General features: G+C 35.4%; 5 protein-coding genes across 5 annotated transcripts; 2 read left to right on the top strand and 3 right to left on the bottom strand.

The window, feature by feature from the left end:
* The first annotated feature begins 12,285 nt into the window (after positions 1 to 12,285).
* On the top strand, positions 12,286 to 14,328 carry LOC130648600 (uncharacterized). The gene has a single exon (XM_057454653.1). It carries the CDS (start codon positions 12,286 to 12,288, stop codon positions 14,326 to 14,328), a length of 2,043 nt encoding a protein of 680 aa, XP_057310636.1.
* On the bottom strand, positions 14,006 to 16,862 carry LOC130648599 (uncharacterized; the record flags this gene model as incomplete). The annotated part of the gene is made up of 1 exon (XM_057454652.1): positions 14,006 to 16,862. A coding segment is annotated over one exon (609 nt), but the record flags the coding sequence as incomplete, so codon positions are not given.
* A 20-nt stretch (positions 16,863 to 16,882) lies between these two features.
* LOC130648598 (uncharacterized) lies at positions 16,883 to 18,226 on the bottom strand. Its single transcript, XM_057454651.1, has one exon. It carries the CDS (start codon positions 18,224 to 18,226, stop codon positions 16,883 to 16,885), a length of 1,344 nt encoding a protein of 447 aa, XP_057310634.1.
* A 31,416-nt stretch (positions 18,227 to 49,642) lies between these two features.
* On the top strand, positions 49,643 to 56,020 carry LOC130649364 (lactoperoxidase-like). The gene is made up of 5 exons (XM_057455627.1): positions 49,643 to 52,324; positions 52,462 to 52,623; positions 52,738 to 52,957; positions 53,349 to 53,569; positions 53,671 to 56,020. The coding sequence occupies exons 1-5, from the start codon at positions 52,243 to 52,245 to the stop codon at positions 54,765 to 54,767; spliced, it is 1,782 nt and encodes a 593-aa protein (XP_057311610.1). The 5' UTR covers positions 49,643 to 52,242; the 3' UTR covers positions 54,768 to 56,020.
* Positions 56,021 to 62,153: 6,133 nt separating this feature from the next.
* LOC130648597 (lactoperoxidase-like) lies at positions 62,154 to 64,655 on the bottom strand. The gene is made up of 5 exons (XM_057454648.1): positions 64,592 to 64,655; positions 64,315 to 64,476; positions 63,981 to 64,200; positions 63,353 to 63,573; positions 62,154 to 63,250 (listed from the first exon to the last, which is right to left on the bottom strand). Exons 1-5 carry the CDS (start codon positions 64,653 to 64,655, stop codon positions 62,154 to 62,156), a joined length of 1,764 nt encoding a protein of 587 aa, XP_057310631.1.
* Between the last annotated feature and the right edge of the window lie 7,434 nt (positions 64,656 to 72,089).

Genomic DNA, 72,089 nt, shown 5'->3' with positions numbered 1-72,089 from the left:
ACTACATTATACAGTGAAGATGAAAGTGTTGTTAACTTGCAACAAGATTTAGCAAATTGGGCAACTAAGTACCAATTAAGCAGAGATTCAATCAATGATCTTCTATCTATTTTAAAAAAAAGTCTGGCTTGAATGTTCCAAAGGACAGTCGCACTTTACTAAAACCACCTTCATCAGTTGAAAACATAATCTGTGACGAAAATATTAGTTACTGTTATCTAGGTATAGCCATATCTCTCGACGAGGCATTCAATCATCTCTTAAAACCCTATACATATTGATTGATTGATTCCGTTATGCAAGTCAACAAACTCCCAGTTTTGGCCTATACTAGGGTCAATAAACAACTCTCACCATGTTTTTCCTATTGCATTATTTTATGGAACTAGTAAGCCCCTTGTCTTTTAATGATTTCCTATCTGATTTTATTACTGAAATTGAAAAGCTGACCGCAGATGGTGTCAATTTCAAAGATGATCATCATGATTTTTCTTTAAAAGCTTTGGTATGTGATGCACCACCAAGGCCTTTTCTAAAATGCACACTTGGGCATACCAAATATTACTCTTGCGAACGATGCTGTATTAAAAGGCAAAAGAAAAGAAAATAGGATAATTTTTGATAAATATGAAAATTACGAAATGAGAACGAAGCAGAATTTTAACCAATTTGATTATAAAGAAAATTATCAAAAGGAAATTCCCCTCCTTGACTTGTATTGTTGAATTTGACTATATTAACGATTTTCCATTGGAATATATGCACCCTCTTTTACTTGGCGTATTGAAGTGAATGTTAACTTTTTTACTAAAGGGTAATACAATATGTCGGTTATCACAAAATCTATCATCTGTTATTTCTCAGAGATTAATCAGTTACCAGGGAAGTGTGACCTCTAATTTTAATCGTCAACTAAGAAAATTGGATGTTCTATGCTACTGGAAAGCGACAGAGTTTAGGTAAATCTTGCTTTATCTTAGACCAGCTGTTTTAAAAGGTATTGTTGATGAGAAAGTTTATGAACATTTGTCTATTTTGTTAAGTGATAATATAAATCGTGAGCTGGTATGTTATGCAAAGGAGTTGTTGTTGTGGTCTGTTCGTAATACTGTTATTGTTTATGGAAATACTTTCACAGTGTATAATGTGCATGGCCTTATCCATTTAGCTGATGATGCTATTAACCATGGTTGTTCTCTTAATGACGGTTTAGCATTTAAGTTTGAAAACAACATGCAAAGTTTAACAAAAATGGTAAGGAACATTAACAACCCCATTGCACAAGTTGTCAAACGACTTTCAGAGAAACGTTCTTCAAGTCTTTCAGCAGAACATTCAAAACTCTTTTAAGAGAATGGGAAAAATACATTCTTTATATCAACAGATGGTAGCTTGTGTGAAATAAAGAAGATCCTTCATGACGAGAAATATGTGACAACGTCAAAACTAGTTTGTCGGAGCCCTTTTATGATAAACCTGTCAATTCGAAAAGATTGGGGATTTATTTTGTGAGAAATAGAAACTGTTAACACAAAAACACAAAGATAATCTGTCACTAAAAGGTTGAAAAAACTATTGATGTTACCATACAAAAATAGACACGTTTTTTTATTTGTTACATAGCATTAAGGGAAATAAGTTCTAAGTTATGCATTGGCTATTTTATGAAAGTGTGTATTTTTCTTTGATCTTTTCTTCATGTGGGAATAATAATTGCCTCACTTTATAATCCCTGTTCCACTTTGTTATAACCTTTACCTCATGTTGTAATAAAAAAGCTCTCGGTTTGTATTACCCAACCTGTATTTTAATTTTTAAATAGAATAATAGATGTTGTTGTTAAAATTATTTTTAGAAAAATGTCGTATTGTTGTGTGGCTTATTTTGAGAATGGAATGAAACAGTTGTCTACCGAATTACCGAATTGGGTAACCTCTGGTACGCTTTACTGGCCACAAAATCCATAAAAAGACCACAGTGGTTCAGAGAAAGAGCACCCCCTCCCCCAACGAAGACTGGCTTCAAATTGACGGCTGTACAATTTTGTACACCATTAATTTAATTGATGCTACCCTTCATTATTGTGACTGATAAATTTAAGTTGTATAAGGTATCTACCATTTACTGTGTTTTTTCAACATCGCATATTTCTTTTCAATGCGCGTATATATCATCATCAAATTCTTTATTAGGTAATTTGTACCACAAAGTATCTCAATTTTTTTAAATTTATTTAAAATTGAACTCTTCTTTCTTTTGCATAATACGTGGTACATGCATTTTTGTTATTTTCAGCTCTTTTTCAATTTTTAACCAGTGGTCACGTGCATTCTTTCATGGTCACTTAAAAAAAGTAACTGTTTTTGAAAAAAATTATTTTCTAGTGACATGTGCAACATATGTCAGGTTTTTAAAGGAAGTCGAAAAAATTGTGCTGCAATTGACAGTCACGGCGATCTTGAGTTGGATCTTCTAAGAATAAATTTTCGGGCTGGTCTGTATTTTTAACCATGCGTCCGTTAAGTAAAACCTAGATTCTGCAAATTTGCGCTGAAAACTTTTTCCATAATAAAAATGGCTACCTCAGAGAACGCACGAGTGTATCCTCATAATTCTTTACTGAAAATGCTGTACGATGATATGTGTAACAACTTGAAAAAAAGTATTACAAGAAAGATGAAAGATGCCAGCACGTTAAAGTCTAAAGTTTCTAACCCACACAACAGAACAGTTCAAATTGGAAATGTACCAAGACTTATTTTTGCCACAAGAGAAAACTGTTCAAGCAACTGCTAAAAGTTCTCCAACATTTTCACTAAGATCCCTAGCAAGATTGGAAAAAATACTTAGTAGTGAATGTCTGATAAAATTTCATCATGGAGGCGACATATCCATTATAACTAGCTGGCTAACTAGTCGATAAGGCCCGTGAAAAAATCCACTTAGGCAAAAGGACAATTGAAAAAATAGGTTGTTTTCGATTTTTTGCTGACGTCAGTTAGTGCAATTACAAAATTTTTTGGCGAAATTTAGTTGATTCGTTGCCTCTACTGTGCAGAGGTTAAAACGCTGACCAAGAAAATGTATACGATCATGTCTTTTTGATAGGCGGTTAATGAGATAGAAGGGTTTTAATATTTTGCTGACGTCAGCAATGGTCAGTCAAACCCCCCAAATTTTTTTTTAGAAATTTGTATACCTGCTGCCTTCATTGTATAGGTCTTGAAACGCTGATCAAGAAAATGTATAGGATCGCGTATTTTTGACAAACGGTTGCAGAGATATTAAGGTTTAAAGGTTTTTCGTGACGTCATCAACCCGTCCATTCCCGAAACGGATTCGGGGACCCATGTTTGGGAAACTTACCCAAATTGGTCCCAGGTGGTCCCTAGTTACCTACGCAGGAGGTGACGTCAGTTATTTACACCCGTTTCTAAGTTATTTAGCCTTAATTTTAAAAGTGCAATGCAATGGCTTCACTAATCTTAATATACTTTCCTTTGACGTCAATATTGCTTCAACGTCAAAGTTTGGTAATTTACAGAACATATTTATAGCCGATGTTTTATAGACTTTATCAAAGAAATTTTATCCACTTTGCAAAAGTCACAGACAGACAGAACTGGCGTATTATTATATAGATCTTGAAGCTACCTTTGGAATTGAATGCAAGAACAGAAGACAGTATATTGCAACCTGGAAGACTTCTTATACCTCTGAAAGAGAATGAAAATTCTACTACAGTGTTTATTCCCTGTGGAGGACCAGATCCAGACACAGATGAAATTCCAAGTTGGTGAAAACTATACGATATTTCTAACATAATAAATGTGAAAGCACATCAACTACAATATAGACAAGCTGATGGCACAATGAGTGCCATCAAAAAACAAGATTATACGATTATAAAAAATAATCAAATCAATGAAGGTGATTACGTTCAAGTTCGTGGACAATATCTAAAAGTGTATGCTGTGGCGACAGATTTTAATTCGGATTTTAGGAATGTTGTTCGATTTACAGAGGATTTAAAATGTAACGTAAACAAGCAAAAGTTTAATATAGCGCGTGCACTAAAAATTTATGGTTTAATAACAGATTTGCGAAACGAATATATTGTACCTGAAAAACTTGTGTCCATTGCATTACAAAAAATTGATGTTGATGATATTGGAACACTGAATATTTCTTTTAGAAACGCTTGCTTTAACACTTTAGGTTTTTTGACACACGATACGGCTGTTCATATTTAAACACTTTGTTAGTATCATGTAAATACTTTATCCATATTCGTACAAAAATTAATCGTATTTTAAACTTCAGTCAAAATGTTTTTTTTCCAATTCTGGAAATTTTTTAAAATATAGTATGGATATGGTATCTATATGATCACCTACTGTTTTCCTTTTCATGTATATAATAAAAAAACATTAAGTTGTGTAAAAACAAAATGACTATATAAATGTCTTAACTAACATCTTAACACTTAGGATTTAAAAATTTATGCCACGAAAAAAAAGGTTGTTCAATCATCAAGTTTTTCATCATCTGATTCGTCAAATTGGATTGATGGATGGCTTGGATGCATAGGACAGCTTTTGTTCTTTTTATTATGTCCAACTATTATGCAATCTGTGAAGGAGAACTGTTTCAACCGCATCATGTACATAACCATAAGAAATCTTGACTTGTTCATATTTGTCTCGCTTATCTCAGAAAATTTGATACGTTTATTGAGATGCTCGCCAGCATTACAACAAAACATTCCATATCCCCATTTGAATAAATCTGCATATAGTATCATTAGGCCTCCAACATGATCTCGTAAATAATGTAGATATGGGAGTCCTTTGATTGCAGTTGTTCCAGCAACGAAAATAAATTTTGTGAAAAAGCGTTCTGCTCTAGCTTCAAATGTTCTTGCTCGTTCAGTATTCGGTGTTGTTGATCTGATGTCCCTAAAAAGTATTTTTAAAAGTATTATGTTTTCTTGTTTGAGATTAATTTTTTAGATTAATTTTTTACGTCCGGCTGCAAAAGTTTTTTCCTCAAAAGTACATTCAAAAATACAACTCACAGTGCTAAGTCTTTCAATACTTTGTACAAATCTAATACTTGTCTTAATTTTAAACAACTTTCGGATTCCCAAACTTCACCAGGTTTAAGGAACTGATAAAGAAATGTGTCAATATTGTCTTCTATTATTTTGCAATCGTTTCCAATCATTTTTAATGTTTCTGAGCTATCATAGGTCTTTTTTTTGCTACGAATTAAGCAATAGCATTTTACAGTATGTACATTATACTATTATTATGTTTATGAAGATTTTTGTACATATATTACACTTTTTTGTATATATTTTAAACTGTTTGTATACATGTTTGATTTACAGAAAATAAAGCATTTTTGTAAGAATATTGCTGACCTCTTGAAGTATTGATCGACTTGATATCCAAGAAAACCACAGCCTATCTTTCGTAGCGCATCTGGAAAATGTAACTCCATGCCTCGTTTAACAACAATGTCATGCATGAATTTATAGAGATATCGGTGATGTGCAAGGATTAAATGAAGGCCACATGTTCAGTGCCACTAGTCGCACTGAACATGAAGACGAGGAAGAGTCCTGTCGTGATGGAAATAACGAGAACTGGAGGATGAAGAAGAACTAGTGGTTCGCAGACCCTTTCCACCACCTGTAGAAACGTAACAAATTATAAATTATATTTCTCAAGCTCCCTTGCTGACCCATTCTGGTTAAAATATTCCTACCTGAGCTCTTCTAAAAAGAAAACATATGACTCCTGTTAATAAGGCAGTCATCACAGAAGATTACCGCTCGATCGTTGCAATGTAACCACCTGTGAACCATTTAGTGAAAGGCTATTGTTGTCTAGTGACCATTATTTAAGTTGCCGCAATGGTTGATAATAGCCCTTAATTGAAACCTTTAACAAAATTTCACTTCTCCATCTACGGTAAAAGGTATGGAAATGGTACCAGGGTAAGCAGTAATACGGGAGACGAATTTTGACACAAGGCCATTGGCACTGGCAAAACGTTTTAGGTGTAAAATGAGATGACAACCACACAACACTACCTCTTTTTCAACTAGAGCAGTTGATGAGCGTTGCAAACATGGCAAAAATAGGCATTAGTCTCTGACAACTCCTCGCTTTCAAAGAAATTATCCAAAGAAGATTATAACGTAGGGTGCAGAGAAAGTTTAATGCATGGTGTTATAACTTCTGAGGAGCTGGTACTATGACATGAATTGCAAGTGGTTGGTGTCCTGATGCCAATACTTAAAAGACTTCCAAGAAATGGAAAGTCTAATGACAGACCAGGTAGGAGATAGTCAAGAACCTCAAGGACGTCGTGCTGAGCAAAGATATTTAACGCACTTCCCTTCGCAGCTGAGATATATTTCACAGCAAGCAGAAAATGGGAGAGATCAACTGGACTTCTAGAAACAGCCAAACTTTAAAGAACACCTACGAATGCTTCGCCTAACTTTGAGGTTGTTTGGCTGACAGAAATGGCTTTTTTAACTTTTGGAAGGTTATAAAAACATTTGCACAACATGTGTTTCCCAAGTTTTTTAGACCGCTATTCCTAACATCAGTGTTAGATGGCAATGCAACCGTTGTTTTAATAGACCTTGTAGCAAGTTTTTCGGGTTTTTTGACATCAAAGAATGTCTCAGGTGCTTCCAAGGGCTGAATATTCTGCAAGATGCTGCTCCTCAACATTCTTCTGCATGGAGCAATGTTTAATTACGGAAAACAAGAGTTAAAGCATTTGTACCATTATTTTCAGAATTATTGAGTAGTGCTCCTAGTCACTTCAATATTCATGTCACTTTCAACGTTAGGTGAAAAAAAGTTTATGGAGAGTATTGAAGAATATGGAGATTTTTTTTGGAAAAAAATAAACTGTGCAGTGAAAGTTGTATTTTCGAGCTTGAATGCTAATGAAGCCTGATACTGGACTTGATACAGGAGGACCAGGTCGGCAAATGATAATGAAATGGCCCCTATGGGATTTCGTTTAGAGACAATTATAGTTTGTGTGTTTGAGTTGTCCCTTGTGGTGCGCTAATGTCATTGTGTGTGTTAGTCGTGCGTATCGTAGCTGTGCAGTAATTGTTATGTTTTTGTGTCACTTTTGTGTATAAAAAGAGTTGTATTTCTGTGTAAAACAGTTGCTTAGCGTTGTGAACAGCGAGAACAGTTTACTACGGATTTTGAGGATTTGTACTTTATTATTGGAAAGAGACTGTTGAATCTTACAAAATTCTGTCTTTTTATGTGAACCGAACAACAACGCACAGTAACATAGTAGTAAACTTGCTGTAGTAGTGGTTCGAGAAAATTTATACGTGGTACAGGACGTGATAAGAAGAATTTACTCTCGACAAAAAGATGATCATCAAAGAAAGCAGAAAGATATTTCGGTGAGCAAATACAACAATTTTCTTTTAGTTTATCCGAAACAGAAGTCAGCGACTAAAACATCCTTCGTTTTTATTTCACGCCTGGTCACCAAACCCCTGACGTCACCTTATCTCCATCATATCCACATTTCGACGTGCTGTAATCTTGGTATTCCCGTCGTCCTGTGCTGTAGTGAGGCAATTTGTTTGTCTCGTGTTCTTCAACCAACGTTCATTTGGTTCTGCTTGGTTCAGGCTGCTTTAGTCTTGGTGACGTTATCTCCGTCATATCCACATTTCGACGTGCTGCAATCTTGGTATTCCCGTCGTCCTGTGCTGTAGTGAGGCAATTTGTCTGTCTCGTGTTCTCCAACCAACGTTTATTTGGTTCTGATTGGTTCAAGCTGCTGTAGTGTTGGTGACGTTATCTCCGTCATATCCACATTTCGACGTCCTGCAATCTTGGTATTCCCGTCGTCCTGTGCTGTAGTGAGGCAATTTGTTTGTCTCGTGTTCTTCAACCAACGTTCATTTGGTTTTGCTTGGTTCAAGCTGCTGTAGTCTTGGTGACGTTATCTCCGTCATATCCACATTTCGACGTGCTGCAATCTTGGTATTCCCGTCGTCCTGTGCTGTTGTGAGGCAATTCTTTGTCTCGTGTTCTCCAACCAACGTTCATTTGGTTCTGCTTGGTTCAAGCTGCTGTAGTCTTGGTGACGTTATTTCCGTCATATCATGTCTTATTCAGATACTCTCCCACTTGCTCGGACCAAGAAAATGACTAGCAAGGGAAAGGAATATATATTTTCCTTGAAGGAATCATTCAAGCGAAAGGTGCTTCTTGAGATTGATCGACTGATTGCAGAAATGGATATTGCCTTATCGGATGAAAATTATGCCTTCATCTTTAACAACGTGGACATCCTTGGCGTAAAACTGTCTGAATTTAAAGCTTACAGCCATGAATGTATGGCATTAGCGAATTCAGAAGAACTGAAGGAAGATTTAAATGCAGAATTGACTAGACTTGAGGATAGGGTTCGACTCTTTCAGCATCATTGTAATGATTGGCTAAAAAGAAATGAATGGGCGTGGAACCAGTATGAAAAATCAAAGCTTCATGCTGACGAAAACACAAATGCTCTGTTGAGAGATGACGCTCTTGGATTCACAACTCCAAATCATCAAAGTTCCCCGTTGTTGATCGGGCAACTACCAGCCTAAAAGCTGATGTTATTATTCACCCGAAGTCAGTTGGAAAGTCGCATAGATCGCACAGATCGCCCTCGACACGTTCGAAAGAGACAAGACCTTCAGGTCGTTCGCAAGTATCTTCCTTGCGTAGTCGTGCTGCGGATCAAAAGGCTGAGTTAGCGCAACTGAAGACAAAGGCGTCATTTTTAGAAGCAAAACTGGAAGCTGAAGCAAGCATGAAAACATTGGAGCTTAAAGAGCAGGTTGCTTTGGCAGAAGCAAAACTCAGCATATATGAAGCCAAGGACGAAGATGAAAAAAGTCATTTCTCAAGACCATTGGACACGGATGATGAACAAATCCGCTCATATGCGAAGTGCCAATCTTGATAAGGGTGAATAATGGTTGTATAGGTGTCATTGGCTCCGGTTACGAAGGCGCTAGAAGTCATCCAAAGTTGGTAAAGAAAATTCCCAAATTTCTTCCTGATGTGCCACAAAACACCGCGCAATCGCAAGTGGTCGATAATTCAGTTGATGTTAACAAAGACTGGAACATTAACAATGAGCAGGAATCTCCAAACCCATTTGGAAATAACACAGAAAGGGTGTTATGCGAATTACTGCTACAGCAAAGTGCACCAGACATCAAAATTGACCCATTTGATGGAAATGTGCTTCATTTCCAATACTTCATGACCACATTTGAAGCAGTTGTTGAGACCAAGATCAAAAGTAATAAAGGTCGATTGACTCGCCTGATCAATTACACAACTGGTGAGCCAAAAGAATTGATCAAAAGCTGTATATATGATACATCAGAACATTGCTACTCAAGAGCAAAGGATCTTCTGAAGAAAACCTACGGTGATCAATTCAGAATTGCAAATGCCTACAGAAAGGAGCTCAGAGAATGGCCCACTCTCCGTGCTGGTGATTCTGAAGCGTTCAGAAAGTTCTATACGTTCCTCATAAAATGCTACTTTGTTATGGAGAGACAAATAAAAAGCGAACTAAACTCTCCAGAAGTCCTCAGACAACTTCAATCAAAGCTCCCACAAGCCTTGCAACAAAGATGGAATCGGACGGTTCTCAACGTCCGTCGGAAAAACCATCACGAAGCGGAGCTGAGGGATTTTGTTGACTTCATGGAGCAGGAGACAACGCTTGAAAATGATCCCCTCTACTCTAGAGAAGCCATCAGTGAATTGAAGAATAGAAAGGATAATGACGTGAAAAACAAGAAAGATCCACCCAAACTTAAAACAAACCTGACGGGCGTTACCAGAGATTGTCTCTACTGTTCGAAAAAATTGGAAGATTGTCGAAAAATAATGAAAATAGACGTAGAGGAAAGAAACAAATTTGTTTGGGAGAAGAAGCTTTGTTTCGCGTGTTTGGAACCAATTACCAGCAATCACCAAGCAAGAAATTGCAAAAACAAATTGTCTTGCAAGACGTGCAAAAAGAGGCACCCAACCATTTTGCATGGTTTCATCCGACCAAAGAGGACCAACAAGAACGACAAGGAAAATAATGATAAAAAGGAAGATGAGGAGCCTGAAATCTCAGATGCATTTGCAAGAACGAAGAAATCTGTTTGTTGCAAGACAGATAACAACGTAGAAATCATCAGCATGTCTGTAGTGCCTGTGGTGTTGTCGCATCCAAAGTCTGATGAGTTAATCACCACCTATGCTATGTTGGATAATTGCAGTCAGGGTACGTTCATAACCGATGAAATCGTTCATCGCTTGAATTTAACCGGTATTTCGTCGACGATCGTCGTGAAGACTTTGTCTAATAACCGGCTTGATGGTAGAGCCCATTACACGAGATTTCAAAGTAACAATACAGAGTTGTTACAGTAGAAGACATCTTCCAATAGATCCCATGGAAATACCTACTCCCGAGAAAGTTGCTGAATGGCCTCATTTGCGACATATAAAGCATTCCTTTCACAAATACGATCCTGGAATACCGATTGGTTTGCTTATTGGAGCCAATTGCCCACAAGCGCTAGAACCGATAAAGGTAATTCCATCCGATGGAAATGGACCATATGGGTTAAAAACAAGGTTGGGATGGAGTCTTGTCGGACCTGTGCTTCGTCGCAAAGGGGAGAAGCAGAAAATTCGATGCAACAGAATTGCTGTGAAAGATTCCTCCACTGACAAAGTTGCTGCACTTCACCTAATTCAACAAGATGAATTACGGGATGTAACAATTGAGGGGATGCTGAAAAGAATGTACGATGCTGATTTTTCAGAAATGAACGCATTCAAGAATATTAAAAGTGATTACGTATCCATTCACGACCAAAAATTTTTATCACTAATGGAAAAGGAAGTAAAATTTGTAAATGGAAAATATCAACTACCGCTGCCTTTAATAAACCAACTTCCATTTCCAAATAATTAATGTCAGGCCTTGGCAAGGCTGAAATGGATCAAGAAGAAGCTTGAAAGTAATTCGATCTTCAAAGAGGATTACCTCACGTTCATGAACAACCTGACGACCCAAGGTTTCGCGGAGATGGTTCCAGAGCAGGAAGTTGAAAGGGAACCTGGTCATGTGTGGTATATTATCCACCATGGAGTTTATCATCCGCGTAAGCCTGTGAAGATCAGAGTAGTATTTGATTGTACTGCTACATACAAAGGCGTCTTCCTGAACGGACGACTCATGCAAGACCCAGATATGACAAATCTGCTAGTTGGAATTCTGTGTAGATTCCGGTTGGAACCAGTAGCGTTTATGGCGGATATCGAGTCCATGTTCTATCAGATTAAGGTGCCGCCGAATCAACGGGATTATTTGCGATACCTTTGGTGGCCTGATGGGGATACCTCTAAAGATTTGGTAGATCATCGCATGACTGTCCATATATTCGGTGGAAATTCCTCCCCAAGTTGTTTCAACTATGCCCTGAAAAGAAGTGGAACAGACAACGAAAGTGAATTTGGTGTGGAGGCTGTGAAAGTTATTATGAAGGATTTTTATGTCGACGATCTTTTGAAATCCGTGAAAAGTATCGAAGAAGCCATCAAAATCATCAAATCAACGATACAAATTTGCAGCAAAGGTGGCTTCCGCCTCACAAAGTTCATATCAAATAGCAGAGAGGTTATCAATTCCATTCCTACTGAAGAACGCGCAAAGAACATAAAGTCCCTGGACTTGAAAAACGAATCGCTGCCGATCGAAAGGGCCCTCGGTGTTCATTGGTCGATAGAGGACGACAAACTAGGTTTTGGCATAACCATGCAAGACAAACCTCTGTCGAAGAGAGGGGTGTTGGCTACCATAAGCTCAATTTATGACCCGCTTGGATTAGCAGCGCCGTTCTTGTTGAAGGGTAGAAAAATTATGCAAAATCTTTGCAAAGAAAAAACATCATGGGACGAAGAGATCTCTGAACCTCTTTGAATCGCTTGGGAAAGATGGCGATTAGATATCGTCCTTCTTGAAAAACTGGAAGTTAACCGATGCGTCAAACCACTTCATTTCAAAGAGATCGAGTCAACGTCCCTCCATCATTTTTCAGACGCATCCAATGAAAGTTACGGAACTGCTACGTATCTTCGCATCAGAGATGTAGAAGGAAACGTCAACTGCTGCTTACTCCTTGGAAAATCGAGAGTAGCTCCAATAAAGATGGTTTCAATACCAAGGTTGGAGTTGACAGCAGCAACTGTGGCCGTAAAGGTCGGAGTAATGTTGAAGCAAGAAATGCCTGTCGTAGACTACGAATGTTATTGGACAGACAGCAACGTAGTACTGGGTTATATTAATAACGAATCAAGACGTTTTCATATTTTTGTGGCAAATAGAATTCAACAAATTCAAGAAAATACTTCGTTGGATCAATGGAATCACGTTCCTTCCCATGAAAACCCAGCCGATGATGCCTCGAGAGGCATAAGTTTGAAACATGTAGAGAAGAGTAGTAGATGGTTCAAGGGACCTCAGTTTCTCTGGGAAGAAAGGGAAGCATGGCCAGCTGCCTACGATCCAGCGAAAAACAGTGTCACTGATGATCCCGAATTTAAACGTAGCGTTTCAGTATTTGTTTCAGCAACTGATTCTGGAATCTTATGTACATTCGAGAGAAGAATTTCCAGGCTACAGAAATGCATACGGGTCATGGCCTTGGTCGGTCGATTTATCGACATTCTGAAGATGAAAATAAAAGCCCCAAGTCATGGTATGACAAGAAGAAGCCAGAAGGCGAGTCCCCCAGTGCTGTGCGTTGAAGATCTTCAACGAGCCGAAAAATGTTTAATAAAATTAGTACAACAACAACACTTTGCCTCTGAAATTAAAGCTCTTGCTTCAAAGGAATGGAGACAAGATCGACGAAACGACAAAATTAAGAAGTCTGCTTTGAAAGAATGCAGCAAATTATACAAATTGAGTCCTTTCATTGACGATGATGGAATTCTCAGAGTTGGTGGAAGATTGTGCAACATGGATGAAGCGTATCAATTCAAATATCCTGCTATTCTTCCCAAAGAAAGTTGGTTTTCCGAACTTGTGCTCCGATGGTGCCACGAAAACACTCACCATTCGGGGAGAGGAATAACATTGCAAGAAATTCGGCAACGTGGATATTGGATCATACACATCAACTCAGCAGTACGACAGTTGATTCATCATTGCGTACGATGTAGAATATTGAGGGGAAGAGCTGGCCAGCAAGTCATGGCTGATTTACTTAAAGATCGAGTAGACGCATGCCCACCTTTCACATACTGCGCAGTGGATCTCTTTGGGCCATTGGTCATAAAACCATATCGAAAGTTTGTAAAAAGATATGGCTGCCTCTTTACCTGTTTGGCGAGCAGAGCCATCCATATTGAAGTTGTCAACACCTTGGAAACTGACTCCTTCATTCTAGCTTTGCGACAGTTTGTTGCTAGAAGAGGAAACATTCGAACGATGAGAAGCGACAACGGCACTAACTTTGTCGGCACCAAGACCGAGTTCATAAAGGCATTAAAACAAATGGACAACGCGAAAGTTAAACAATTCCTTCAAAGTGTTGGTTGTGATTGGATTCTCTGGAAGAGGAATACACCTGCTGCTTCGCACATGGGTGGAGTATGGGAGCGCCAGATTCGATCTGTGCGCGCAATATTAAAAGATCTTTTCAATCATAATGGCTCGCGTTTGAGTGAAGAATCGCTGCACACTATTTTAACAGAAGCAAAAAGTATCGTTAACTCTAGAGCTTTATGCGTCGAAGCAATCAGCGATGCAAACAGTGCAACACCAATTTTACCACCTGCTCTTCTAACGATGAAATCAAAGGTAGTTTTACCGCCTCCTGGTAATTTTGAAGAAGCGTCGTTATATTGCAGGAAACAGTGGAAAAGAGCTCAGTATGTGTTGGATATGTTCTGGAGACGATGGAAATGCGAATATCTGTGTTCACTACAGACACGAACAAAGTGGAATAAAAACGAACGAAATTTTGCTGCCGGTGATATAGTGATGGTGCAAAATGAGGATTGTGAAAGAGGACGGTGGCCACTGGCAAGAGTGGTGGCTGTAAAAACGGGTGCAGATGGAAAGGTTCGGAGTTGTAGCGTGAAGCTTGGTAGCCGTGCTGGTACAATATTGGATCGACCAATCACGAAATTGATACAATTGTTAGAATATCGAATCCCCGACGAGGAGCCACAATTTTCAAGATGAACTTGAGGGGAGCCATATGAAATGGCCCCTATGGGATTTCGTTTAGAGACAATTATAGTTTGTGTGTTTGAGTTGTCCCTTGTGGTGCGCTAATGTCATTGTGTGTGTTAGTCGTGCGTATCGTAGCTGTGCAGTAATTGTTATGTTTTTGTGTCACTTTTGTGTATAAAAAGAGTTGTATTTCTGTGTAAAACAATTGCTTAGCGTTGTGAACAGCGAGAACAGTTTACTACGGATTTTGAGGATTTGTACATTATTATTGGAAAGAAACTGTTGAATCTTACAAAATTCTGTCTTTTTATGTGAACCGAACAACAACGCGCAGTAACAGGTAACCCTTTTCTATGAAAGCTGTGCTGGAAAACTGTTATATGGAAGTGAAAACAAGTATTGTTTCATGCATGATTTACAAAGGTTGAATGAATTTACGACTTTTGGTAAATTTTTTGCCCTCAACTTATAACTCAATTCTAATCTAAAGAATTAACTTTATAACGTACGATGATTTTGAGATAACAAGACAGCAAGCTGTGATGATGGAACTGGTCTAACGACCCTTGAAGTTAAAACTGTAGAGGTTACACCCTCTAAAGTTCAAAACGCAATGCAAGATCTCCCTTTTTGCAAGGATAATCTGTAGATTCAAGGTAATTGAACCAAACAACCCTCTCTACACAATACAATACGTACAACTAACGGTCGGTACACAAAAACTGACAACATGAAAACAGAAGACAGACATAACGACAACAATACAACAAAGAATTTACTATAAAAATAAATAAATAAATATAAAACTATAAATATGAGTAGACAACCACCCGAGCGCCAGGACTTGTGAACCTGGCAGTAGCTTTCCACATGTGTTACGGGATCCCAACACTCAGCCTTACACGGGTAGTTGTCGCTTTGGACCAGCCATTTGCTTCGGACCAGCCGTAAGTCAGGACCAGCCGTAAGTCAGGACCAGCCGTAAGTCAGGACCAGCCTGAAGACAGTGGAGTAATGAACGTTGATGTAAAGTCACGGAAACAAGAAAGATAGAAATGAAAACCCCTTATATAGCTTCTTCGAAACATCAGGTATAGCAGGATCGTTAACCCTGTAGACTAAGTGAGCCAACTTAGCCTCCCTACGGAACTGGGGTTATAACTGGGGTCGTTACACCCAAAGACAAGGCAATTGCCAAGCCCCCTTGCTAAGCTTCTTATAATTGCTTTCTAGGAAAGCGGCGAGTGAGCGAACTCGTGAATAACGGTAAACTGTATGTAAAACACACAGCAGGGGTAATTTCAAACTGCTAGGAAAAAGAGATCCCTCCCCCTTTTGATATAATGTACTTTTGACAAAAAATAACACATACACTGTGGAGTTATCTAGATCAGATGGTTTGACACTAATCACTGCCCTATCATCACATTTTAACCATGTATTAACACCCTGATCTTTTATGAAAGCCCAGTAGTGACCAGCCGCCAGTGTGCCTGAATGATTAACAGTGGCGGTTAATTTATATTGGTTTGTGAATGATATATTCTCCGCAGGATGGGAATAAACTTTTAGGGAGTCGTGACCTTGGGCGAGGCAAGAAACAAATTTATTATTTTTCACAGATCTTCCTTGGATACAGTTAAACCTTTTCAGTTGGATGATCAGTATATCTCCACACTGGTTGAAGACAGTTTCCCGGGTACTGTCTTGAAGGGAAGAGCACTGTGGGCACATCCATCTGTCATTTCCAGACATATATTCTGGTTGCAAAAAAGCTTTAATGGAGCCTGTTATGTTGTTTGAAACAGGGAGTGGCAGAATGGACATACTTTCCTCCCTACTGGAAGACAAGAGGCATGAATTACAAGATATTGTTGTAGTTACTTTGTTGGTAATAATATTGTTAGCGATAACTGATGGCCCTGTCAACTCGTTTAATACATGAGGTAGAATCTCAGGAACATCCGCTGTGTGTTAATATTGAATGGGTTGTTCCTAGCATTGGACATCTTACGTTGTAACGCTTGGAGAAAGGCGGAAGGGTCTACAACTGAGGTGGATTTAGACAACAGAGACATAGTCAGCAAGACGGACTTGGCCAGGGGGGAAACAAAAGAGGACTCCGATGCACTTTGTGACCAAAGTGCAGGAGTTACAGATAATGCTTGCAGGATAGAATTAGCATAGCATGTATTCCCTTTATTAATCAGACCAGCATGAGTTGGTTTTGCTGGAGTGCTGTTGGTAGGCGGTTCTGGGTCCGGGTGTGAGTGACTTTTATCCACAGTTGGCCTTCGTTGTTGATGCTGTTGTTGTTGCTGCGGGCTTGTAACCTTTGGCAATAGAGGGGTAGGCACAGATGTAGAGCCTGGCACAAGATTGCAGCTGCCTTGGTTCAACGTAATTGAGTTCCTGGATAGCCAAATGCAGGATGTTTTTAAACAAATGTCGCCTAATTTCCTGACGGCTGACAGAGAGCAATATCCACGTGCACCCACTTCGATCTCGAACAGATTTACGTGCCATCCATTATGCTCGATGATATTTTATCAAAGGGATGTATTTAGAGCGTTTTGGAGTGCCAGGTTTCCATGTTTTCCTCACAAGGGCATGTAAGTTCAATTAAAATAACACGTTTGCTGTTGTTGGAATACAGGACAAGATCTGGTCTAAGCGATGTTATGGCAATATGACCAGGAAAAATAAGTTCACCATTTAAATCTGAAAGAAATAACCAGTCAGTGGCAAGATGCAAAAGGCCTACCGGTTTTGATTTTTTGCTAGATGAGTGACCACCTGCTTTAACAAATTTTACATTATTTAGGTGCTTTACAGGAGAGGAAATAGATTTGGAAAACGTGGTGATCAACTGTGAAAGTTCGCGCAAGACAGAGTCGTGACGAAACGTAAATCTACCCTGTGTTAAAGCCGTTTTGCAGGCCCCTAAAATGTGAGCTGTAGTGCAGACTTGTTTTCCACACAAGAAACAGAAGGATTCGGTACATATACGCCAATGCCTTAAATTACTCGGAAAAGGAAGAACATCATAGGTGGAGCTTAAACAGAACGACAACAGGTTTGGTGGCATGGCAAGCAAGGACTTCCAGGAGAGGTCGTTCTTAATGTAGTTGTCCCATCTGGTCCAACTTCCTTGTACCTGTAGTTGCAAAGCTCTGCTTATATCCTTTTCACCATCAATTTCTTTTGCAGTCACCGATACTAATTTCCTGAAAGAATGAGACTGTCTAAGAGAAGTTCCCTTAGGCTTAGGACAGAGACCTAAACCTATAATTTCTTTAATCTTTAATTCTGCTTCAGCAATTCTGACTGAATTGGACACGCTCCATCTACCAGCCTTTAATATTGATACAGCTGCCGAAACCAATGGATCTTTAGAATCCCTTAGCAGCAAGTGTCCACTGATCTTAGCGGACTTGAGTATGGAAGTTAGGCTTTTTATCGGTAGAGAGCAAGGTGAGCTGGAATCATAAAGACATAAATTAGTGGTAGAATGGTGAAGATTGAGCCATTTCCTTATAAATACTGACACATTACTGACAAGGGTGCCGACACAAGACATTGAGACTTCGTATATCAGCAGTGGCCACTGAATGCGCGGGATTAATAGATGTTGTAAAATCCACAGCTTCTGAGGGCCTTTATAAAACGACTTGTCAATAATAGAAACCCCTGCAGATAACTTCTCAAGTTCGTCAGTAGCCTTCCTATCGGAGATAGAACCATCCATAATACGGCCTAGAAATCGCACAGGCATGGAATGGATAGAAGGAATGTAGGAAGAGAAGTCTGTGGGGTCAGCAGGCTTTTGGAGAGCAAAAGGAGTTGAATTGAGGGACTTACCTTTTATGATCACGATGCTGCGTGATTTGTTGGCACGAAAATCCATGCCAGCCCGTTTTAGTGCTGCAGCACACCTGGACAAAAGCGTTTGGGTACCAGACACTGATGAAGACATCAGGTTGATATCGTCCATAAAGGCTCTAATTAAGGGGAGTGACACTTTGCTTGATGTGATAAACCTGGGAGCGGAAGCCAGTAATGTATACTCAAGAATAATATTGATGCCTGCAAGAAAAAGGATAATGGATAGTGTACAGCCTGCAAAAACTCCCCGCGAATGTTTATGCCAATTACTTGGTGCAAGGGAAGAGAATGATTTGCTGTAGATGCCAATGTAATAATCTCTAATAAAAGAAATCCACTGTGGAGGAACACCATAGCGCTGGCAAAAAAGATAAGTCAATGAGGAATTCAAGGGTAAGCACTTGCTATATCTAGCCAGATGGTAGCTAGATCCGACTTAGAAGAGCGGGCATCTTTAAGTGCTGACCAAACCATCGACATGTGTTCCCAGCAGCCTGGAACCTTTTCCACACATCCCTTCTGAACAGATGTATTGATAAATTTGTTATTTGTTATCATATGAGTTTCTAAACGCCTTGATACGAGGCTGAAAAGAAGCTTACCTTCGACATTTAGAAGTGCAATTGGTCGAAAGTCTTTTATGTTTGACTCCATAGGAGTTTTGGTTTTTGGAATATAAATTTCACGAGCATTACGCCATTGAACAGGGACGACACAATTTTTTATACAAGATTTAAAAACATTGAACAAGAGGGTATTTATTTTGGGACACTTTTTATAAACTTTATAGGGAATAGCGTTTAAACCAGGAGATGACGCATTCCTTCTGGTTGCTAAAAGCGTTAAAAAGTCTTTGTATTTAAGAGAATGTGAGGGAAAAATTTTCGTTATAGAAGGGGCAGCAGGAAGACCTTCTAGATTACACAAGGGAACGTCATACAATTCATCCTTGACAACCAAAGATTTATAATTGTGTAATGTCTGTTGATCGACACGCAGTGTGGCTGCACACTTAGGATCAAGCAAGGCTTTACCAGCTGCAAACAGGTTTGTCCTGAAAGCAGACTGTGCCTTCTTGAACCTAACCTTCTTCCTTAGACGTCTCTCTGCCCGACGTATTACCTTGATTTTTTCCCTTGTTTCGGCAAGCAGCTGCTGCAGAGCTAACTTTTGAGCAACCTCTACGGCAAATAAAACTTGAGTCACAAGAGAGTTTTTTAAATTTATTAAATTAATAGAGTGTTCTATACTGTCTTGGCTTATTTTTAAAAATGCAGGATCGTCAAACTTTTGAACTTCGGCAGTATATAATGGTACAGGCAGTTGTTCTACGTTGAAACATTGATTTTTTAAACATAACGAACTATGCCACAGTTAACAGTTGACAAGCTTATACTTATTTATGGACCACATTCAGATAAGCAATGTGACTACAATCCTCATTAAAATATCAAGTTAACAACACATTTATCATATTCCATGACATCTTGTCTCAATATGCTTTAAAGAAATCAAATCCCAGTGGGTTGACAACAAAAACGATGACTGTACCAAATTATTTTTGGTAAACCAGCATTGTTTACAGAAAACGAGAACGGAAAAAGAACTCTGTCGTGAATATGACACCTCTAGGGCCGTCTTATATATCGATTAAACAAATCGTGTAGCAAAACTATACTTTATAGGTGACTGCTGTACGGGCTTCTCTTGCGAGCAAATTTGAGGATTTACGAGGGCGAGACTTTTGTGTTATATTTATGACCTACTGGCGTAACCCCCAGATCGTTGAATTCAGTTTTATAAAATTGAACTAATAATTAAAAAAGAATATTTCGCAGGATGCGAGCAATACTGAAATTATTTGTGATTATGTTATCAATTATGGTAGCAGAAGTCAAAGTCACTCTCCTAGGTTTGGTTATTGTTGAAATAAGATTATGTTGAAGGAGCGTATCTACAAAGGTTTTTACTTCATTATTTGATGTATATTCAAGAATGTTTAAATTTAGATCTCCGGCAATGTAAATGTGCTTATTTAAGTGATTAGTTTAGTAAGGTGTGATTTAAAGTGTCGTTTAAATTCTTTGAAGCAGGTTTTCTATACATAACAGTCACAATTATATTTCTAGTGTTTTTGTTTATAAGTTTAACGGTTAATGATTCACAGTCACAGTCTTAATTTATAAGTAATAGAGTTGTGTATAAAGAGACATGTGCCACCACCACTCATATTTCCTGAACGTGGTTGATGTATTGACTTATAACCCGGAATGTTAAAATTTGAATTCGTAACCATGTGTTCCTTTAGCCAGGTTTCTGTTACACAAATGATTTTGAAATTAATTTTTTTTTTTTTTTTTTTTTTTTTTTGACATTTATTTGGGTTCCATTATACAATGGTTCTTATCCCTATAATAACATAATAATAACAACAATAAGAATAAAAAGTTTAGAACAAAAATGATACAAGAAGCATGGAGATCTAGGTTTCAATAAGAGTTGTAGATTTAGGTTTTGTTAAATGGTTGTTGATAGATTAAATAGAGGAAAAGCATAGGCTATAGTTGTATATCGGCGGAAGGTCTCCTTCGACTCTGAAAGACTTCGTATACTATATAAAACCCAAGCATAGGAAGGCTCACTGTGGAGGCTCAGGGATTATCATATGTTTCGATATGTCTAAACGAGATTTGGAAATAAGAAAATCTTGGTAACTTGGTGGAGGTTGAAAAATATGGAAACTCGGACCCGCGCTTGATAGAGTTGGTTTAGCAGAAATTGATAAGGAAATACTTATACAATCGGAGAACCTAGCCTTCCCTTGCTAAGGCAATGGCGATTGATTTATCTAAAAAATATTTTTTCGTTTGACTGTAAAATGTTGAAATTGAATCTAGGTTACGTATATTTTTTGGCAAATCATTAAAAACTTTAGACACTTGGTTGTTGAAAGTGCCATTTTCACCAGGTTCAATCATTATTCCATTATCAATAGATCGGAGATCCTTTTGAACTTGAGCTTTTTCATAGACAAGTAGTCCGGCCACTTTTCATCGTTTAAAGCTTTGAAACCTGCGATCGAGAGGTCCAATTCACAACGTTGCTCAACAAGAAGCCAACCCAAACTTGTCACATCTTTCAGGGTGCAGTAGCGACGGAGAACGTACCCGGCTGCACACGACTGTACACGTTGGATGCGCTTTTTCAAGTATTGCGGAATTTGAGCGTACACGGTATTGCAATAACTCAGTTTGGAGAGGACAAGAGATTCCGCGAGTGTTTTCCGAACTCTATACAGGGTGAATCTCTTAAACCTTTTTATCGTTTGTAAATTTGCGTAAGCTGACTTTGTTGCATAATTCACTTGAGGTAACCAGGAGAGGTTTTCGTCCATTTGGATACAGAGTATCTTGACATACAGTTCTTGTCTTACTGATCGGCCTTCTGAACGTAGGAGGTAGGATCGATCTGATGGCAGTGATCTGGGTTTTCGAATAACCATCATTTGTAATTTGTCGCTGTTGAAAATCAGACCATTATCTCTCGACCAGTTGCATAGTGATGTTAGGTCTAGTTCAATTGCCTTGATGGATTCGAAAAGGTTTTGTTTGGGACATGATTTGCAAAGGGTCGTATCATCGGCATATTGGATGGAGGGTGTTTGGATTTCATTTGGTAGGTCGGTAACGTATATGTTGAATAAAATCGGGCCAAGGATACTTCCTTGCGGCACTCCGAAGAAAATATTTTTGGTTTGGGATTTTCGGTCATCGACCTGTACATATTGTTTTCTGTTCGACAGATAACTGACGATAAGTGAAATAATTGATTGTCCAAATCCTAATCGGCTCAGTTTGCGTACCAATATTGAATGGTCGATGGTATCGAACGCTTTGGAATAATCGATCATTACTGCGATGGTTATGTCATTTTTGTTCATTGCTTTTACAATATCGTCACGCAGTTTCAAGAGAAGAGTGGTGGTGGAATGTCCTTTTCGGAATCCTGATTGTGTCGTGTTGTATACTTTGGATTCGACGAAGGTTAGTATTTGGTTCAAGATTACTCTCTCGAAGATTTTTGATAGGATTGGTAAGATGGAGACTGGACGGAAGTCTTTTGCCACTGTTGGATTCGCAACTTTTGGAATTGGACAGACGCGTGTCAGTTTCCATAGATCAGGGAATGATCTTGTGGTGATGCAACTGTTTATGATGTGAACAAGTGGGGATGTGATGTAGTCATGGACTGGCTTCAGGAATTTGACAGGGATGTTATCATGGCCGCTCGAGCAGTCACTCCGAAGATTTCGAATGATCTTGTTTGCCTCTTCATAGGTTGTTTCGTGCATTTGTAGTAACTGTTCGGTATCAAGTGGTAGTGCAGATATGAGCTGTTTGTGATTCAAGGGAACGTTTTCTTTCTCGCAAAGACGAGATGCGAGTGTGGTATAGTGATCATTCAGTTTATCAGGATCAAACTTTATTCTAGCGGTTGGTGGTTTGAGAATCCTGTGGATAGTTTTCCATACTTCCTTAGGATTACTCGATGATAACGATTTTAGAATGAATTTTGACTTGACTTTTCTGATAATTTTTTTGTGGTTGTTTCGGAGCTTAACGTATTCACTGTTGTCTCTAGATTTGGTTTTTCGTATCTCTTCGAGAGCATTTTTGGAGTTGTTGATTATAGGGTCTTGCATCCAGGGAGCAGGAGGTCTTGTGAATCTGGTACGTTTCAATGGAGCGTGTCGTGATAAACATTCAGTAATCAGATGGTTTAGCATTGATACTTTGTCGTTCGGATCGTCTACTGCGTAAACGATGTTAAACGGTAGTTGCGAAAAGTCAGTAATGTAGTCATTTAGCGAAAAACGTTTTTCATCGCGAATGACTTTGTATCTTGGTTCGAACCGCTGTTTGCGAATGTTTATAATGACGTAACCGAGGTCATGATCACTTATTTCGTCGGTTTTGATGACGTTCTGGTGGATGATTTTCTCAGGTAGGTTCGTCGAGATATGGTCGATTAAGGTCTTATCTTTTCTTGTTGGTTTTGTAACATGCTGCGATAAGTCAAACGTATTCAAAATGTTCATATATGTTTCTTGACTGACCGATTTAGTGAGAAGGTCGATATTAAAGTCACCACAAATGACGATTGGACCGTGCCATTTTGCGTAAACTTGACTCAGGAGATGTTCGAATTTGTCACACCATTCTCTTTTCTCGCCTTCTTTGGAGCTTGGTTGGTATATGCATCCGACGAGATAGTGAGAGTTTTTGTTCTTACCGTTGACTTCAACCCAGAATTGTTCGATGGAAGGATCAATTTTCGGAATATCAGTTCGTTCTTTAAAGGTTATTGATTCTTTTAAGTATATTCCTACACCTCCACCCTTACTTCCTCGATGGTTACCTTTGAATACATAGTCTGGGATTTGAACATATTTTTCTTGAGTTTTGTTCTGGAGCCATGTTTCTGTTACGCAGACGATATCGAAATTGTAGTCTTCAATCATTTGTTTGAATTCGGTGAGAGATGAAAGAAGACTTTGTGTGTTGATGGTCGCTATTGATGTGTGATTTCGATTATCACGAAGAGCTTTGATGTGTTCGCTTGAAACTTTCCAGTCTGCAGTAGGTTCTACTTCAACAGGTGGATTCTGATCAGTGGATATATTTTGGAAGGGTAGTTCTGAATGCGTGCATTTTGAACAGATCCAGGGTGTTTCCTCTCTGGATGGTAGTGGTTTGCAGTTGACTGTTGTACATGAAGCGTGACAGATGTTCATGCAGGAAGTACACCGGAGTCTCTTTTGATTGCAACGAACAGTTTTGAAGCAGTATTGACAGGGTGAAGGACCTGGGTTTGGTTCAATATCGGCAGAGAGGTAGAGGAGTAGATGAAGTAAGTGTTTATTGTTTAACTTTCTCGTTTGCAGTTTCGTACCTTGAGCCCATAATAAAGTTACGGTAAATGTTTCTCGGATGCTCCCGTAAGTGGTTTCGTGAGATTCGATACCATTTGAAGTGATAAACTGACACTTACGGATTAGAAGTTGCGAGAGGAAGATTGTAGAGAGTAGCGTCAATCTCAAGGATGGTCTGTTTTCTGACGTTTTTCTCATTTTTCTCTGGAACCGTTGGACGAATTGATGCCAGAATTTCACAATATATGCACCTCACCTTTGAGCAACTTTTTGAGTACTTTTTGTGTGCAAAGCAGCGATTTATTCAAGTATGTGAAGCGAAAACTAAAAGGTTGCATAACAATGTTTTCAGATTTTCGAAGTTTTTACTTATACTTCTTGTGTTAATGTTAAGCAACGAAAATTTGTTTTTACATTTCGCAAGATGAGTTTTTGCTTCAATCGGAGAAAAGTTAGTAGTTTCAATTTTTAGATTTTTAAAATAATTCAAGTCTGGATCAGTCATGTCGTTCAATGTTAAGTTAGAGTTAAATATGTCGAAAAAAGATGCGTTATTATCCATTTTTATGTTAAGTTGTTATACAATGGCTTGCCACCTCTGTATAATATTTTCTTATTTCCTAAAATAAAAAAATAAAAAAGTGAGGTAGTATCACCTGTATTTTTCTCTTTGAATTCTCTTGTGATCAGTCTATCATAAACAATTCACGAGAATTTTCCGTTTTCCCTGTCTTTTTTCATTTGTACTCTCAATTCCTTTCTTATTTCGTTTGTTGCATCCGAAAAATCCTTATTAATGTTGATGTTCGTGTCCTTTAATCTGTTAGCATTTTTTAATATTCGGAGTTTGTCTTTGTAATTCAGTAATTTAAATATTATTGTCCGTGGTCTGGCGTTATCTTGTGGTATATATGGATTTTTTCAATGCCTATGTCTTTTGTGATGATTAATCGATTTTTAAACAACCTCTGTACCTTGTCTTCGATTTCCTCTGAATTCTCTCCCTCTGTTTCACAAATCCCATCTATACGAGGATTGTTTCGACGATTTCTGTCTTCTAGTGTTCGTATTTTGTGTTTCAGTTCTGTTTGTTTTTCTACGTATATTTTTTCTTTTGTTACTCGTTGCTGTTCGTTCGTTTGTTTAATCTCTTCAATCTTTTCGTTTAATGCTTTATCCATGTTCTTTATTTTGTCATCAATTAACCCTTGCGTAAATTCAAGGCTTGTTTTAAATTCACCAACCGTTGATCATTCCAATTCCTTTTGTTTGTTTTCTATTAGTTCGATTCTTTCATTAAAACTTTTTACTTGCTCTGTCAGTTTTTCAATTTTTTCAGTTACAATTTTTGCGTTGCCTAGTAAGTAAGTAAGTAAAGTAAGTAAACATTTATTTACCTAAGAAATGACAATTTACATTACTAAAAGAATAAATTAGCAATTAGGAAGGAGACTTTCCCGATAGCCAAGGCTAAAAGGAGAAAGCCACCAAGAAAAATGTGAAATATATTCATGTCAGTAAATAATGTAAGTTTACAAAGATTAAAATGAAAAAGCATTATTGATTATAATTAGTATAAATGAAAATTCAGTACCATATAGTCAAATAGAAAAAAGTAATGAGACAAAATAATGAAGAAGAAAGCTAGTTGATGTATTGACTCATGTAGAAACTTGAAGCTAGGGATTTGATTGTGCTTAATTTACAGTTTGTGAGGTTAGTATCAGGATAATTTCTTTGCAGATTGTTCCACTGTAATGTGGAGATTCTAGAGAATGAAAAAGATCCAAACGTCGATGTGTTAACTGTTGGTTCAATAAGCAAACCAATTGTGTTACATCTAGTTTATGAGAGTGTGAGATTCGATCAAATTTGAGTGAGGTAAGTGTGTCAGATGGGAGGTTAGAGTTTAGGAATTTGTGGATAAATTGAATGTTAAGGACTTTAACTTGGTCGAAGAATTTAAGAATTCCAAGTTCTGCAAATATAGGCAAAGATGGGGATCTTGGTTCACTGAAGGTGATCAGCCTAAGGGCAGCCTTTTAGAGGGTAATTATTCTGTGGGCTACTGTGGTGTCTCGAGTGCCCCATACTTGGCAAGCATAGCTTAAGTGAGAACTAAAGATAGCATGGTAAATGTTTAGCAGGGATTTTAGGGGAACATAGTGACGAATTTTAGATAACATCACATTGGCTCTTTGAAGTTTAGTAGCTACAGATGAGACATGATACTTCCAGGAAAGATGTTCATCAACATGAACACCCAGGTATTTCACACTTTTGCTAGGATCCCGCTAGGTAAGCGCTACCGGGTAGAATCAAAAAAGGTAAAAATTCAAGCCTACGAGATTGGGATCTAAATACAAGAAACTCTGTTTTGCTGGAGTTCAGTGATATTTTGTTGGCGTTAAGCCAACACACAAGGCGTTTAAGATCAGCATTCATCCCTCTACAAAGGGATTCTAGTGATTTTGAGAATTTCAGCAGATGAGTGTCGTCAGCAAAATGATAGGTCTCTGACGATTTGATACAATTATGCAGATCATTAATATACAACAAGAACAGCAGCGGACCAAGAACAGAGCCTTGAGGCACACCATGTAGAATGGCTTTAAGTTGAGATTTGAATTCACCGATTGAGACATACTGGAGACGACCAGTTAAATAAGACCTGAACCAATCATTTGCTTTTCCCCGAATACCATAGTGATTTAGCTTGGATAGAAGGATTTTGTGGTCAACAGTATCAAAAGCTTTTTGTAAGTCAACAAACACTCCACAGGCAAGCTCACCTTTGTCAAGGCAATGTCTAATGCGTTCAACTATACTAGAGAAACGCAAATCAGCAGGAGTAGTAAAATCTTATTCCTGCATCTTAAAAGGTTTTTAAAACATGGTGAACATCTGGTAAAAGACAACAGAGTTGTTGAATGTGTTTCTTTACGTGACTCTCTCCTGCAACTACCTCTCGTCAGTGATACGGACACAATGTTTAATCAGAACTACTCATTGTTAGCAACAATTAATCACTCCGGTACATTAACCGCAGGTCATTATTGGGCTTATGTTAAGGATCCTGCCACAAATTCTTGGTACCACTGCAATGATAGAGCGGTTTGCAAATGCTCTCCACCTATTCTCAACAACAATTCATGTTATATTCTTTGTTACGTTCGCTGTTGATCCGCTTTTTCTTTCTTTCTGATACATTTATCATTACGTTTATAAAACCTGTACTTCCAGGGTCATGGGGGAGGAAAATGTAAATCCGAGCGGTTTTATATTACCCCAGCTCGTTCATTCGAACCAGTTTGCCGTCAATACCCAGAGGGTAAAGAGTTCAGCTCACTCTTCTCTGGTAACTTAAAAGAAGCTTAGCAAGGGGGTTTGCTTTCAGCTTGTCTTTGGGTGTAACGACCCCACTTTTTACCCCAGTTCAGTAAGGTGCCCAAGTTTACTAACTTGGTCTTCAGGCTTGACAACCCTGCTGTCCTTAGTCAAAATATGTACAGGCTGGTCCTGTCATGACAACCTCCTGTGTAAGGCTGAGTGTTGGGGCCCTGTAACACATGTGGAAAGCTACAGCCAGAGTCACAAGTTCTGGCGCACAGGAGGGTTTTATATAATTCTTTTTTTATATTATATATTTTTGACATATACATTTTTTCCATTTGTGTTTGTTCTGTAACCAGTCCGTTTATGTTGTTAGATCTGTCTTGTGTCGTATTGTTTGTGATTGAAGGATTGTTTTTTCTCTTTAAGATTTTCTCAGTGAATAGTTATAGGTCCAAGTTGGACAGTACTCATGCTTGTAATAAGCAAGAAAGTGTATTCAGCACCTTCTTCTGGGAGCCTAATCCCAATTTTATTTACATCCACCGTCCCTGTAGACAAGATACTTCAGTGCAGCTTGCTGTATTGTAAACCTTTTTCAAGCACAGCCTGTGATGTTGAATGCTGTTTTCTGAATCCAAACTGTTTGGGATATAGGATATCATGGTTGTTGAGAAAGCCTATGATTCCGTTGTACATAACCTTTTCATAGATTTTCTCAATGTTTGACAATAATGAGATTGGTCTGTAATTTGACACATCTATAGAAGAACCTTTGTTTTTGTAAACAGGCACCACTCTGGATGTTTTTAAAGATCTAGGAAAGATACCAGATTCAAACAAAAGATTGATCAAAATTGATATAGGTTTGGAAATATCATTTTCCAACAATCTTAGAATTTTGATTGGAATACTGTTTGGTCCAGAAGATTTTCCTGGAGAGATGTTGCCAATAATCCTGATGATTTCTTCTTCGGTAACAGGTGATAAGAAAATTGAGTCTGGGCTTGGGTTTTTGAGGTAGTCAGAGTACCTCTTGGATGTAGGTGGAATTTTGTTCCTAATAGAATTTGCTATGGATGTAAAAAAGTCATTAAAACTATTGGCAATCTCAATACGGTTTGTCTCAAGTTTACCGTCAACGTGAATGGAGGTAGGAATATTAGATTTCGACGGTTTCGTAGAAATAATGCTACGAACACCCTCCCAAATTTTGTGCATGTTATTTGAAAAAGGTTGCCTGCAATTATGTTTAACAATTACTGTTCTTGAATCTCAAACTTTTCTTTCATGAGTTCGGTTATCTATTCAATTGATGCCATTATGATTAAAAAATTTAAATTAAATTAAACTAACGATTACAACAAAAATATTTTTTAGTTTTACTAGAAAAATTCTTCAGCTCAAAAAACACGTCTGCTCTCAATCACTGCACCCAATTCAATGCCTCGACTGCCCGCGGAACCGATTGCTGCTATGGATGTAGTTGTTGACTGTTCTTTTTCCAACGTTTTAACAAAAGTTATTGGTTTGGCGGATGGTGTCAATGAATGTGGCTGGTGTCTTGCAGGAGGCAGGGGGTGCTTACTCAAGGGGCCGCACCAGGTCCCAAGCATAAGTGAATCTCACCAATCCTCATGTTTCCACATTCATAGGTGTTTGTTTCATTGCAGTCGAAATCCATTAGCTCTTCGACCATCCCTGTAAAGAGTAGAATACAGAAGTTCTCCAGTTGCTTTTTTTCTTCGGAGAAAAACCTGCTTTTTTCATTAACATCTCTGTCTTAAAAGGCTAGTTAAGTTATATCTGCATTGCGATATAGTTACTCCTATGCTCATGTTACATTCAGAATCTGTGCAAGACATTGCTGACATAGATTCACGGCTTCTTAACCATTGATTCATCCAATCCACCTATATTCTTTTTTAGTGATGATGTTCAAAGGTTAAATATATCATAATACTTCTCTCTTTTTATTCCACGATGTCATAAATAATTTCAATCAGTTGACATGGAAAACCCTCATTTTTCCATTAGTTTATACGAAAAATCAGTTAAACAGAAAGTGGTCAAAGTTTACTTTAGGAAGATAGGGATGTCTAGTTTCTGCTGATGACCGTCCGCGGACCTATTCGAGGTGACCCAGCTAGACATCCAGGGTACTTAGGTTCAGAAATATGGGTCGAAACTTACCTGCCCTTGGTTAAAGTTCTGTTCATCTTTTCAATATGTTGTGTCCTTTTTATTTTTTAATATTTCTTTTTCAAATTAATTCTTTGTAAAAAGGGAGAATTGTGCTTTTAGAGGCATCTTCTCTAAAGGAGTACAACCTCTAACTTATTTACAAAGACCTAACAGGTTGAGTTCATCATTGCGGTGGCTTGCCATCTCTTTGTAAATTATTTTCTCTCTTCAAATGCTCATGGAATCGATTTATACTTAAACGCATTGCAAGTAGTTATGAATGAAAATATTTTATGAAAAAATTCTCTATTAGTATATAATATATGATTAAATATGCCAATCACCCTATGATTTCTTTTTTGGCTGAAACTTTAAACTTTTACTTACGTGAAAAAAAATGCTATAAAGGAAACAAAAGAATGCTCAGAACCGCCTACCAACAGCACTCCAGCCAAATCAACTAATGCTGGCCTGATTGTTAAAGGGAATAAATGCTATGCTAATTCTATCCTGCAAGCATTATCTGTAACTCCTGCACTTTGGTCTTGTTCTCCCCCATGGCCAAGTCCGTCTTGCTGATAATGTCTCTGTTGTCTAAATCCACCACAGTTTTAGACTCTTCCGCCTTTCTCTGATAAATTAACCGGCACTATTTATCATTCAGGCACACTGGCGGCGTGTCACTATTGGCCTTACATAAGAAATCAGGGTGTAGTGATAGGCTAGTGATTAGTGTCCAGCCATCTGATCTAAATAATTCCACAATGTATGTGTTATTTTTTGCCAACATTTAAATAGTGGAGTACATTATACCAAAAGGGGAGGGATCTTTTTTTCCTAGCGGTTTTAAATTACCCCTGCTGTTTGTTTCAGATGCAGTTTACCGTTAATTTATAAGTTGCCTCACTCGCTGCTTATCTAGAACGCAATTATAAGAAGCTTAGCAAGGGGGCTTGGCAATGGCCTTGTCTTTGGGTGTAAAGACCCTTCTTATAAACCCGGTTCTGTAGGGAGGCTAAGGGTTAACGATCTTGCTATACCTGATGTTAGGAAGAAGCTATATAAGGGGTTTTCATTTCTATATTTCTTGTTTCCGTGACTTTACATCCACGAAGATTACTCCACTGTCTTCAGGCCGGTCCAAAGCCACAACTACCCATGTAAGACTGAGTGTTGGGATCGCCTAACACATGTGGAAAGCTACTGCCAGGTTCACAAGTCCTGGCGCTTGGGTGGTTTTCTGCTCATATATATAGTTTTATATTTATCTATAGTAAATTCTGTTCTGTTGTATTGTTGTCATGATATCTGTCTTCTGTTTTGATGTTGTCTGTTTTTGTGTAACGATCGTTAGTTGTACGTATTTTATTGTGTAGAGAGGGTTGTTTGGTTCATTTACCTTGAATCTACAGACTATTCTTGCAAAAAGGGAGATCTTACACTGCGTTTTGATCTTTAGAGGGTGTTACCTCTACAATTTAACTTCAAGGGTCGTTAGACCAGTTCCATCAACACAGCTTGCTGTCTTTTTATCTCATAATCATGACAGGGGAGTCTTTACTTATGCATTTATGGTATTTATGGTACCGGAAGGAAAAGGAAACTGCTATTTGCTAAACATGTAAATATTATATCTAAATCTATCTAAATTTCACGGCAACAATTCCAGGGCAAGAATTGATTACTTTCTAAATATTTCAATATAAGGAATATCAGTTGTATTTTTTTTGTATTTTTTTTTCTTATTTTATTTTTCTTAAAAAAAATTAATGTTAATCTTGGGAACTTTTTTTAACCAGACATGTTGGTTCCAATTTCAGTATGTAACAAGCTATGTCTACTTACTAGATGTATATTAAGGTATCTGTTCCATCCATGTTTGTCTATATTTGCACTTTTTTGTATATTGTCCATTCAGCGCAGCAGCTACGCACATGATTATCTAAAAGAGGGATTGCGTAAAGTATCAAAGCATTGCAAACATATATTTTGCAGAAAAAGATTAACTAAAAATAAAAAATTTTCTGTATCAAAACTAAAGTTATATCTTAATTAGGAATTAACTACATGCCAAGAAAAAATAAGCAATTTTTCACACTTTCAGCACAGTTTTTTAACAAAAGTTGGTCAACACAGTAATTTTTCAGAAGCACTGATACAAACTTAATTTTTTAATAACCGGTTAGATGGTTCTTTCAGCTTTCTAAAAAGGTATGCCACACTAGCTATATAACTTCGCACTGCACACAAATTCAAATTAATTTAGTGTAACCTTCATTGTCCTAATTTTAATTAAAAAAGTATGGCTAAATTGGACCAAATTTTTCTTTCAGCTTGTTTATGTGGTGATGCACATAATTGCCCGCCATCGATTCTAAGATTTGGAAAAACTAAAGTAAATCCGCTGAAATTGATTTAAAAGAGAACTAACAATGTAATATAAAAACATTCTTATATATCACAAAAACAACATGGCATAATTTTTTTTAAATTTTCGCATTTTATTTTGTTCAAAATTTCGTCCCCCAAAATCGATAATAGGGAGTTCCGAAGTTCCAACGGCGACGGCAACGTAGTAGTAGCGGTCTTCGTCCCCGTTCCTGTTGGCTGAATAGGGAGTTTCCGAAGTTCCAACGGCGCTCATTTAGTGGCGGTAAAAACAAAAGTGGAAGATGCCTTGTTTTCGAGAAAATAGATTTGCTATTTTCGAGGCTTATAGTTCTAACCTACTAAGCGATGAAGATTTTTTACTTCTTTATGATTTAAACAGATCAAAAAACTTAGATTTGCCTTACTGGGATTTTCCAAGTTTTGACCTTGACTTACTTTCAGACGACGAATGCGAAGCTGAATTTCGATTTCTGAGAAATGATATTTACAAACTGAGCGAAAAACTATTGTTTCCAGATGAAATTACATGTAAGAATGGTTTCAGACTTTTTTGAATTACGGCATTGTGTATCTTATTAAAAATATTTTCTCATCCTTGCCGATATTTGGACATGATCCATCAGTTTGCATTATCTATACCTCAAATGTGTATGATATTCAAGAATTCAATGAACTTCGTGTATAATCGTTGGGGTCACTTATTGTCAACATTCAATCAAGATTGGCTTTCTCCACAGAATTTAGAGAAATTTGCCCAGGTTATTCATGCTAGAGGCGCCCTATTACAAAATTGTTGGGGATTTATAGAATGGAACTGTCAGAAGAGTTTGCAGACCTAACAGGAATCAGCGAATTTTATACAATGGACACAAAAAGGTGCGTGCAATAAAGTTCCAATCAGTACTTGCACCGAATGGACTCATAGCTAATCTATATGGGCCAGTGGAAGGCAGACGACATGATGCCACCATGCTAGCAAGATCTGGTCTATTACAATTGCTTCAACAACGTTCCAGAACTCTAAATGGGGCATTGCTGTGTATTTACGGTGATCCTGCTTATCCTCTTAGACAGCAACTACAAGCACCTTTTAGAGGAGCTCGCGTAACCCCCGTCCGGACTGCAGTAGAATGGGTCTTTGGAGACATCATAAATTATTTCAAATTTCTTGACTTCTATAAAAACTTGAAAAAAACATAGTGCAGTTGGAAAAATGTACATTGTGTGTGCTTTACTACAAAATGCACGGTCATGCTTTTATGGATCAACAACATCAGAATTCTTTGACTGTCCCCCACCAATAATTGACGAGTATTTTCAGTAAAAATGGATTGCGGAAAAGTGTAAAAATATCCAAACAAAATATAAATTTATACAGTATATATATATAGATATAGATAAATTCCTCTTTGTTTTTTTTCTCAAGTAGTTTAAAGTTTCAGGCTCTGATCTTCTTCTTTTCCGTGGTACTTCTTCATCTGTGTTGGCTCGTTTCTTTGTTTCACCGAGCGTCTGAAGGGATTGAAGTCGAAACTCTTCAGCTTGATTCATCTCCAACTCTTCAGTCTCCTTTTGTTTTTATTTTTGTTTTTCGTGAAGCTCATCATTGTCTTTAAATTGACATATGATGTCTGCTATTCCTTTCTCCCATTCTGTTTCTTCTTCTGGCGCTATACCAGATGCTTTGTTTTCGTCTGCTTTTTTTTTCAAGTATTTTTTTCCAACAATTTAAAATGTTCTCTTACTGATCGATAGTCTACTATCAGCTATTTGATTTAAACTCTCTGCAATTCGTTTCCATACCACGAGACCACGCTCTGGTGACCCTCTTTTTTGTTGCCATGGTTGGAAAAGAAGCATTTCTCGAATGAGAAGAACATCATGTCCTGGGGTCCAGCACATTGGCTTCCTATAATGATAAAAAAAATTTATTCAATTTGATTCCCAACTGATCAGCCAAAAAAATTATGCTTAAACAATAAAAAGTTAACTTTGAAAAACACATCAAGCTCTCTTATACCTGACTTATTCCCCCAGTGAAATAAGAAAAGAGACTCTTTCAGAGCATAAAAAGTCTCATGGCTATGTATGTTATGATTATAAACTTACGCTTTGGCAGCCATTTTCTTTGACGTTTTCACCACAACTTCAAATTCATAGAAATGAAGTCGGTTTTTGCGGAACAGAACGCCAAATTGGGGATTCCTTTGCTATGCACATGCGTACATCACGAAAAACATTGTTCTGCCGTTGCCGTTGCGGTCTTGTTTTCGGAAACTCGCTACTTACAATAACGGCCAGCGCTATTATCGGACAAAAGCTAACTTGGTTCGTACATATTTTGTTGATTTTTGACGTCAGACGGCGTATCTTATATATTAATTCCCTTGCGTGAGTAAAACTGTGAGTCCACGACACGGAAATCACGGGTCACTTTTTTATGACGTGGCTGTACGCTAAAATTTAACTAAAAAGATTAGGGATGTACTTCATAGAAATCGCACATAAGGTGTAAATATATAACCCGCTGCTAATAACGATATAAATATATATACCCTTATGCCAAAAAACTCTATGTTAGCATATATATATAGGTATCGCTACATATGAAACGGTATTAGATATTCACAAAGCATACGGACTGTTAAATGAAGTTCCTAGCATAAAACGGAAATTGTGTTTACGAAAAAGATGGCTGTTCTTTTTGAGTATTCTCTACTCTTTCATTCAAAATAAATCTTTAAAAAAACATTTGAAGAAGAGCATGGTTTTATAAACTAATCATAGCAAGGTTCTGTAAGGTTTTTTCATGTTTTATTTTCAGTTTTGATTATATTATTGTTGCCAGACATGTTTTATAGCTAGCATCATAAAAGCCAACCACCACCAACAACTAGCTAGCTAGCTAGGAATATATATATATGTAGCCATGTTCTTTATACCTAGCTAAGTCTCCAGTTTATATTTAAGTGACTAGCTATTAGCTGCTGTAGCTAGCTAATGCTAGCTTTAAACTAAAGATTCCCAGTATATATATTCCCACAAAACCCATCAAACGTTATTAACCCTGAAGATTTTAAACATTTTCCTGGTTTTTTTGGTTTGCGAAGTTCTTTTCCTCCAAATATTCTGAAAATAAAGTTCAGAAATTACTTATTTTTAAAATGTAAATTTAATTTCTTTCAAATTGTGGTTTTGACATTTTCATGTAAGAATTTGTGGGCAAACCCCTTAATCAGCATGCTAAAAGAACTGACTTTTCTTAATTTAGAATTACTAAACACAACCATTTTCTTACATTTAGTGTAAACTTTTGTGCGTATGGCTTATATTTAATACACCAAAAGAGCTACTTTGTTGATTTCAATTTTATACTCTTTGTAAGCTATTTTTTTCTTCTTTTTGACATTTTGAATTAACTTATTGTTGTAGAAGGCATATAATATACATGCATATAAAAAAATAGAATTTTGCAAATTTCTGTTTTACCACTCAATTTTTACATTTTATAAGTTATTTGGAACAGAATGGTATGAAATAGACCAAAATACCTGATCTTAGTTGTTTTTAATTTACAGGCTGTGTCTGTGAAACTTTAAGGGGAACATTTGGTTGAAGACAATGGCATGACATATACTGATAGAACTGATTTTTGTTGTGTTAGATGTTATATCTGAACCTTTTTGACATTTTATGTTAATTTTGCGAGGAAGGACCATATATATATACACAGAAGAAGAATTCAATTTTACACCTTGCAAGCTTTGTTTTTCTATATTTCGTATAAATTCTTACTGGGGAGGACTCCGTGCAATATATCGAAATGACTGATCCTTCTCGATTTAAATTTGATGTGTTCTAAATCGTATATAGTTTTGGAAATTTTGTGTAAGATTTAATGGGTAAGGGCTAGATGCAATGTGTCAAAAAAACTTTTTTTGTTGAATCAGAAGCACTCCCTACAACCATTCTTTTTTTTTACAGTTTGTGAAGCTTTTGTGAGGAAAGAGTGTATGCAATATTATCGAAATAACTGATTTTTGTTGCAAACTGTTTTTCTTTGGCATTTTGGATTAAAATATTGTTTTAGAGGGCATATGCAGTAGATATATGTACTGAAATAGTGAAATTTTGCAAACTTTGATTTTGTCGTTACCTCTCATTTTTTACATTTTGATTAAACTTTTGTGGGAGACCGTCGGTATGCGAAGGACCAAAATAAGAGATTTTAGTATTATTTAGAATTTGTATTTTGTGTTGCAAAATTGGTGCAAAAATTGACATAAAATGAACTTATATACAGATTGATTGCTGTTGTTTAACATGACTCATTATGACTTATATATATATTTTATGAAAATTTGTGACAGAATACTATGTGAGATTTGAAATTTTGTTTACTTTATTGATGGTAAAACAGCATGCAAATTGCTAAAAGGACTTTATTAATTTTAGGTTTAAACACCGTTATTTTGTTGGCATTTTGTCTAAAGTTTGGTGAGGAGGGACTGTATGCAATATATCAAATAATGTTTTATTGCATTATAATTTGTCCTTGCAAATCCCTTTTTTTACAACTTAGATAAAAAATTCTGTCAGAGGCACAATTTATTGTTTATTTTTCACATTGTGTGTCAACCTTTGGCAGGGTTTGCAATAAACTAACTGATTTTAACATATACAATGAGAGATTTGTGTTTGACATTGATCAGCTTTTTTGTATATATGTGGCGTTTTAAGTGATTTAAATTTTATGGGTGAGATGTATGTTGAAATGCTTTTGGAAACTTCTTTCCGAATAATTTTCGCATTTGTCAGATGGTCAGAGCAAGTAATTTTAGTAGATTTAGATTTTAAATGTCACATAAATACTGCAGTTGTTGAAAACCTTTAATTTTTTTGGTCATTTATATAATAATGCAGATGTAAGATGTGCACTGCTGTATTGTTTGTTTTTTGATGGACATATATCTGCTACATAAATTAAATGGAATACAGTGGATTCTTCCACGGGAAACAGCTAGTTATTATTATTATTATTAACAATTTCTTTTACATTGACGTGTAAAAAAAATAAAAAAAATTCTAGCTTCTCGGGCTTCGGGGAAAAAAAAACACAACAAAAACAAATCGCAAAATGCTATAAATACTAAATAAAAGTCTGCCTGTCAAATAAAACCTAATCCATTAATATACAGTTTGCACAACCTACAAGGGCAACTTTCTGGATTCCATTTCTTAATTTTTGACTTAAACTCTTGTAACGTTTCAGATGTTTTTATATTTGATGGTATCATCTGCCACAATTTTGGCGCAAAATTTGAGATAGTTTCAGTGCCATAAGTAGACGTTTTTGCTGTGCGATAGCAAAGTTCTCTTTCATTTCTCAAATTATAAGTGCTACTACGGAACAGAAAATTATCACTTATTATATCAGGTGAGAGTTTGTTTTTAGCTTTATATATTTCTATAGCTAGTGTTTCAAGATTTTTTTCGTGTATCGTTTTTGATTTATCTCTATGTAACAGTTCCTTAAATGTTGATGTATGGTCACAATAGATTATTCGAAGTGCTCTTACATGCAGATTATTAATTCTGTTATTCAATGTTCTATTGTGGAACATCCATATCAAAGGACAGTAACTGAATTGAGAGGTAACAAAAGCCTTCATAATAACTCTTCTTTTTTGAGTATCCATGTAAGGTGGTGGTGTACATAGTTTAGCCAGGACTTGTGAGGATGCATTCACTTCTTCGTCTTTTAAGAGAGATTATGATTTATCGCGGAGTTTAAGCGATGTAGAAGACAAGTTAAATTCCAGTGGAACAACATCATCGCAGAAAAAATATTTTGCGACAATTTAACAACATGCGAATGTAGGTTAACAAAGAAAAACTTTGCTATTTTTGGTTCATTTTGCTATAACAAAATCACTTCCAGGTACACTTTATTGTGTACTGGAATCATAATCACTTGAAGTTTTTCTAGCAAATTAAATGAAGCACCTGTTGTCTTTCAAGATTTTTTGTACAAAAATAACATAAGAAAGATTTCATAATAAAGTTAAATACGCGTTATATTTATTTTTTCTAAGGATGAAAACCATATTTATAACGGTGAAACATTATTTTTCTTGGAAGTCTTTTTAGTAGTGGCATCAAGATATCCACAACTTGCAATTCATGTCATATTACCAGCTCCTCAGAAGTTATAGCACCATGCATCCAACTTTTTCTGCACCCTACGTTACCATCTTCCTTAGATAATTTCTTTAAAAGCGAGGAGTTGTCAGACACTTATGCCTACTTTTGCCTTGCTTGCAACGCTCGTCAAACTGCTCTAGTTGAAAAAAAGGTAGTGTCGTGCGGTTCCCATCTCATTTTACAGCTAAAACGTTTTGCCAGTGCCAACGGCCTTCTGTCAAAAATTGCCTCTCGTATTACTGCTTACCCTGGTACCATTACCTTTTACCGTAGATGGAGAAGTGAAATTTCATAAAAAGCTTCAATTAAGAGCTATTATCAACCATTGCGGCAACTTTAATAATAGTCACTACACAACCATAGCCTTCGACCAAAAGGTTCACAGGTGGATACATTGCAACGATAGAGCAGTAATTTTCTGTGATGACCGCCTTATTAACAGTCTCGAGTCATATTTTTTCTTTTTAGAAGAGCTGAGGTAAGAACATTTTAACCAGAATGAGTCAGCAAGGGGGCTTGACTACACTCAGTCTTGTCTTTGGAGAATGACAACTCCACTTATTACCCCAGTCAAAAAAATATTAGCAGGGGGTTTAGATCACACATGATCTTGTCTTTGGAAAGTAACGGCTCCACTTATTACCTGAGGTACAAAAACAAAAAATAGCACAGTTTAACAGAAAGATGTTAAAGTTTACTTTAGAAAGATGGGATGGCTGGTTTCTGCTGATGACCGTCCGCCGACATCGTCGAGGTGACCCAGCTAGACATCCAGGGTACTAAGGTTCAGAAATATGGGTCGAAACCTATCTGCCCTTAGTTAAAGTTCTGTTCATCTTTTCAAATGTGTTGTGTCCTTTTTATTTTTTTATTTTTCATTTTTTTAAATTAACTCCTTGAAAAAAGGGAAAATTGTGGTTTTGAGGCATTTTCTCTAGAGGAGTACAACCTCTAGCTTATTTCCAAAGACCTAGCAGGTTGAGTTCATCATTGGGGTGGCTAGCCACCTCTTAAATTATTTTATTTTCTTATTTCAAAATATGATAAATAAAATTGCTCTCATACAATCACAGGAGGCACAGTGCAGCATTTCCTCGCTTTGTTCATTCACGTTTGTTTTACATCCCCGCGGAACTACGTCAAACAAGTTAGTATTTTACCGAGTTAGTATTTTACCGAACAGAAATTGATAATCGAGACTGTCATGGCGGCGACCGTAAGACTACTTTGACCTTAAATATCTTGGGAACTAAAGCTCACAAATATAAAAAAACACGTTTTATATTAACATTATTGTGGACATTTTAAGCACAACTTGTTATCAATCAAGTTCTCCTTTAATGTGCGCAAAAACGATATGCAAATTATCTCTACTTATTTATCTGAATTGTTTTTATTCTCGGCCGCCATTTTGCGCCTCCAACAAGCTAACCAGCGCTTCAGCAGTCGTGTTTGCCGCGATTAAACAGCCGTGGTTAAAAAGCATAAACAATACTTGTAAATTCACATTTTACTGAACTCATATAGTCAGGAAAAGATAATATTAAGAAATAACAAATAGCTGGCTCTGTCGCACCTGATTAGAGGCAGCTACCATAGGGTTAAGCCATAGCAAAAATATACAGTGAAATGCATAATTATTAACAAACATCATGACATCGATCTGACAATGAGAACTTTGAAATAGACTTGAAAAAAATTGTCTCACTGGTATATTAAATGTCAGTGACAACGAGTTAAGAGGTTTCAACAGAATTAGAAACATTTGCGTGTTCTTACGGATACCGTCAACTGACGATGCACCTTGGCATAAAATTTGAAATTAATATTTCAAAGGGAGCTGTTCGAAGAGTGCTTAAATCATTCGACCGGAATGGTGTTTTAGAAAGACGCAGACACGTAATCAGACGTCAAGTATATGATACTGATGGTCGCGGCAACATTTACCACATCGACGGCAATGAAAGATAAACACTTTAGATTTTCTATTCATGGGTTTGTTGACGGTTTCAGCAGGCGAATTTTGTGGCTTCACATAAGTACAAGCAACAATGATTGCTATTTTTGTTGTTGTTGTTGTTGTGGCTACTTATCATTTATGCCCAAAAATATTGAGAGTTGATACAGAAACAGAGAAAATCTACTGTGAAGACTTCCAAACAATTTTTCTGGTCGAGATAACAGCTTCATTTACGCCGCTTCTACACGTAATCAGCGCCGTAAAAAGGTTTCTCTGGCGAGCTTAAATAGGTATAATCTATGTTAGTGGATTTCTTTTTTCAACTATGGTTAGGGATAATTCGCCTGCATAATAAGGTACATCAGGAAGTTTTAGATTTTTACTTTATGCCCGTGTTACAGGTCGAGTTGAACATGTTTACAAAAGCCTTGAACTCTAGATATGTTAGGCAGTCATCAGTTGCACCAGACCAGACATGTTATTTCACGTGTCTTCAGTTGTAGGATCCACTAAACAAGGAATCAAAGTTGACACTAAAGACATCGATGTTGCTCGAGATGTAGTAGGGGTAGACACGCACCCAGTATACAAAGATCAAAATGTTCATTGGTTGTTATTGCGCAATTCATAATCGCAAAATACCAAGCGACTATTATAATGCATTAGACCTATATTTATATACAATATCTTAAACATGGCAGTATACTCGAAGAATAAAATGCAGATATCCCTATATTACATACGTTAAAAAAGTAGACTATACGTTAAAAAAGTAGACTTCTCAACGACTCAAATGTTTCGTGGGCAGTCAACTATACTTCAGCTTCTTAAGTAGGAATGGCCACCTTGACCACTTTATTTCAAGATTATATATAATCTTCCCTACGTCAAGGTAATTAATTTTTGCAGGGATGAAGTTTTAAAAACATTCGGACAAAAACTAAAAATTTCTAATGGACCAAGGTTATTGCCATCGATAAAATTTTAAAATAATATACCAAATAAAACAAACCAAATGTTTAAAAAATGCCTTTTACTTTATATGATATCTATGTCCCAATCTGTCTCTGTGCCACAACTGACTCAGGTTTTGTGAACGTTGCATCTATATTATCTACAACCATGTTATCTGACCAAGTTAAATACTTCATCAATCGCTTTAACAAATCTTTTTCCAAACTGTAAATGTATCTTTTCAAATAACTAAAAGATTCACGTTATCAGTTGTATTGGCGTCTTTAAAAATTAAACAACTTTTTTGTGCTTGATTCCATGTTCCTATAAAAGAAAGTTCTTGTTTGTACATTTGAAAGTTTATTTTTTTTAAGTCCTCGAAAACCTTCTGCAACGGCCTCTGCACATCTCAGTAACAATAGATTCGACACTAGTAGCATGACACCTGCATTTGAATTGCACCAAAAAATCAACGAATTCTCTTACATTATGTCCTTTGAATATCAATGAAATAATTTTACTTTTGATTTGATTAAAATCGCAAAAATAATAAATTTAAGTCTTTATTTGAAACTTCACCAAACACACAATACCGTAAGAAAGCTATACACAACAAAGTTGGAAAGTATCCTGTATCTATATATGCTTTTATAGTAAATTTAACCATTGCTCTCTGTTCACGTTTGTAAAAATCGCGTTTAAATACGGAACATGTTCCTTCCTCGCCCACAAAGTAAGCATCGAATGCTTCTTTCAAAAATGAAGATGGAATATCACGTGCTGCACCAGAATCTGCCCCGTTCTCGCTGTTTCCTCTGGCATCAGTCCATGTATAACTGAGAATATCACCTGGACGAATCTATAAATAAAATAAACAAAATTTTAAATTTAAACTGAAGTACTGTATTAGATACTATACAATGAATAATAGAGGGTATAAAGTATTCCTCACATTAGATAAAAAACATGTCTAATGAATCTGGCTTCACTCCCATTCGATGAACCACAAATTTCTGAAGCTTCGCACCAAAAGGAAATTGTTCCTTAAAACAATATGCTAAGATTATTAAAATTTATTAGACCCCTATAAATCAGTAAATGTCTAAAATTATAATTCTGCTAAATTTTAACTGGCAAATTGGACAATCACTAACATACCAACTGTATTTATACGCACTTTTGTGAATAAACATCAGGATAAAGAAAGGTTATTCTATATCACATAAAGTACGAAAATCATACCATGTTTTTCTGACTATATAAATTGCTCTCTACGCAATTGCTCAACAGTGTATCTTGAGTTTCACAAACATCGTCTGAATATGTCAAACTTGGACAACCAATCGAATGTCTGCACCTCACAGTAGGAATTTTCACTCTCTCAAAATGTTCAATTCCTGCTAAGCAAAGACCTGCTGTAGATGGTAATGACTATTCACATTGATATGCAGTATTTTCATGATCAGCAGAAGATATCCTGCGTTCAATTGATCCTCTTCAAGAGAATCATTTAAAGCTCTGTTTTGCACACATCTCAGGCATTCATTCGTATAAAAAGAGCAGCAAATTTCACAGATTTTTCTTTCTGAAACACCATCACTTGGCACAAAACTGGAAAATACTTTTAAATTATTAATTTCGAAAGGTGTGGCGATAGAACAAACTAGAAGGGTGACTGAAATTAAAACCACTTTCATCAAATGGTATCAGGAAGTTATTCAGTGGTGGTAGTGGATCTTTATTCTGATTATCTTCCTCACTTAGTAGCATTCCCTCTTATTGAAGCTTTAAAGATAATTTAAGGAAACAGGTAGATTTGTAAAGTTTTCCTTCATTCTCCGTGTTCCATTATCATTAGGGAGTTTTACCAAGGCGACGCGCTTTCTTGATTCCTCAAAATCCATACCCATGTAAATTTACAGACATGGTCCCATTATTTGGTCGAAATCCTACAGAACTGTGTAATTTTCAACACCTTACTAGATTACAATCACTATACCCACAACCATTTATTGCAATCTCGTAATTTTAACTTTCTACGGCCTGCGAACTTGTTTATGCAGATGCTGTTTTTAGAACGGAGTACCGCTAGAAAATTGCTTCGTGTTTATAGCTGGTACAGTGCTCTCAATTTGACCTATTTCTGATCAAAGAATTGTTTGTAATGGCCACACACGATTGCATGGCATCAAATTTCCAAGTTTAAATGAAGGAAGACGACATGATAGTACTATGCTTCATGAGTCTGGACTTTATTCATTCAAACTTGGAAATTTGATACCATGCAATCGTGCAAAGGGATCATCTACAAATTCTGCGCCAATTCGGCTCGTCAAAGATCGTCTCCTGTAGTTGAATAACATTCGTCTGTTTGATTTCATACGAGACGACATAGAAAAAATCGGCTGAAATCGAATTTAATTCGTCGCTAATTCGTCTAATTTTTTTTGATCTAAAAATTTCAATTCGTTTAACAATCTTCTCAATTGGAACGTTATAAATCGGCTAAATTCGGCTCAATTCGTCTTAATTTTGTGTATTCTTTTCTGTTCCAAAAAAATGACGTGAATCGTACGCCGGCGTAAAATTTTATTTGCTGAAGTGCACTTCCCTTCGTCCCTTATGATACTTCTGACGCGTTCTAGGCGAAGTGAAAGTTCACGCCAGCGTAAAAATAGCAACAAATTACGTGTAAACACAACTTTTTTTTCTTCCCAAATGTATAATGGGAAAAATAGGCTTTCTGCATAGGTGAGGTAAAATTCACTTCGGTTAATAATTTACTTCAGCATATGCTTGATACGTGTAACCTTTCTCTTCGGCTAAAGATTGCTGGCGGGAGTCAGACATCTTCAGTTCTCTTTTTTAAATATTCAAAAAAATTGATACACTGTTTGCACTGCTCGTTTTATTCATTCAAACTATCTGCAACATTTTATTCTTACACTATGCGATTTCCTTTTTCGCATTCGAAAGTTTTCTCCAGAGACAATGAACCACAACTAAAACGGAAATAGACGCAATCTTTTTTTAAAACGTGGTTGGGATGGGCACAAGAGCAGAGGTATTTCTTATTTTTCTGCGACATTTCTCTTTACGATTAAATAGATGCTATTTTTATGTTTTTCTTTAATATATATTTCTAAAATTGTAAATATTATTCGATTTTTATATCAAAAACTATGGCTGTAGCCTAGAAAATTTTGAGACTGAAACATTAAATGTGAGTAAACTTATGCTGTTTTTAAATAGATCGTGGGTAAAAAATTTACGAATTATTATTGATTTTCAGCGATATTCTTCGAGGATATATCAAGGGTTCTGTTCTTAAGCTGGATTAACATGGTCGACAAAAGTGTTTTAAGGACTTAGTACTGAAAAGTTTAACTAAAAACAGTTTTACTTTTATGCAAACCAAAATTTTAAGGACATCTTGTGTTTCGTCCATTGTAAATATAGCTTTATAAGAAGCAATGTTCCTACAAAGAACTGCGTGTATTTTTTGTCCAATAAGTTATAGTGCTAAAGAATTGTAAAATTGTGGAACGCTATAATAGAAAAGATAACTCGCGTTTCGTACGAATTTAATTTGGCGATGGGAATGTTCTTTTGAAAAAGTAGCAACATATATGACCAGAGTTACAAATGATAAGGAAAATTTTTAGGTTTGGGAAAAAAAGTTAAAGTTTTCTTTTTGTAAAAAACAGACACGTATATACTGGCAAAGAATAATAAAACTATTCGGAAATAATTGTTTCTTTGTAATGTAAGACTACCAAAATCTCAGCCTCAGCGTTCTTATAAACTAGGTTCTCATAAAAAAAATTATACCTACGAACTCATAATAGGGCAAACTTTAAAACAAAAGGAACTGTGTGCATATAATTTTTTTTCGATTAAATTGGGGATGAAAGAAAAACTAAATTTGATGCCTATTAATTTCGCGCCAAAATTTATACGAATATAGATAATCAAACGATCCTAATCATAAACATTAGCCAAGTCTCTATTCTTCACTTTTTGACATACTTTTCTACACTTCGAATTTATAACCTCGCCGATATCTTTTATGTCATCAAAATCCTCCCTCAAATTTCTTCGCCTTCGTAAGAATGGCATTCAGCTTGCCAGGGGATAGTGCATTTTTGTGCCGAATTTCGTTTTTGAACTTGCCAGGTCCGGCATAAAGACACCCATTCGCAAGTTATTCCTCACTAAACCTTTTAGGCAATTCCTCTTTAATAAATTTGGAACATCTGTTCACTTTTCTTTTCTTTTTTTGAAACTTGTTGAGGTATTGGCGTAACAGTTGGAAGAAAAGCACTACTGTCGTCTGACATGTCAAACGACAGTGGCACATTCTACGATTGAAAAACTCCTTGCAGGTTAAATTTTTCGCTTTCAAGAAGCTCCATGTAGCCTCCTGAGGGCATTAGTTGAACATGTGGCGTGATAGACATGTTGTATTTTTTCTTTCTTCAAAATTCTATTCTCTACTTTGACCACCCTTCATTTCCTGACCATTTATGGTATTGAGGCTTTCTCTTTCTTGATTCTGGGGAAGCAACGTGATCTTTTATGACCTGCACATCTAACGTGCCAATTTCCGAAGTTGTAGGCTCTTGCGATGTCTCTATAATAATGAAAAGAACTTCATCAATAAAGGTTTTAAAAAATGTTTTAAGTAGAAAGTTTCTTGCTTTTGTCGTACACAAGAATTTTTGAATACTGTAAACTCGAAAATCACATATATACTCACCATTTTCTTCTGTTCTCTGACTTTGCAAGCTTTGTTGAGAAATTTGATATTCTTGATTGTTTGCTTCTTTTTGCCTCTTAGCTTCAATCTGCATCTTTCTTAAAAACGACATGATGATGAATATTGACAGAGCTCTCTATCAAACACCCTGTAAGTTTGTTTACATAATCCCAGAGCTTGTTTTTTGAAAGCTCTCTACTCATATCTCCTCCATCGCAGCATCGCAGATTAAAATCATTACATTCCCGTCTGATGCAATCAAAAATATTTATTTGTACAATGGAGTGTGTTTTTTTTTTTTTTTAAATCAAACTTAGATACAAAAACAACAGTTTTTTATTGTTTTGAAAAAAACATCTTTTATTACTGTTGCTACAAATCTTCTTCATAAATATGGAAAAACATACATTTACTGCCGCTAAGAGGATATCATTACTATCGAAGATTTTGGCAACCAAAAGAGAACGAAAAACTTATTTGTCTTCACGTGCCTGAAAACTCCTTTGATAGATTTGATATAAAGACAGTGAGCAAAAATTGAGAAACTGTTGGACACTTGCCAAAAGAGATTTCAAGAATAACAAAGTATTTCTTAGATCGACGTGCGTCTATGTATTGCACGCTTTCTTCAGAACATTATCGCCGTTCTCCCTTAGTACAAAAACACGACCTACCATTCTTCAAGCGAAATTAACATCACGTTATTTAGATCTAGTTAAAGATCTATACACGGAACCAACAGAAAATATAGCGGTTGGAAATCTGTTCAATTTCGCCATGACGTTGCCGCCTACAGTCGTTACACCGCAAGTCCCCGGCAAAAGGAAGAAAAAGTCTGCATCCACAAGCACTGTTTCAAATAATCGGGACATCCGAGAAATGCTCGCAGCTCCAAAGAAGAAAAAAACACCAAGTGTTATTGTAGTTGACGACGATTAAAGTAGAAATAAATCATGACTTTTGAAAACTGCCCCGTCTTTATGATTTTTTTATGGTGAAAAAACTTTCGCGTTTTGAAAAATATCCATGATTTCGCGTGAAAAAACTTTCGCGTTTTGATGATTTAGAATTTCAAAAGGCATAAACTTTCGCGAAAATGACCAAAAAACGCGAAAGTTAATGTCCGCGAAAGTTAATGTCCCTAAAGTAACAAAACTAAAAAATTGTTTTCTTCTGAAAGGGGGTTATAACTTTTCGTCGGTTAAAAGTGACGAAATTTTAGAAAAATTTCGTAACATTGGACCGGCGAAATTTTGACCAATAATGTATTATGGTAAGAAAAAATTGAGGATGTTGCTTAAAATATTAATAGCTAATCGTGAAACTTTTTATTTATTTTTTACATTTCCTCAGCTTTAGAAAGCAATCCATCGTTTTCAAATCTGCACTTAGCTGTAATTTTTGACGCGGTTAATATAAGCTGTGACCTCCTTTAAGGATAACAGGAAGTGTATATTGTTTAAATTATTAAAATCATTTTTTCTTCCCTAAACATTCAGCGAAAAGAGAAAAGAAATGATGAATGGGAAAAATGTCTATAAATAAGAAACCGAGGAGTATTTTTATTCTTAAATTAAATCATCACAGATTGCTCTAACAAACCCTCTACATTGTAACGATGGACACAATAATGGATACGTCATATAAATCACTAAATATTACCATCCACACATCTTTCCTTTGTTTTTACCTAAATTAAATTCTCTAAAGTGGCTTAGATAGGAAAATCATTAAATTGCTCTGCGTTTGTTTTGTACTTTTTTGATGCTTCGTCTTTTTTATGTTGGTTTAAAGAATGAATAATGTGTATTAAATATTACATTTATCTGTCAGAACTATTGTAGCCACTGTGACAGACAGTATAAATCTTACTATGCAAGTTTTATCATTTCTTGAACATGATAGTTTAGTAGGCGACATTTCAGGATATCCTTTTCCCATCATCGGGATGGGAGGGGTGATGGAAGAAAGATCTCCTGAAACGTCGCCTACTAAACTATCACGTTCAAGAAATGATAAAATTAATAGTAGTATGAATAATAAACAGACAAACCGAAAAAATGCTGTAAATGTTCTTGCATATTTTACAAGATATAAAATAACTGCGACTGCATACGAAATAATGAAATTTAAAAATGCAACCAATAGATTGCACTATTGTGGTTAAAAAACCGACCCTCTTTATTGAATAATGTGCGCAATGCAACTTTGTTATTGTGTAGATACCATTACTTGGTTGACTAATATAAACATGGGTATATCTTTTGAGAAAGTAAAGAATTCTTTCCAGTTTCAAAGACAGCTATTGATTTAATTTCAATAAATGTCTCGGTTTTGTCAAAGATAAAGTGAGGCACTTAAGTTTGACGATTTGTTGGATAGTTAAGACTTAAAATGGCGAAAAAATTGATTGCTTATGAGTAGCTTCTTAAAGGATAACTATTATCTGTAATTACACTATCAAAAAATGACGGGGTGATTTAAAAATAGTAAAACTAGCATTATAATATAAGATGCTTGGACCAAGGGTAGGCAGTTCTGATTGAAACTATGTTTTGTACCAATGCGTTATACTTGAAAGAGTGTGTAAGTATATAATTTGTTTGAAAAACAACAATAATTCTTCTGACTCTTAAAGACCTGGAAATATGCAAAAGCATGTCAGATATCAATTCATTTATCTTTGGCACAAATAAAAGGGATAATCAAATACAGGACACGATTTTAATGGAGATCCGACGACACAATAATTAACTTACAACAACTAACTAACACAAGGAAAGTGATGTGCATCTTAATTACTTGCAAGTTGCCGTGATTTTCTTTTAATACAAATCTGTTATTCCTAACCGGAAAACAACAGTTGTTACGAGGAACTAACAGGCACTATGTTACAAAAACTACAAGAATAAATTTTTAGACTGCTGTCACATGAAGAGTCACTTCCTAGTCGACGAATTTGTCTGCACAACAGGATTCATAAAGATAGTAATAGATACAACTTCGCAATCCACGCAACATGGCTTCGTTTCGCACGATTTGTTCTTTTTTATTTGAACTAAAATTTCTAAACTGCCTTGTTCCAGAACTCTCCATATAACATTCTTAATATGACATTTACTAATAACTGACAAAAATAGGTAGCTATGCGTATAAATCAAACAATATGTACGTTAAGCCGAAATGTTTTAAGTAAATTCGATCGCGTGTCTTTTCTTGCCTTTCGTTTAAAGTTTTTAAGTTGTTATCACACGTGCAAATAATTTCAATGCACATTTAACAAAAAAGTCATTAAGCTGTAGTTTTATATATTTTCGGATTTCCTAGACCCTGCACATAATTTGGCTTAATGATGAGTTAATAGTTGCTTGCCTGCAAGCCATAGATATCTCTCTAATATTTTAAATTAATGCAGTTAGTTCTGTCTCATCGTACTTGTTTACTATGTGGCGTCCTTTTTTAAACTACTAACGCTTTTTCATTAAAAATGCATTTTCTTTCGTATCGCCTTTTCACTTTAATGCCTTGTTATTTTACCTAAAATATCTTGAGAAAAGGAAACGATAATTATGCAAAATTACTTACGTAGTTATCGCTTGTCTAAAAACCTTCCTTCTGTGTGTCCTTTCATTCGGATTGATGTAAATTTGGCACAATGTAACAACACTACACTGGGCAATTAGGTACAATAGGTTTATCAAAATGTTAATTAACAAGGCCTGTTTGTTATTATGTGCCGTAATAAATCATTATGTTGTATGAGACAACTTGTTTTTAAACCTTGAAGTCCGGTAATTCACAAAGGTTTATAACAACTTGTTACATCTAAAATTTTAGCTGTTAAAACTCAATCCTTATTTTTATTATTATTTTGTTAGGGGTAGAGAATGTTATATTTTTAATAACTTTCGCCTATAGGCTGGGATTTTTATTTGTTTTGCTGTTAAGGTTTTCTTATAAGCATTACACTTTTAGGCTCGGAGGAGAATTTTTTAAGCATATCTTAAGCATATTGCCCAGCCTTGGTGACTCCTTTTGATGTGTTTTTTTCGTTTTATGGGTATTTTAAGCAGATTCTTTTTTTTTTATACCTACCAAGATTAATTAAGACCACTATACTGTCTACACTTGCCTCGTGTTTCTATACCTTTATTTTATTGCTGTTCTTTTAAGGGTAAATTTTGAGCCATTTCATCTTTAAATGAAAAAAAATTTGCGTAAAGTATCAAGACTTTAAAGTAACCTTCAATTAAAGCTAGCCACTTGTAAGACCCAATTGGAAATATAAACTCGCTGCTACTTTTTCTGGAATTGACACAATTTCTTACCTTAATTCTGTTAAGTTATCCTTCATTTAATGTACAGGAAATAAATTAGAAAAATGAGAGTTTGACTGATATATAAAACCAAAGAAAGAAAAGGTCATTGTTAAACTTTAGTTAAAGCATTCTTTCTTGTGTTACTTATGTTATGTCGAATTTTGTGTTAGTTTCAAACATTTGAGTAGGAAACATTCGAAATCTCTTTTTTTTAACGAGATAACGGGTGCGTATAATATTAAAATGTTTCGAAGTTTAGAGCATTTTTAATTTACCAACTACACGAGTTACATATTGACTTAATAGTGTGAGCCCGGTAAGTTTAAGCTTAAGCCATTGATGTGAACCATGCGAGAAACCTTTCTATTAAAGTCATAGTTATGATTTGAGAAAATTGTTTAACCGTTTGCAATGGTTGAGCACATGAAAATAATACAACAGGCGTGTAAATGATACAACATATCGACAACAAACAACGTATTTCACCTTTGCAGAATTTATCTTTTATAACCATAATCTGAAAAGTCTTAAAAACGCTTGTTATATGTTAATGCTTGCAAATTTTAACGTCATGCTACCAATATAGAATTGCTTGCATGTTTCTTTACTGATATTGCACCTTCTACAATCGTTCACAAAAAACTTACATAACTAATTGTGTCTTCAAAATAGGAATACATTAAAATAGCTAGTTATTAAACAAAAAAGGAAAGTTTGAAGAGTCTAAAACATCCTTCCTAAAGTCTTTTTCCCTTTTCCCCTTTATATTATTCTTAACGAACCGAAATTAAGTAAATGAAATAACTATTAAGTGTTTGAATAATTTTATTTTTATCGAAAAGTATCAATATTATTTACGTGACACTTTGCTTTTCCTTTAAGGAGTAAATGAATTTTCCCAGCCTAATACAATAATCATGCTTTCATTCCTTCAAATACGTGGAAGGATCTACAGGACTACGTATAATTACTTTAGGAAGGACTCCAATTAAAACGTGGTGATTAACATTGGTATGAACAATTTCGACACCGTCGTCGTTATAATAATAGCCTTTGTATTTAAAATGGTGGCCACAGGGTGCACAAAATAACAGCCCCGGAATGTAAAAGACAGCTACGTCTATCATATGCAAGCTAACAATCAGTATTCAATAATTCTTATTGGAAACAAATTTGTTAGATTGCACTCTATGTTGTTATAACATGAAAAATACAACAACTTCAGATAATGGGAAAATATGTCAGAGCTATAAATAATTTTGCCTATTTCAATTACGGGGCTAATTATTAATTCAGTGTATTTAAACTTTAATTAATTGTAATGGCAAGAAAGATTTTCTTATTTTTCAGTTGTGATGCTTTGCAAATCTAAAATATAAATAAAAATAAAAATGAATAATATTTTTTGTGTTATTTGAATCTTGTTTTGTCTTTTTTGCAAGTGAACCTGTTTCACGAAAGAAAATTTTAATAATCAAGAACTATCTGGCCTAACGAAACCGACGAACTTATTTTGCCGCTAAATAATATTAGTTTCTTTTGGGTCTAGAAAATATCTATAACTGCAATCCTAGAATTCCATAAATTTGCTACTGATAAATGTCCATTGAAGCATTGTGCATGAATAATCCTTATAAGTTATCAATTGTCATTTTTTGTGCCTTACGTGGCTTCCATAAAACTCGAAAAGCAAGTTAATAATTATATAAGCATTGATTCCGCATTTCTTGATCTATTCCTGTTATATTTGTCATATTTTATATAAGTAACATTTCTACACAAATTTTATAGACAACTAATTGACATCCAAGCATAAAACTTTTCCTTCCTTATGATAATGATTGGAGGTAAAAATCAGTAAACATCCTAATGGAAATGACTGGACGAAAATACAATTGGGTACGAAACAATTGAAATCGTATAAATAAGGCTGAATTCCACGTTTTACTTCACATTACTTTTTGCTTACATCTGGAGAAATATACACAGCATTATAAAACACATGATTTGTCAAGTAACAATGGAAACATGTGCACTATTAAAGGGATTGTTAATATCCTTGCTCCTTATAACTACAACGACAGGTAAGTTTTGAAATCTTGTATAACAATAACTTTTCATAATCTATTTAATAAACCAACTTTAAAACATATTTTTGCTTTCTTTCATAGTTAATGTCCCGTTATTTTATATTTTGTATTTTTACTACTTTACATTATAGGTCAAGTGTTTAATCCTGGAGATACCTTTGCGAATTGTATTAACCCAAACCCTACTGCTTTTTGCAAATCAACGTTGCCATTTCGGTCAGTTGATGGAAGCTGTAACAATCTTGCCAGGCCAACAGAGGGAGCAAGAAACACAGCATTGGCTCGACTTCTACGTAAGTATATGTTAAAACATCCTTTTGCCTCACTACGAACGTGCAAAACGTTACTTATATCTATATACTGCCCATCGCTTGAGATTTAAGGCTGTTAAATTTCTAAAATTTTAGCTGCTGATTACGTGGATGCAGACAATCTTGATACACCTCGTGGATTTCCTGGAACATTACCACGTGTTCCTACAGCGCACGAAGTCTCGCGAGCAGTGTTTAGCGTTCAAACCGAAAACACACAAAGATCATCGTTGTCAACAATGTTTATGGCATTTGGACAATTTCTCGATCATGATTTTGGATACACAAGTCACCCCTCTTGCGATGTATCTGCAGGGTAAAATTAAATTATGGCTTTTTATTTTACTTTTTCGAAAGAAATCAAACATTTACATCATTTTTAATTTTCTTAAATAGAATCCTAGCTATGTCACGTTTTTACTCTGACTTATTTAGAACAAAGCAAATCTGAGTTGGTTTTTCGTGTTTATTCGAAATGATGGCTTAACTATAGGACATAACTTTAAAGCTGTTGTTAAGTTTTATATTTATTTGTTATCGAGTAAATAATGTGTGCATTCAATATGGCAAATTGCCAATTCTTTGAAACTTCTTGCAGATTGAACTTGTCAATTATTTTTTAAAGAATAAAATGGTATGCACCACACAGAAAATCGTGCATATTAGAACAAAACACTAACGAAATTATTATTTGTTTTTGTTTATAGATGCGGGTCCATAAAATCCTTTACTTACCCATGTTTTCCACTCCTAATCCGATCGAATAGAGACAACTGTACATCCCTAGCAAGATCAGTTCCTGTATGCCAACCTACATCTCAACCACGAACCGCGAGAGAACAACTAAACATCATCTCTTCTTATGTCGACTTGTCCCAGGTGTACAGCAACGATATAATTGTTCACAAACAATTGAGAGCATTGGATGGTAAGTTACTTGCAATGCATTAGTGGGCAAAGCAGATATATTTTCAGAGTTCAAAGTACTCTGGCATGTTAATGGTGGCGAAATTGTTTTTCTTTGTCTAGGTACTGGGTTGTTGAGAGTCACTTCATCAAATTTGCTGCCGATAAGGCTCTTGTCATCGGATCCACAATGTGGAAACCCGGGCGGATGTTCATTGGTTGGTGATGACAGAGGAGACGAGAACATTGTGTTAAACACCTTGCATACCATATTTGTCCGATATCACAACCACATAGCCAAACAATTAAAAACATTGACTGGATCTACGAGTGAAACTTTCCTTTTCGAGACAGCCAGAAAGATAAATATTGCCATTTATCAACGTATTGTTTACAACGAGTTTCTTCCCCCTCTTGTTGATTTAGATTCATACAAAGGTTACAAATCATCAGTGGATGCTAGCATAACTAACGTATTTGCAACAGCGGCCTTTAGATTTGGTCACAGTTTAGTTCCAAACTCCTGGGCACAACTCGACAAAAACTTTAATCGGGCTTTCAACGATATTTCTCTCAGAGCGTCCTTTCAAAACACTCGTTCAATTCGCCGTCGAGGCATTGAGCCAACCGCATTTGGTTTATTGGCAAATCGATCACAAGGAGTTGATACAAGTTTTGCTTTTGGAATAGCCCGCAGGTTGCTTGTACCCCTTGGTGAAAGAAGACTTGAAGATTTGACAGCTTTAAACATCCAGCGAGGACGAGATCATGGTTTAGGGACTTACGGAGCTTGGAGACGAAGATGTGAATTGCCGGCTATAAACACCTTCCAAGATCTGGTGGGAATAATGTCTAATTCAACAATTAGGAATTTCGAGACAGTGTACAACAATCCGAATGACATTGACATATTTGCAGCTGGTATTGCAGAAAGACGCACCAACGGAAAAATGCTTGGACCAACCTTCCAATGTATCCAAAAAATCCAATTTGAGCGGTTTAGAGATGGTGATCGATTTTGGTATGAAAATCCTGGCGTTTTCACTCCAGATCAGCTGATTGAAATAAATAAAATGACATTGTCAAAGGTATTATGCAACACGTTAAATGGTATTGTTTCAATCCAAACAAGAGCATTAAGAGCTTTTACTTCCAATACGAATCGAAGAGAATGTGGTGGTATTGCGGATATTGATTTTAAGAAATGGCTCAGCAACTAATTAGCTCATAAACATCCACAAACATCTACTTTGAAAGCCGGTGCAATATGTTATTAAAACTTTAATAATAGGAATCATTTCTAACTTATTTTGTGAATTCTATGTTGAAGTACAAAGCGGATTCTTTTCTATAGTCTTTAAATACAGTGATCATTTTATTTTATTGCACGCAACTTTACATGTTTGTTCTTCTTTTATAAGGTTTCGTGATTATTGTGTTTTACAAAATTTTAGATCAGATTTAATTACTAAAGTTACTTCAAAATTATAAACCTTTCTAATTAACTTTTTTTCTTTTTTAGCGAAGCTATACTTTATTTATAATAAACTTATTGTTGGATATGATGTGTTTTTTAAATAACATGTTTCAATGCACTGAATACTTTGCTAATTTCCATGGTCTTGCTAGGTCAACCTCTTAAGTAAACAAACTGACGAATTTTTTCCCCTCAACCGCGCGAATGTTAGCACGCGTTAATTTCACATGCGGGTAAATTAAGTGATACATTAGTTTTGTGACTGTCTCAATCTTCAAAGGTTGATTTTGTAAGAAACCGCAAAATTATTCAACAGTTTTGTTCACCCATTTTGCATTACTCTTACACCTCATCTTTGCTGGTACGATCTTTTCCCAAAATGTTCTTCAAAATTTTTATAAGTCGTCCGCAGGAATGAAGTGGTGTCGTTATATAATTCAACCCTTTTCCTTGAGAAGAAAAAAAAGCAACCTTAAAAGGAATAATAGTTTTTTACTCAACCTTTTCTAAATCGCCTAGACCTTTCTAAAATTTCCTAAATTTCCCTAAATCATTTTATTATTTTAATATCTCATTTACTCACGAACAATTATCCAAGATGAGAAATTCAGTCATTATATACAATATTAAAATATACACATTGTTGCTAGCTGTTAATGTTAATATTCGTCGTGTTCAAATAAACTTTTAATATTTTCCAAATATTATAATTTTTATCATTTAATATGATTTTAAATTTCGAAGCGTGTATGAAAATGTTGAGGGGTCTACACAAGTCATTATAAAACAATAAAGAGTAATGGAGCATGTGCCACACCTCTTTAGTTTTTGATTTTTGACGCCTTGAGTTTCTACTCTTTGTATTCTATTTAATATATAGTCCGAGAAATACATAAATTTTTGTTCTTGTATACCATAAAGAGGTAGCTTGTTTAGCAAAACGTTATGACTGATTGTATTTAGTCCTTTTGTTAAATCAAAAAAAGCTAATTCAAAAACTACTTCTTCCTTGATCATTAAAGCGGCGTCATTTGTCACGCAGTAATGTTGCAGCCTCTTTTTGTGGATCCCTTGTTGCGGAAACCATATTGTCTATATACTAACGTGTATATTCAAGAAAACAAAAAGACTTTTAGGTTTCATATTTAAAAATATATTTCTATCGACTAGTTTCGACAATCATTTTGTCATACTTATGACACAGTAAATGTTTTGGTTACATGTTGTGCGTTTTGTAGAAATATGCAATTCCGTTGTGAAAACTCGCTAAACAAATTGCAGAAAAGTTTCTTAAAAATGAGAAAAGTGGTATATATTCAAATAAATTAGCAAAATAAAACGATAAATTGTTTGATAAAAGTACAAAGTGCAAAAAATTGATGTAAACTACACACGATAAAATAAATATATGATATTATAAAAAGTCGGCGGACAAGACCAGCTGAAGAGAGGACACACTATACAGAAATACTTAAGAAAACCTGTTTTACCTGATTGTTCAGAGATGGATTGCGCTATCAAATGTGCAATGCCTCTTTGATCTTAAGTCTAAATGCAGAATCTATTATTATAAAGCAAAAAGAATCGCAACTGTCTCCACTGTTTTGATTCTCACTTAGAAGTTTAAAGATGTGAGACTGCTTATCCGTTTACATCCGTTCGTTCAGAGATTCTAGTCAACGAGTTTCACCTACATAACTGGCGTTGCAGTCAGCACAAACAAAGGATCTAAATAGTTTATCTTTCGTTAAAAACATGGATGAAATTTTACAAGATGAAAATGTAAGATTAATTAAGGTATCTTTGCAATACTCACCGAATAGATTATCGAGTTTAGCCGTATTATGTTTAGGATAATTACGGTAATATGCGGCCATTTGAATTTGTTACTTTTCTAATCTGCTTTAGGAGTGTCGGTATCAACTTTATTTCTATTTTAGACGTGATGGGAGTTTTCCTTGTCAACAATGTGTAGTTGATAGGAGTTTCTGCCTAACAGCTTTTTAAAATTAAGAACTTTAGCTTTAAATGTCCAGAAATTCCTACTGATTTCAAACATTCTTGAGATCAAAGTTTTGACTAACAAGAGCTTGTACTTAATTGGTGTGGAGTCTCTTTGCTGTATAGAGATGTCCTAAACTTACCAGTAATAGATTATGTTATCAGAACGTTTAAGTAGGATAATTATGAAAAAAAGTGGATAAACAAATCCGGATATTATTTATATGTAACAGAAGATATGTTGTTTACATTTTTGCCTTTTGAAAAATGAAACTGAAGCTTTGAGTATTCTCTCTATTATTAATGCAAAACATCCTTATATAAAAGTCACCATTGTTTCTCGTGTTGCAAATGGTAAAAGTTCTTTCAGTTCTTTCTTAGAAATCTTGATAAAAAGGTCAGATTGAAAGAATAATTGTTTTATATTTTAGAAACTTTTCTGTAATTCGATTATTAAGTTTTTACATAGGAATGGTATATTTTCTTTTTCAATTTTGAAGATACTGTATCATAATTATGACGATATGATTGTTGAAACTAGTTAATGGAAATATACTTTTAAATATAAAACTTAGCAGTATTTTTGTTTCATTGAAGATAATTACTTATTACTTTTACGGAGAACTTTTGGTCATATAAACTGTTCCTTAACTAGAAATTTGATACGAGCTTCGCCGAGTTGCTTTACTCAACGGCAGAGAAACGGGAAACACAAATATCGGACGACAGTTTCCAGGATCCAGTCGACTTTCACTAATTCGAACCTCAGCAATTAAATACTGTCTCTAATTCGATCAAATTCACCGTCAAATTTCCTAAGGAAACTGTCATAAAAGAACCTCCATAATTCAATACTCTCTAATTCGATAAACTGTCTAATTCGATCTAGATTTTAAGTCCATAAGGGGAAATTCTTTCTTCCTAACCGTATTTCGTTATTACCACATTTCGAATTTAAGAGATATCAATAGGGCTGTTGGCTTACATAATATGCTAAACAAAAAACATTCAAATATTGATGACTATTCCTAGAGATCTTAAAAGAACCTTGGATAAGTTCTTTAATATTCCTACTGTACTGTTTATATTAAAAATGTATGTCTTATTCATTTTGGCGAGTTTTCAAAGATCTCACTCTGCAATTTGACTTTTTCTACTTTGCCGGCTTAAAATTTAAATTAGAGAGACACTACATCCCCCTGCCAAATCGAATTGAGAGAGCCGACTGTAGTTTTTTTCTACCATTTTTTCATATTGTCAGCACAACCGTTGTTATAATGTTTTGTTATAAATTTATTACATTCTTTTAAAAGTACTGGCAAAGATTTGCTTAATTCTGTGGCTTTGTTTTTACTTAGAGACCGCAGTTGTGTCTGTACAAAAAATCTTGACACAAATTCATGTGAAATTTTTAGTGGTAAGATGCGTATTTTGGTTTAGCCATGTAAAGTCGATAAAAGGAAAGACTAAGTGCTGGATGGTGTTAACAGATCCAAGTGGGGAATCAACGTTAAAATAACGTTGATAAAACTTTAATATAGTTTTTTTTTCGACGATGACATGTCAACGTTGAATCAACGTTAATGTAAAGTTCATTTATCGTGCAAACAAGTAGTGAACAAGAGCATTTTCACTTCCGTGATTGCAGGTAATAAAATACACATGTACTGGGTGAAGTAAATATTAGTTTTAAAAAAGGTTTTGCGCGGTTAAGGATACTGTAATGGTATAACTATAATTTTTTATTTACAAACAAAATTTTTAAAAAAACATGTAGAGTTTGATGTTCTCGACCATAATATAAATATTTGATGAGTTGTTGGTAGTTCGCCTAACACCTCCACATCTTTAAATAGGCTATTGTTGAAAGGTCATGTTGCGAAGAACTCTTTCACGAGGAATTTTAGATGTTAGTATTTCACGATGTATACATGACTTAAAATGAAACTCCCCTCCACGATGGAGAAACTCAACAAAACTTTGCATACGTGCTCATCGAAACCTGCTGCAAATGCGATTTAGATACAAACTTAATGCCAAAATTAATTCAGTTTTAAATTAAATTTTATCTTTATAATTTATCTCGTTTGAAACAAAATTATACGCAAAAAAGAACCACTCGCTGCTACCTTGTCAGGGGCGGATCCAGACTTTTTTTAGACTTAGTCAAAATATTGCTGCTGCGCAGCAATATTTGGACAAAGTCTTTAATTTAGCAGCTGGGGGTCCTGGGGGCGCTGTAAGCCCCCCCTCCCAGGTGGGGTCAGAATCTTTTACTAATTTAAGCTTTGCGGGTACAAAAATCGCCGAAAATTGTCTACCGATTTATCTAGTTATTAATAAAATTGAGGAAAAGAAACGGTAAGCTATAAGAAAATCTCCTAAGAACATTTTTTATAAGAATCAACTCTCCGTCCTACACGTCTTATTTAAGATAGATAAAGGCACTAAAATTATCAGGGATTAACTACAATAAAGTGAGACAATTGTGAATATATTTCAATATTTATAAACTCTTGCTGTTTCTGCCAATATCAGGCTTCATCAGCATGACTAGGTGATCACACCAGCCATGGACAGCAAAATAAAACACAATCATAACAAAAACAATAAGAATATGGAAAGATCAGGATAATGAAGATGATATGATACATACACCTCAACCCATGTATTTATTCAGATATATTTGTTTATTCATAGGGCTAAACTCAAGTTTCGTTTGAACTTTAAGAAGAATTAAGAAGGGCAATTTTCTGCTTTTTTGCATGCTGAAATAGGAAAATGCGACTTTCGCTTAAGAAGGTTGCAACCTGGAACAAGGCTTGAAGTCTACACCAATACCTTCATAACAAAATAAAATTTTTAACTGATCTCCATCAGGTAAAATAGATGGGCGTGGCAATATACACTGTGTAAAGAGAGTTCGAAACCGTAACAAGCCGAACTGTGGGTAAAACGTATTAATTTTTCTCTTTATTACTGTTGACAAGGCAAGTATTGATAGAAAAGGAGACCATGTCTGGGGGTACAGATGTTGATTGCTTCTGCTTTAACTGCCTCCTCAGAAGAAAGAGTCATATCACAAACAATATGGGAAAGGGAAAATCTGAATAAACTTTTTTCAGATATAAAAATATTTGCCTTTTGGTTTTTAAAAGCAATTGAAAACAAGGATGCTTGGAATGAAAAGAAGGATGCAAGAAAAGTTCTATGGATGTCAAGGTTCTCAAAATATCAACAAGAGAATTATCACCTACCAATACCAACGATGCTGAGCTGTATAATACATTTTACCATGACCTTTCACTCAACAAACTTTGTTTCCTAATAGCCATTCGAAGAGTTGTTTATTTTCTTCACCAACCTTACTTATCCAGATGTAAAGTTCTTCCTTCTAATACCAACACAAATATTAATTGAGAAAGAACTCCTCCGGAATGCTGAAATTCTTTTCAAAGCTCATATTACAAAAACAATCAGCCGGCTGGCTAGCTATAGCAAATTAGCTAAATCTTTTTGTATTTGTTCTTGATAGTCTGTTGTAAAAAGCTCTCCCTCAACTAGCTTTTCGTAGCGAATATACTGAAAACCCTTAAATACATGCAAGGTGTGTTGGAGAGTAAAAAACATACTTCTCACCTTAAAGCAATAATTCCTTTATCTTCACACCTCGCCTCAGATGGAATGTATATATACCTGAATTCCGATGAAGACTTTTACCAACCAAGGGATAAATAACACCAGACAACAAAAATGTCCGAGATTAAACACTTTCTAAAAGTTCTTTTTAGATTTTACGAAGAGATTCAACATTATCACACTTTAAATCAGTAAGCACCCGCGCCAACATGTCCGCAGTAGCTATGATATACGCCAAAAGGCGTGAGTCTTTGACTAATCCTGACGGATGGGAGACTAACTGAGTGACTGATTAGTCAAAATGAATCAGTCAAAATCTGTAAGTTATAATTTGCAACCCTCTCAGTCGATATGGTATCGGCGTCACAACTTTGACGTCAACATCGCCATAGGCGAAATGGAGAGGGCTGTGAACCATGGCTTTTCGCCGTAAATAAATTACAATGTGATTTTTTAACGCGCTCCGTCTGCAACACCTGGATTGTCGACATTACTTGCTTGGCTAACCTTTTTCGTCAAATTTACACTTAGTCACGCGACTTATCTGACAAACCCTACATCCGCGCCTGCTTGTTATGAGGAAGATCAATAGTCTGTTACTTTGCTTTACTTTGTGTTTCTTTAAATATTCTTGACAAACACCTAGCTTGCACTTCACTTGCATATTTAATTCTGGAGTTTATATGTTTAACGGTAAGTATAGATGTAAAGTGTGAATGAGAAAATCTTCAATAACCACGTTTATTGAAATAAATAAAGAAGAAGAACCAGTCCTTTTAATTTATCAAATAATTGCCATAAAATCCTATTTACTGTTTCGTAAAAGTAGCGCCATTTTTATAAGAAAGAAATATATATAAAATCATTTCGGTTTAACACTGACACATAGACTAGTGAACATTAATGACGTTTTGGGTTGCATTATAATATTTTTCAGGAACAGAAAATATTTAATGAAGCCTGACCTATATTTTCTATTTCATATTGTCAGTTTAAATTCTTTTTGTTGGGAATGAGCAAACGATTTCTGGACATTAAAACACATACAACATTTTTTTTTTTTTTGGGGGGGGGGGGCATATGCAGGAATTTTTTCGCAATAAAAAAACAAAATATCCAACAGTAAGCTTCTTTTTCCACAACAAATGAGTTTTCTAACATGTTTAATAAATATTATAAATAAAGTACAGAACAGTAATAAATTTTGAACAAATCTAAGTGTTGTAATCTAATCTTCTAAGATTTTGTAAGAAACAATTATTTCAAAACCTGTGACACCACGGAGAGGCAAAAAGTTGCATGTCACCCAGTTAGAAACGAAATAAAATGATCGCAGTATTCAAAGACTTGCCGAAAGAAGAATATCAGTTCTGCACTTACAAACAGAATTAACAAAATACGTTACAAAGCTTAGACAAATCAACCATCTTTAAAGTTTAAACCATGCACCGGTTTTCAAAGTAAGTGATTGTGGATATTCATGAGCTAATTAGTTGCTGAGCCACTTCTTTAAATCAATGTCCGCAATACCACCACATTCTCTTCGTATCGTGGTAGAAGTAACAGCAAGTAAAGATTTTTCTTGGATTGAAACAATACCTTTCAACGTGTTGCATAATACCTTTGACAATGTCATTTTATTTACTTCAATCACCTGATCTGGAGTAAAAACATCAGGATTTTCATACCAAAATCGATCACCATCTCGAAACCGCTCAAATTGGATTTTCAGGATACATTGGAAGGTTGGGCCAAGCATTTTCTTGTTGGTGCCTCTTTCTGCAATACCCGCCGCGAATATGTCAATGTCATTCGGATTGCTGTACACTGTCTCGAAGTTCTTAATTGTTAAATCAGACATTATTCCGACCAGATCTTTGAAGGTACTGATAGCCGGCAATCTACATCTTCGTCTCCAAGCTCCGTATGTCCCTAAACCATGATCTCGTCCTCGCTGGATGTTTAAAGCTGTCAAATCTTCAAGTCTTCTTTCACCAGGGGGGACAAGCAGCCTGCGGGCTATCCCGAAAGCAAAGCTTGTATCAACTCCTTGTGATCGATTCGCCAATAAACCAAATGCAGTTGGCTCAATGCCTCGGCGGCGAATTGAACGAGTGTTTTGGAAGGACGCTCTGAGAGAGATATCGTTGAAAGCCTGATTAAAGTTTTTGTCGAGTTGTGCCCAGGAGTTTGGAACTAAACTGTGACCAAATCTAAAGGCCGCTGTTGCAAATACGTTAGTTATACTAGCATCGACTAACGAATTGTAACCTTTGTATAAATCTAAATCAACAAGAGGGGGAAGAAACTCGTTGTAAACAATACGTTGATAAATGGCAATATTTATTTTTCTGGCTGTTTCGAAAAGGAAGGTTTCACTCGTAGATCCAGTCAATGTTCTTAATTGTTTGGCTATGTGGTTGTGATATCGAACAAATATGGTATGCAAGGTGTTTAACACAATGTTCTCATCTCCTCTGTCATCACCAACCAATGAACATCCGCCTGGATTTCCACATTGCGGATCTGTTGCCAAGAGCCTTATCGGTAGCAAATTTGATGAAGTGACTCTTAACAACCCAGTACCTAGACAAAGTAGAGGCAATTTAACCACCATTAACATGGAAGAGTACTTTAAATACTGAAGTTATATCTGCTTTGTCCACTAACACATTGCGAAATACTTACCATCCAATGCTCTCAATTGTTTGTGAACAATTACATCGTTGCTGTACACCTGGGACAAGTCGACATAAGAAGATATGATGTTTAGTTGTTCTCTCGCGGTTCGTCGTTGAGTTGTGGGTTGACACACAGGAACTGATCTTGCTAGGGATGTACAGTTGTCTCTATTCGATCGGATTAGGAGTGGAAAACATGGGTAAGTAAAGGATTTTATAGACCCGCATCTATAAACAAAAAAAATAATAATTTCGTTAGTGTTTTGTTCCAAAATGCACGATTTTCTGTGTGGTGCATACCATTATACTTGTTTGAAAAATAATTGACCAAGTTCAATCTGCAAGAAGTTTCAAAGGATTGAGTATTCGCCGTATTAAACGCGCATTAACTCGGTAACAAGTAAATGTCAAACTTTGTTTGCACACCTGCGGTAAAATATGTCTAATAGTTAAGTCATATTTTCGAAACACTGTATTTTTTCTCTTCCATTTATACAATAATAAATCCGAAAAAACAATAAAACTCAAGTGTATTTCGTTCGAAATATGGCAGAGTAAAAACATGAAATAAGTAACATTCTGTTTTAGGCAAACACATTGACTTTAAGGTAAAAAAAGGCATAATTTAGATTTACCCTGCAGATACATCGCAAGGAGGATGACTTGTGTATCCAAAATCATGATCGAGAAATTGTCCAAATGCCATAAACATTGTTGACAACGTTGATCTTTGTGTGTTTTCGGTTTGAACGCTAAACACTGCTCGCGAAACTTCATGCGCTGTAGGAACACGTGGTAATGTTCCAGGAAATCCACGAGGTGTGTCAAGATTGTCTGCATCCACGTAATCAGCAGCTAAAATTTTAGAAGTTTAACAGCCTTAAATCTCAAGCGATGGGCAGTATATACATATAAGTTACGTTTTGCACGTTCGTAGTGAGGCAAAAAGATGTTTTAACATATACTTACGTAGAAGTCGAGCCAATGCTGTGTTTCTTGCTCCCTCTGTTGGCCTGGCAAGATTGTTACAGCTTCCATCAACTGACCGAAATGGCAACGTTGATTTGCAAATAGCAGTAGGATTTGGTTTGATACAATTTGCAAAGGTATCGCCGGGATTGAATACTTGAGCTGAAATGTAGAAGAAGTACATACAAATACAAAAATATAAGATAATGGAATATTAAATTATTTTAATATATAAATTATGCAGAGTTTTAGTTTCTTTACAGTATAAAAAACTTACCTCCCGTTGTAGTTATAAAGAGGAAGGACATTAACAATCCCTCTAATAATGTACACGTTTCCATTGTTATTGGACAACTCGTGTGCTTTCTAAAGCCTTGTGTGTTTCTTCAGATGTAAGCAAAAAGTAATGTGAAGTAAAATGTGAGGTTCAGCCTTATTTATACGATTTTAAATGTTTCGTACCCAATTGGTCTTTGTGTCTTGTCATTTCCATTAGGATGTTTACTAATTTTTTACCTCCCATCATTATCATAAGGAAGGAAAAGTTTTATGTTTGGATGTCAATTAGTCATCTAGTAATTTGTGTAGAAATGTTACTTATATTAAACTATGACAAATATAACAAGAATATTACTAAATATAATTTAGGAGCTATGCGGAATTGTGGCTTATGTAATAATTGGCTTGCTTTCCAGCGTTGGGAGAAGCCACGCATTACATAACACAATTAAAAGGCAAAATTGAAGAAATTAAAGTATAGTTATTTGCAGAAACAAATTAGGGAATTCGCGTTAATCGTGATAATTTAAGGGGAAAATATAAAATGTGACCATCCATATCAAAAGTTGTGAAATATGTATGCTGCAGTTTTTTAAGAAAAGGCCTTGTTTGATCCATTATTAATTGTCCATTAACAATTGTCGTAATGAAATGTAAGAATAGTCACAGAAGAAGAGTCACATTTTTCTGAACTATTTTTTTTTCTTTGATTAACATTCTTACATGAGATTTTTTCTAGAAAAGAAGAGAAGAAGAGAGTTTGAAATAACTCATAAATGCTGAACTAAAATTTAGCCCACTTATTTTGTCTTCAGGTCTTTTACATGCAACACACAATCTGTCATTATCTAAAACATTTGTTCAGGGATAATATAGAACACAATTAAACAAACCCGCTTTCCAAAAGGAATCGTTTAACTAATTAAACAAATCCGGTCTCCAAAAGGAATCGTTTGAGATGATGGTGTCGAAGTCGCTTATATCCATACTAATCATCACATTTTAATTAGGGACACTTCCTTAATTAATTATGTAAATTCCTAAAGCATGTAGTTGCTATCGAGCCTTTTACGTGCTTATCTAAGCAATAGAAAACATAATTACATCAACTGTACGATTTATTAGCGTTCTACAGCCTTGGAGGAAGAAATACAACTGAAAGTAAAAATGAGCCTTGTTATTATGAGAATTGCTTTGACACTTTGTTACGCAAATAATTTTTTTTTACTAACAATTTCTTTCTGTGACAGACATTTACAATTACATTAATACTTATTTCATAAATATTGATCGATTCGTCAGTAAATATTATGTCTGGGAAAAAGGAACATATATTTAGGAAGGATGTGTTAGAGTGGTCCAACATTCTTTCTCATTTAATAACTATTTTTTTTCACAGTTTTCCTATTTTTAAGACAAAATTAGATACAACTGTTCGTTATAAATAATTGTGGGTGATAAAAGATTTCTGGGACAAAAGCAACTAAGCAAACAATGAAATATAATGTTATATTTCCTGCAGCGTCATCATATATGGGATGTCACACAAACAGTTTAATAGCCATGGTCCGTAGGGTTTTATGAATGGCCAAAATAAAAACTTCATGTCGGAGGAAAATAAAGTAGACAAGTGTAATTCAATCAGTTACGGGTTTTTAAAAATAGCATTATCTACTTATACGGTCATATTTCAACTCTTCCCCCTGCAAGCATGTCGACGAATGGGGAAATACTCACATGTGCAGTTGAGAAACAACTTTGCTTGCTAGGGTTGGGGAGATGAGATGTTAAGCGTAGAAAAGCAAATATGCAAAGAAATTAAAAAAAAAAAAAACGAGTAACGTTTTTCTCAACAAACCGTAAAACAAAAAATATGATCTTTGATTAAATTCGTTGCAAAAGGTGGGTTGCAAAAGGTTAATTTTTTGCAAAGAGTTTGTCTAATGCTTGTAAACGTCCAGACATCATACCTTTCAAAAACCTTATAAGTATAGTTGAATTTAAAGTGTGTAAATGGAACAAATTTTGGGGTTGTTGATACTAAATGAAAGGTGAGGAAATGTGGGTTAAAAGCCGGTAAGAGCAAATCATAAAATTGTAATTTTAAATAACAGAAATTACAGTCCTCTTTATTCCGTTTCGGAAAAAATAAAATAAAAACAGTAGACATTTATGATTATAAAGATAGTACGTTGAGACAGTGGTATTTTAAAGGCGTACAAGAAATTTAGGGGCGTTAAACAGTTGCTACTTTAGGTTTTCTGAATTGTTTTAAGATACTTAGGCCTGTGCCGTGCTAAAAAGCACTCATAGAACGGCTCGGGTCGGCTCTTCTCAGCTCGATACTGTTTTATAGAGTCGAGCTGAGTCCAAATAAACCCTATTAAAATTTTTAAGATGGTAGCTATATTTAAGAGCATTCTTTTGCAAAATCAGCAGTTTTACAATGCTATGCATATGCTTCAACACGGCACGGCATTTGGTTTTATACAGTCGAGCCAAGGCGTGCGCACGGTCCCGTTCAGTTCGTCTTATATTGTTTTTAAAAGCTGTACTGAGTCAAACTCAATACAAACTTCTGTGAGTACGGCTTGGTACGGCACAGCTTATACAATAGCATGCCTATTTGAAAACACTTTTATGTTAGCAATAATTATGGAGAAACAGTTATAATAAAGGGTTAACCTATAATATTTTTAACTTCAGAATTAGCACGTAGAAATTAGCGCGGGTGTGAAGTTTGAACATAACTCGTCGCAGCGTTCTCAATCTGCTTGTTTTAATCACTCAGTTGATAGCGTAGAAATTTCACGAAATTGTGACAGTGATTTTATATTTTTAATATTCTCAGTAGAGTCTTCAAACACAGTTGATCAGGTTCGTCGCAAAAACAGATAAATTGCGCATTATAAATTCGGGGTGGGCGAATTGTCTTTCCAAATTTTACCATTTACCGCGTATAAAAAATGCGGAAAAGTTGCTGACATTTTATATCCATCAAGTATAATGTTTGAATCACTATTTTTAGGCATTTTGTTATTTTGTTAACATATATTCTACTGCACACGTGTCTGTTGCTTATCGTTCTTTCGATGTTTTTTTATTCCTTTTTTCTACTGCACATGTTAGTATAAAATGTCAATTTATATTCCTTGTCACAAGCAAGATTTAGTATCAAAGTAGCATCTTTAGAGAATTAAATCTCTGCATAGCCAAAACCACTTCTCCTGAGGCAAGTCTTATTATTACAGCTTCTTGTTTCGTCACCTCATCATCATTCTCAAATTCTAAAATGATTTCCTGAAAAGTACTTTATAATTACGCACCCGTTGCATCTCTTTTATTTCCGGATCATTGAAAATATTCATTAAAAAGAGATCTTTAAAAACTATTTTAAACCATTATTTTAAAGATGCGAGACAAATGGGAAGTTAGTGACGGATTCTACATTATTGTCTTAGTTATTCGAACAATTTAACAAAATAAAACGGAAAACTAAATGCCGTGATGAGAGTGGGCAATTTGTTGATACATGTAAAGCTAAAACAAAATTCAAAGTATACAAGGAGTTGTTTGAGGTTTAACACGACAATAAATACTTTTTGTTTGATCTGATTTAAAATTAGGAGAGAAACATTCGTAATTTATCGATACGATCCGCGAAATATTGTTAGTCATTTGTGAAAGTAAATTCCCGCCAAAAGACCTCTAGTAAATATTTAAAATTGCTGATATGATAATTTTACATAGAATAACTGCATGGATTTACTAAAAGTAGTCTCCTTTATCATTCTCATCAATTACAATAATAAGATAAATGTCTACACATTTGACTTTTTCATTCCATCGCTTTCTACCAGTATTTCCATCGTTATTAATTTTTTGTCCCCTTTTTTTGCGTAAAAATAGATTATCGCAGAAATATTTGTAAACGCTTAGCTCACGTAAACTTGTTCTCTCGAAATGAAGAAATATTATGTGCAACATTACTTGTTTTGGCGCTCCAAAACCTATCAAAACGATGTCACGTGCGTTTTGATAAGTTATGGAGCGCCAACATAATCTTAAATCGACTCAACTCCTCAACAATACTTGTCTTACTTAAGTATACATTAGCAGTCACTTAAAGCGACAAGATCAATTTAAGAAAATAAGTTTTTGGCAAAAGAGTTTTATAATCCTGTCTTTCTCTTTTTAAAGCCAACCAAATTCCAACGCCAGCCTTAAAAATCTTATCAATGTTACCACCAACCAAATTCCGACACCAGCGTGTAAACCACCTCAGAGAAAGTAGAAAATAGTGTGCTTCAATGTAGGTGCTATGGAGAACATCATACCAGACCAATAAACTACCAATTAACAACAACAAAATATTTGTAAAAGTTGTTCCGTCTTTGCTTTTTTTAGACGGGCCTAATAAATTATCAAAATTTTCCGGCAATTATTTATAAGGCGGCCCAAAGAGATATCTAAAATATAGTTTTTACGTCATAATTAATTATTTCTTTAACGACATAATCAAAACGTGACGACTTCTAATAGACGGTTTACGCAACTTCCACATTCATTTTTAAAGGGAGATTATTAGTCTTTTCTTTTCCTGTTTACTTCCTCTTTGCAGGATTTTTTAAAACGTGGAAGGCACGAAATTAAACACGAGAATTTCAACGTTAATACTTAATTCTTGCAATGTCTTTTACTACAAAAAAGCACAATTTGATTGATTTGTAATTAGCTAAACACCCATATTTCAAACTAAACATGTTCGTTGTCATGCATTAATGCCTTGAATAATATAATTTTTCCAAAACTTCGTAGCAACACAAGATTGCAAAGTATTTTCATAAAAATTACGACACGTTTTATTTTTGACATGTTTCGACTTTACCAAAGTCATCTTCAGAATATTATACAAAAGTTGATACATACACTCTTTATACAAAAATTTTTTCGAAAGTTATTTAAATATTTCCCAAAAGTACAATTTATATGAATTATACACAAGCTAATACATGTTGACAAAATAATATTAGATAAACTAACAAAAGTTAGTTAAATAAAATTTATATACACAATATGTTTAAGACAATTAAATATTTCCCAAAAGTACAATTTTTTAATTTATTAAATGAATTTAAAATGCTAAATCAATATCTGAGTAACAGAAACGATGTTGAACAAGCGGCTAATACAAAACATAAAATTAAACGGATAAATTGATGATGCAATGCTTGACTTGTTTATTGAGGTCTGGTTTCAACCAAGAAATATGCATACCCTCTTTGAGTTTCCTCTGCCAATCAGTGCCCGCTTGATCCAAAATAGAAAAACAATTTTCGTTACATAGTAATTTGCAGTTAAGATTTGACTGCATATGGAAAACAGATGTGTTTGTTTCGTTTGAAATGATTTATCGATTTATGTCCTCAAATTTGAAAGATAAAAATGATGATAATCTTTTAAAGTCCAGCCTATCACATATTGCGAACAGTTATTACCACGATTACCGACCCAGTCGCGAAGTTATCAAAAAACATGGTATCCTGAAAAAGTTGAAGAAAAACAATATTGTTATTTTTAAGCCGGACAAGGGAAATGGGGTAGTAATCTTAGACAGAAAGGATTATGAAAAAGGCATCTTGGATATCATTTTAGATACTACTAAATTTAAGAAACTCGACGAAGATCCAACATTGAAGAGAGAAGGACAGTTACAACGTTTTCTTAGGAATTTAAAGAAAAAAGTTTTTTTTAGTGACAAAGTGTACAACGATATATATCCCAGTGGTTCTCAACCGGCCAGAATATACGGCCTTCCTAAAATGCATAAATCTTTTGAAAATTTACCTAAATTTAGGCCTATTATATCTTCTATAGGCACATGCAACTATCAACTTGCCAAGTTTTTAGGTGGTTTATTATCTGATGTAATTCCCAAGGATTACTGTACTGCAGATACTTTCACTTTCGTTGAGGAATTAAAAAAGGTGAGTAAATCCGACAAGTTTATGGTTTCTTTTGATGTTTGTAGTCTTTTCACGAACATACCATTGAATGAAACATTAGATCTTGCAGTTCAACTTGTAATTGCCGGAAATCGTAAACTCAAAATCACAAAATCTGAACTAAAACAATTATTCGTTTTTGCAACGTCATCCTCGAATTTTTTGTTCAATAATGAAATGTATGAACAGGTCGATGGTGTTGCCATGGGCTCGCCGCTGGCACATATTTTAGCGAATCTTTTCATGGGCGTTAAAGAAAAGGAATGGATAAAAAATTACTCGGGTTGTGGCCCAACATACTACCGTAGATATGTGGATGACATCTTTGCTTTATTTAACGATGAAAGTGAAGCGTTGGCCTTTTTTGAATACTTGAATCAGAGACACCCTAATATAAAATTTACCTTAGAAAAACAAGTTGATGGTAAACTTCCTTTTCTTGACATTTTAATTGAGAACACCAGTGACAAATTTTATACTTCTGTGTTCCATAAGTCAACCTATACTGGCCTTTTAACTAATTATTTTAGTTTCACTCCCAAAATATATAAAATAGGTCTCATTAAAACACTAATTGACAGGACTTTCAAAATTAACAACAGTTGGAAACACTTTGACATTAATATTAAGGCTCTGACTGAAATTTTGAGAAAAAACTTTTTTCCTACAAAACTGGTAAACCGCCATATTTCAAATTACCTTGATAAGAATTTTTCTACAGCTGTCACTACAGAGACAACTAATGTATTAGAAAAGAGGTATTTTATATTGCCTTTTATTGGCAAGTACTCTATTACTGCCAAAGAAAAAGTCAATCAACTTGTCAATAAGATGTGTAAAGAAATCAATGTGTGCCTCGTTTTTAAGTCGTGTAAAATTAAAGATTATTTTTCTTGCAAGGACCGAGTTCCTGAATCTTATAAATCTGGACTTGTGTATAAATTTGTTTGTGCTAGTTGTAATGCTAGCTATGTGGGTGAAACCACCAGGCACATTTCTAGTAGAGTTAAAGAACATTTGAAAACTGATAAAAACTCACAAATATTTAAGCATATGCAGTCAAATCTTAACTGCAAATTACTATGTAACGAAAATTGTTTTTCTATTTTGGATCATGCAGACACTGATTGGCAGAGGAAACTCAAAGAGGGTATGCATATTTCTTGGTTGAAACCAGACCTCAATAAACAAGTTAAGCATTGCATCATCAATTTATCCGTTTAATTTTATGTTTTGTATTAGCCGCTTGTTCAACATCGTTTCTGTTACTCAGATATTGATTTAGCATTTTAAATTCATTTAATAAATTAAAAAATTGTACTTTTGGGAAATATTTAATTGTCTTAAACATATTGTGTATATAAATTTTATTTAACTAACTTTTGTTAGTTTATCTAATATTATTTTGTCAACATGTATTAGCTTGTGTATAATTCATATAAATTGTACTTTTGGGAAATATTTAAATAACTTTCGAAAAAATTTTTGTAT

The sequence above is a fragment of the Hydractinia symbiolongicarpus genome, chromosome 7 (genome assembly GCF_029227915.1).
Source record: "Hydractinia symbiolongicarpus strain clone_291-10 chromosome 7, HSymV2.1, whole genome shotgun sequence".
Classification (NCBI taxonomy): Eukaryota; Metazoa; Cnidaria; class Hydrozoa; order Anthoathecata; family Hydractiniidae; genus Hydractinia; species Hydractinia symbiolongicarpus.
Note: the sequence above shows the minus strand (reverse complement) of the source record. Positions and strands in the feature narration are given on the sequence as shown.

Bases quoted from the DNA above. Each gene is read 5' to 3' on its own strand.
- LOC130649364 (XM_057455627.1), top strand. From the start codon at position 52,243: ATGATTTGTCAAGTAACAATGGAAACATGTGCACTATTAAAGGGATTG. The intron at 52,325-52,461 runs GTAAGTTTTGAA...TTTACATTATAG, and splicing joins CCTTATAACTACAACGACAG to GTCAAGTGTTTAATCCTGGA. The intron at 52,624-52,737 runs GTAAGTATATGT...CTAAAATTTTAG, and splicing joins AGCATTGGCTCGACTTCTAC to CTGCTGATTACGTGGATGCA.
- LOC130648600 (XM_057454653.1), top strand. From the start codon at position 12,286: ATGGTTTCAATACCAAGGTTGGAGTTGACAGCAGCAACTGTGGCCGTA.
- LOC130648598 (XM_057454651.1), bottom strand. From the start codon at position 18,226: ATGGATTTTCGTGCCAACAAATCACGCAGCATCGTGATCATAAAAGGT.
- LOC130648597 (XM_057454648.1), bottom strand. From the start codon at position 64,655: ATGGAAACGTGTACATTATTAGAGGGATTGTTAATGTCCTTCCTCTTT. The intron at 63,574-63,980 runs GTAAATCTAAAT...TTTTGTTTATAG, and splicing joins CCTTGCGATGTATCTGCAGG to ATGCGGGTCTATAAAATCCT. The intron at 63,251-63,352 runs GTAAGTATTTCG...TACTTTGTCTAG, and splicing joins ACAATTGAGAGCATTGGATG to GTACTGGGTTGTTAAGAGTC.